The sequence below is a fragment of the Marmota monax genome, unplaced genomic scaffold (genome assembly GCF_021218885.2).
Source record: "Marmota monax isolate L192 unplaced genomic scaffold, Marmota_monax_Labrador192_F-V1.1 WCK01_AAM20220418_F8-fsc00553, whole genome shotgun sequence".
NCBI classification, from domain to species: Eukaryota; Metazoa; Chordata; class Mammalia; order Rodentia; family Sciuridae; genus Marmota; species Marmota monax.
Genome location: NW_026691958.1, coordinates 1 through 72,089, shown reverse-complemented (window position 1 = coordinate 72,089; position 72,089 = coordinate 1). Strand labels below are relative to the sequence as shown.

General features: G+C 39.3%; 1 protein-coding gene, 2 long non-coding RNA genes and 2 pseudogenes across 8 annotated transcripts; 3 read left to right on the top strand and 2 right to left on the bottom strand.

Moving 5' to 3' along the window:
* The first annotated feature begins 13,801 nt into the window (after window positions 1-13,801).
* Window positions 13,802-14,519, top strand: LOC124076119 (ADP-ribosylation factor-like protein 5A). Its single transcript, XM_046419950.2, has one exon. It carries the CDS (start codon window positions 13,888-13,890, stop codon window positions 14,425-14,427), a length of 540 nt encoding a protein of 179 aa, XP_046275906.1. The 5' UTR covers window positions 13,802-13,887; the 3' UTR covers window positions 14,428-14,519.
* Window positions 14,520-28,470: 13,951 nt separating this feature from the next.
* On the bottom strand, window positions 28,471-55,886 carry LOC124076441 (uncharacterized). 6 transcript variants are annotated; one of them, XR_009224761.1, is made up of 8 exons: window positions 55,355-55,886; window positions 53,032-53,138; window positions 51,704-51,841; window positions 49,260-49,324; window positions 47,213-47,298; window positions 41,035-47,109; window positions 40,685-40,783; window positions 28,471-30,521 (listed from the first exon to the last, which is right to left on the bottom strand). It is a non-coding gene; the product is annotated as an uncharacterized LOC124076441 (long non-coding RNA). The 6 variants fall into 6 exon arrangements; XR_009224758.1 differs by having other exon boundaries at window positions 41,035-47,298; window positions 55,355-55,885; XR_009224760.1 differs by lacking the exon at window positions 47,213-47,298 and having other exon boundaries at window positions 55,355-55,885.
* LOC131423348 (uncharacterized) lies at window positions 55,879-71,044 on the top strand. The gene is made up of 2 exons (XR_009224771.1): window positions 55,879-55,967; window positions 69,112-71,044. It is a non-coding gene; the product is annotated as an uncharacterized LOC131423348 (long non-coding RNA).
* On the top strand, window positions 56,245-64,542 carry LOC124076293 (zinc finger and BTB domain-containing protein 18-like; annotated as a pseudogene).
* On the bottom strand, window positions 64,559-69,117 carry LOC124076374 (E3 ubiquitin-protein ligase TRIM52-like; annotated as a pseudogene).
* Window positions 71,045-72,089: the final 1,045 nt, after the last annotated feature.

The following is a 72,089-nucleotide window of genomic DNA, read 5'->3' as shown; positions in this document are numbered from 1 at the left end:
CATCCCCTGCAAAGGAAGAGAATTTAAATAACACCCACCTGATTGAATCAGACCCACTCTGGATATACACTTGTGTATTAATTGACATAAGAATTTGAGACTTTAATTGCTTCTAATGAATCATTTTGGGTAGAAACAAAACCAGTTTTTTTTTTTTTTGTTGTTGTTGTTGTTATTTTTTGGAACTGGGATTGAACCCAGGGGTGCTTAATCAATGAGCAACATCCCCAGACTTTTTTACTTTTAATTTTGAGAGGTCTTGGTAAATTTATTAGGGCCTACCTAAATTGCTGAGGCTGCCCTTGAATTTGCAGTCCTCCTGCCTCAGCCTCAAGAGTCACTGAGGTTACAGGCATGTACCATCACACCCAGATATTTTAGTGTTGATTGGATATCTGAAATAAGGTGAGTCTGATCTCAACTACAGCAGGCATTCTTTTTTTTTTCTTTCTTTTTTAATTTATTTCTTGACACATGATAATAGTGGAGTGCATTACATTCATAATTATCCATTCACAGCACAATTTTTTGTAACTCTGTTATACAAAGTATGTTCACACCAAATTATGCCATTATTCATGAGCTCTCTTATTATTATTATTTTTTTTTTTTGCGTACAATTCTTGCAGGCATTCTAAAGGATTCTTTGTCCCATGTGTCCAACAGTGATACTGATAAACCCACCCTAATTCCCTCTTACGATTAGGAGCCATCTCATCCCAAAGGCATGAAAAGTTAATTTTGACTGTACTATAAATTACTGTGATTTCTGAACTTGCTTGGAATGCCTTCCCATGCCTTGAACTCACCCATGCCTGGCTTTCCCTGACCAGATAACAAGTCTCTCTGAAACTTTAGTGGTGCCTCACAAATTCTGGCTTTACCTGGCCAGATAAAGACCTTCTCTGAAACTCCAGTGGCGCCTCATAAATTCTGATGTTGGGATCTAAATTTACTCCCTAATCACTAACCAATTACCTGTCTTTGTGTAATGCTTGTCAAAATCATATTATCTGTAAGTTCTCAAGACACCTGCTCTTTTTGCAATTTTCTGTGCTATAAAGCTGCACTACTAGAGAGCTGTGGTGCACTTCTCTTCCCATGGGTTTCAGGAGAGACAGCCCTGGCTGGTCCTAATTACAAGCTTGCTTTAATTTGATTTAATTTGGAGTCGATGGTCTTGTCTTTGTGTCATAGTTTAACAATACCCCACTATCCTCTTAAGAGAAGTGTTAATCAAAGTTCAAATTGTCTTTAAGTCTAGGACCTGGTTTAGAGTCAGGAGAAGTCAACCACTGCTGCTTCAGACCCATAGGGAGTGGGGTCAGTAAGAAGGACAGGAAACAAGTGTGGGGATGACTATGGAAGACCCAAGATTCCCAGGACCCCTCCTAGTCTTCAGCATCCTCAATATGGTTCATCTATGGCAAAGGGTGGAAGGGCCTGACCTATATGGTGTTGGGAAGTGGGGGCTTCTGGGTGCACAGGGAAGAGACGATGAGAACAGACAACTTCAGAACTGGGTTAGGTCACCTGGAATCTCTCATTGCACCCCTGCCTCAGGGCTTGCCCTTCTCAAGGGCCAAATTTGCCCCAAACAGGGTCAGTAGCTTAGTCCCTCAAGACCATTGATCTGCACGTGAGCAGTGGGGGAGCAGTGTTCAGTTCTTTCCATTCTTGTGAAGTAAGGACCATGGGTCTGTCCCCAATTTTCTACCCTGTTCAGGGCGCAGTGTGCAGGGCCAGCTGATATAGTTACTTAAAGACCATGAAGGAAGACATGGAAGAGACGTGCTTGGGGAGACATGTTCCTCTTAGTCCAGGCCAGGGTCCAAAGCTTCTCAGAAAGACAAGGTCAGGACTAATTCTGGGGCCTCTGGCTGGCCTCATGACTACTCCTGTGGAAGTCCTTACAGGCTTCTCAACATCTGGACACCTTGTTGCCAGCTCTTTTATCTTGTTGAAAATTGACCTATTTTAGTTATTTAAAAACATACCACAACATCAATCTTCCTTTTCTTTTTATAGTTCTGTTACATTCAAACATTCTAAAATGAGATAGTTCCCTGCCCAGACTTAAGTAATGATAATGAGATGCTGCAGACACCCAACAGTAAAAATAGAAGATAAAAGTTCCAGTTCTAACCCCAAGACTTCTATTCAAACACAAGGCAGTGCATTTCATTTCTGTTTGTTAAAATGTAGTACAGGATGTTCTTTTTTTTTTCTTCATACCTTTATTTTATTTACTTATTTTTATGTGGTACTGAGGTTTGAACACAGGATCTCGCGCATACCAGGTGAGCGCACTACAACTGAGTAACAACCCCAGCCCCTCAGGATGTTCTTTTAAATATTTTCATCCCAAAGCTGTGATGATGCATGCTTGTAATCCCAGATACTCAGGAAACTGAGGCAGGAGGATTGCAAGTCTGAGACCAGCCTCAGCAACGTTGTGAGACCCTGTCTCAAATTAAAAAGGGCTGGGGATATAGCTCAGTGGTAGTTCAATTTCCAGTACTGGAGGAAAAAAGTTTCATCCCAAACACCAGATTTCTTCAATTACATACAACTCCAACTGATAGAAATAGAAAGAAATTTCTGTCTTTTGGTGATGGCATAGAGAAATGAAACTATCCATTAGATTCCTTTAGTAATGAACGAGGGAAAAGAGAGGAAAGAAAAGAACTGGGCTGTGCTGGGTGGTTGGTTTCTATTTGTTTTTCTGAGGATATGACTTCAGGAGTTAAGACACACTTTTGTGCCACTACCATAATTAGTATGGGCCATCTTTAATTTTAGGTGATAAAATGAGATATACTCAATAAACATAAAAATGGTCAATTTTTTTCCCTGCAGGTTGATTCTCCCCATCAAAAAATGACAAATACAAATTGAACATAGAATTAGGATGGTGATTCTGCTCGACATTCCATTTTGGTAGCTGCTTGTTTCCCATAGAAGTAAGAGGAACAGGCACTAGGTTTTCTTAGGAATGTAACAGCATAACCAGCGGACTTCATGGCAGCTTATCTGTGGTACTGATCCTTGGAATACACACAGGAAAGACTGGCTGTTGTTCTCTGACTGCCCATATTTGCACATTTGATGACAATGGAAAATACCCAGACAAGAAAGCAAGAAAGAAACATGTTTCTTCCAAGATTCAGCTGCTGGAATTTTGTTTGTTTGTTTGTTTGTTTGTTTTTTTGTTGTTGTTACTAGAGATTGAACCCAGGGGCACTTTGCCATTGAGCCACATCCCCATCCCTTTATATTTTTTAGTTTGAGACAGAGGTTCATTTAGTTACATAGGGCCTTGCCAAATTGCTGAGGCTGGCCTTGAACTGGCAATCCTCCTGCTAAGACACGGGATTCCAGACATGTACCACCATGCTTGCCTCAGCTATTGGGTTCTCAGGGACCCTTTCTTCCACAGAACCCCAGGGTGGTGATACTGTGCTGCTGTGTCTTTTGAGCTTCCATCCTCAGTGGGTCCTGAGAAAGATAGTGGATTGGTCCTGGAGCCCTCATGGAAGGAGAGGGTGCTCTCACTGGGTGGAACATGGTGACCCACACACTGGGAGTGGCAGTGAGGTAGTGGTCACTACAGCGGGGGACTACATGGGAAGAGGTAGTAGTTTCCAGAGGCCACTGCTGCCGCTGCTGCAGGAGGAGAAGGAATAAACCTTGTCAGTCCTAGAACAGGCTCTAGCTTGATCCCCGAGACTATGATTCCATCCTTCTATTTTTTTTCCTCTTTCCTATTTTGTTGGCCATTGACAATCATCTTATTAAAGAGTTATTTTCTGCAGCTGGCCCCAGGCTAAACTGGATGACTGCTACCTGAGTACAATAAGGATCATCCAGATCTCTCCAAATGACTTCTTAAATCTGTCCCAATGATGGTATTACCCAGCACCAATATCCAGTATGGTGATGATCTTGTCCACTGAAGGGTCCAGGTAAAGTCGCGTTGCAGCCCACTTGAGAAATTTATATGCTCCAGAGTCATTGATTCCATATTGGTCTTTAATAGTATGACTAGCCCAGAGGTGGCTATCTGGATCTGTAGGCTGCTCATGTCTATATGGAATGCTCCTTTTCTCTCCTCCTTTACACTCTTCTTTCACCCAGAAAGAGCAAATGTGGGACCAATTCCTTTTGTAGTAAGCATGGTTGGGGCAGCATGTCACTGATGGATGTGGCTTTCCCCAGCATGCTGAGTGGCTGTGTTCCATCAGTTAGAAATCTCTTTTGCACTTAATGCTTGACATCTGACTTTGGTGTGTCATCCCTCAAGTCTCTCATCATGTACCTGGATGGATAGGGCATACTGTAGATCTGAGAGGCAGGTCTACTAGGCATCCTTCAGTTCACTTCTGGTTTGGCTTACTTCAGTTTTCTTAAAACACATCTGGACCCTGGAACATACCAATAAAACATGGTAAATTACTTGGCACAAACTTCAAATTCCTTCCCATGTTTTTTTCTGGTCGTTGGTATATATGGGTTTTCTCCAAGACACATCTGGCATAGAATGGGGGGAAGTCTACATTTCCTCCTAGTTTGGCCTGCTGTAGGTGTTGGAACCAGTCAGGGAGCCATCTGGAGAGCTTTTGGAGGCAGTAGTAGCATCAGAAATGGGAACTGGACTCTCCTACTTCCAGTGTTCTGTTACTGAAGGAGAATGGAGGTGTTCCAAGAGAGTGGGACCTCAACTCCGGACAAGTGGGGTCCTTGACAAGCATCACAGAAAGGAATTTAAGGACACTTCAGTTACAGGCAGAGACAGATTTATTTAGAAAGGCAGAGACACATTAAGGGAGGATGTGGGAAGAGTGAGAAGTACTCTTGGTCTGGATGTTAATATTTGAAGAAGGGATAGTAGCCCAGGGGGCTCTGCTAGAAGTGGATTCAGAGCAAAGTGATGAACTTTGGGGCCAGTTTTCCTAGTGCTTACATCATGTGATTTTTTTGCCAGCAAGGACACAGCCAAGGTTGCTGGTTGAATTGCCTATTCTGCATTCCAACAGTTCATGGGTAAAATTTTCTGCATTCCTATGGTTCATGAGCACTTTTCTTTTGAGACTCAGTATATCTTTTCTTTCTGTAATTTCAAATTCCTATCTCAGTTCAATTCTGAATGTTATCTTTATTATGTAGGTTTTAGGGAAGGGGTAATCTGTGCAAAGAACTGTGATAAAGCCTTGTCTTTTCAATGGAATGAGGATCAGGGTTCTGAGAATCTTTATCTCCAAGTGACCCCCTGCCCCAGAGCCTGGCAGAGCCCTATCCATGTGCTTGAATTTCAAACATGAACTCTGAGGGTACCAACCCCCTCAAAGATTTTTTTCCATAGTGGGTGCTGGTAAATGGGGGCCCTAATGGGACAGTCAGGAAATTAGATTCTCACAGAGCTCATCATCTCTCTGGGAAAACAATATTGGGCAAAGGACTGAAATCCTCATTATTTTGACTTTTCTTAGACCTTGTTAGAAAAGTGAAAAATAAGGTGATAGGTGTGTCTACATAACTGACAATACAAATTGTGCAAGAGGGAATCTTATGAAAATAGGATCTGCACAGACAAATTCATTGCTACTGAAAAATATCTTCTTGGAAATGTACAGTTACGTAAGAGAGACAGAGACTCTGCCATGTATTTGTGTTATTATGATCAAAGAGACTGAAAGTAGAAGCTTCCACTAAAAGGTTGTCAACCAAAAAGGGTGGCCCAGCAATGTTAAAAAAAAAGGACCACTAGTTAAAAAAGGTGAAGGCAGGATTCAAAGGTCAGCTGTCATCCCTGAGTCTAAAAGGTGTCCCATGATAGTCAACAAGCCTCCAAGCACTATGAATGAAGAAGGGAGCAGGGAGAAAAGGACTGCAGACCCCGTTACCCAGGAAGGTGAGCACCCTTCCTGCCTTCTTTTGTTTAAATGTGTTTCCCCAAAAGCCTGTGTTGGAAACTTAATCCCTAATGCAGGAGTGTTGGGATGTGGGACCTAATGAAGGAAACAGACCTCTTTGGCAGTGGGCCTTCTGGACATTCTGCCATAGTTTCTTGCTCAGGAAATGCTGTTCCACCAGAAATGCATTTGCCAACTCTGTTCCTCTGATGGGCAGAGCCCCAGATTGTCACTCATTCCCAGTGTGTCTTCCTGACTTGGCTTTGTCACCTGGGAACAATCCAACAATCTTAGCTGGATTCTGGAGGTAGGTGGGGTTAAAGATGTTGTTCATTTTGTGGTCATCATGGGGATATGCACCATGGTGTTCCATTCAGACTCCTGGTGTGCTGTACAGAGTTGTCCCTAGTGTCTTGTGGCAGATGGAGAACTGGAAATGTTTGATGGTTTGTGCATGAGGTTCCATTCTGCATACCCCTGGTGAATGGATAGGAACTCCAATGGGACTCTGTCTCAAGTCCCTGGTATGCCTAGAGCACTGGGCTGTACTTCAGAATATAGCTTAGTTTAGGCTTGAGAACATTTGGGTACCTAGAGCCCTGATCCCTGTCAGACATAGCCTCAAGAGAAAAAGGGTCACTTGAGGTGGGGATCTGGAAATACAGAGAAAAAAATACAGTGAATCTCAAAAGAGAAGTGCCCATGAATCGCTAGAAGGCAAAAAAAAAAAAAAAAAATCAACCTGTAAACAAATAAACATTTGTCCTTGTCCAGAAAGAGTACTAGGATGTGAAGACAATGTGCAAGTGCAGGAAAAGCTGGCACGAGATTATCTAACTTCACCCTGACTGCACCTCTAGCCCACCTCCTAATTACTGTCCCTTTATAAATATGAACACCCCAGAGTAAGGAGCTACTGCTCACCCTCAAGACAGCCCACATCCTCCCTTGAATGTGTCTCTTCCTTCCTAAATAAATTTTTGTCTTTTCCTCTAGCTGTCATGTCCTTAAATTCCTTTCTGTGATGTTTGTCAAGGACCCCACTCATCCTGAGGTGAGGACCCCCTCTCTAGGAACACCTTGGATCTTTTCTAGTGACACACTAGGCTTGAAACTGAGTTGCAAAATAGTAACTTCCTTGTTTCTAAAAAAAATCCTCAAAATTTATAGGATACAGTCACAGAACCCTAGGACCTGAACTAAAATGACCTTGAGGGCCTGGCAAAGTTCCTGATTAGTTGAACTTGAGAAAAAAGAACAGGGCCTGTGGACTTAAGAGGTAAGGGGTGCCATTAACAGTTGTAGGATGGACCAGAATTATCCATCAGTTCTACCTGGACCCACCTGCTGGTTGCAGGTTACTCCACCAAGACTCCTGTTAATGACCAATCAGCTCCCTAGTTCCCCTTACTGGGGCTATTGGTTGATCAGGGTTGGATGTTCTTACTGTTATCCTTCAATGACGCTCTTCTTTCAAGAACCAGTGTTAACAGTGTTGACTTCTTTGTGCATTGGGCAGCAAGCCCTTTCTTGGTAGCAGGCCTATGTGAATACCCAAATCATGGCCAAATACACCCCAACTCATGCCTGCATATGACTGATCTGTCTTCAGAAGGTCCTTACCCACCTTGTGCTGCTTGGGATTTCATGCACAAATTTGGTCTCTTCCCTATTTTTTTTTTTTTTTTTTTTTTTTTTTTTTGGTGCTGGGGATTGAACCCAGGTATACTTTACCACTGAGCTACATCTCATTCCTTTTATTATTTTGAGACAGGGTCTCATGCAATTATTTAGGACCTTGCTAAGTTTCTGAGGCTGGCCTCAAATTTGCAATCCTTCTGCCTCAGCCTCTCCAGTTGCTGGGATTGCAGGCATGTGACACCTTGCCTGGCTTTGTCTCTCTCTGCCTCTGGAGCTCAGTGATTCCTTCTGAATTCATTTTACAGATAGGCCCTAGTCAATGGGGGCCCTCTAGTGGCCTATGGCCACCTATTTCTCACAGAACTCTCAACTCTCTGGAAGAACAAGTCCCATCATTTTGTCATATTTGATTTTGTATAAAAAGTGAAAAATATGTGTTTTACCCTTTCTTTATTTTTGGTACCAGAAATTGACCCCAGAGGCACTTTACCACTGAGCCACATCCCCATCCCTTTTTAAAATTTTTATTTTGAGACAGAGTCTCACTAAGTTATTGAGGCTGGCTTTGAACTTGGGATCCTCCTGCCTCAGCCTCTCAAGCTCCCAAACATCACAGATTACTGGTATGTGCCACTGCACCCAGCAAAAATATGTTTTTAAGTAATAAAAATTTGAGAGAAAGGCTTATGAATATGGGTTCTGTTGAGAGAAGTGAATTCAATTTCTTTTTTTTTTTTTCTCTGAAAATGTACACAAAGGTGTTGTAAGAGACACAGCAGCTGCCATTTGTCTCTTTTATTTAGGTAACTTTCAAGAAGAGTTAGGTAGTAGAAATTTCATCATTTACTGTCACTTCACAAGGGAGAAATGGATACTCAGTAATGTTAGATCAAAGCTAGAAGATGCTGAAGGCAGTAGGATTTACAGCCTGTGGTCTCTGAAACTAAAAGTTGCTCCAAGATGGCAAATGATCCCCTGAGAACAAAGAATATATGAGATTGTGGAGAGAAAATAATGGCAGATGCTATGGTTTGAACATGTTTACCAAAGTTCATGTGTTGAGAACTTAATTCTTAGTGCAACCATGTTGAGAGGTGAGACCTTTAAGAGAAGACTAGGTCATGCAGAGAGTGGCCCTCATGAATGAGTTAATGCTGTTATCATGGCAGTGAGTTCATTGTTTAGAGGGTGGCTTTATTATAAAGGTGAATTCAGCCCTCCCTTCCTCTTTCTTGTGTGTTTTATTGCCATGTGATTCCTTCAGCCATGCTCTGACATGGCAAGAAGGCCATCTCTGCATGTGGTCCCCATACTTCCTAGTCCCTAGAACTGTCAGAAATACATTTCTTTGTGAACCGTGTAGTCTGTGGTATTCTGTTAAAGCCACATCAAATGAACTAAAACAGTGATCTTAAGTCACCTGGGAAGCTGAACCCCCTCCCTGCCTCTTGGCTTCCCTCTATTAGTATCTGGGTTTGAGAGAGATGCTGTTCATCTCATTTAATTTTTTTCATTGTATTTGGTTTGGGAAAGGAAAGGGGTCACGCTGTGCTTGGTACATTAGGTAAATCATTAGGGACTGTGAAGCTCTTATGTTTTGAATAAACTGTGTTTCCCAAAAGCTCTTGCACTAAGGCAGGAATAGTTAGAGGTGAAATGATTAGATTGTGAGAGCTGTAACCTAACCAGTCATTCCACCTTTGAATGGACTGAGTGGGGACTGTAGGCAGATGGGGCCTGGCTAGAGGAGGTGGGTCACTGGGGGTATACCTCGAAAGCTTCATCTTCCCTGCTTCTCTTTTGCCTTTCTCATTCTGCTTCCTGTCCACCAGGAGGTGAACAACTTTTTTTCACTGCTGCCCTTCTGCTATGTTGTTCCACCTCATCTTGGGCCCAAAGTGATGGAATTTGGAGTTAGCTGCCTGTAGATTGAACCTCTGAAACTACGAGCCCCAAACATACTTTTCCTCCTCTAAGTTGGTTTGTCAGTATTTTGGTTACACAAGGAAAATTTGACTAACCCGGAAGCCAATTGATGTGGTGAGAAGGGAACGGGAGACTACTGCTGCCTGTTTGCCAGCACTGGGAAATTCTGCTTGACTTGAGACATTTGCTTTAGGAGGGATTTACTGTTAGAGAGAATCTCTGGGTCTAGACCAGGAATGTTTGATACAACTTCCCACAGTGAGGGAAGTGCCTTTTCTATCTGCTTTACTCAAAATGGTAGCCACCGGATATTGAAATTTGAACTGTTACTAGTGCAAGTAAAAAACTAAATTTTAATTGAAAATTGCAAATATAAAAACCATAAATGAAAAGTGGCTACTATTATAGATAAGTTCATGTCTAGACAATATTCCTTTTGAGAGTTCTGCCTGCATGATGCCAAGACCAAAAAATGATTAATTTATTTAGTTTTTTTAAACTAAAAGAGAATTTTCAAATAAGAAATGGAATAGTTATCACCTTTATTATTATTACTTCTATATGTTGAATACCTACTAATTACTGTGCCCTTTTATTATCACTATTTTAGTAAAGTACAGGTGACATAAATTCACCATTTTAGTAAATTTAAGTTTACAATTCATTGTCATTTACCACATTTGCAATGTTGAAAAACCATTACCACTGTCTAGCTCTAGAACATTTTCATTATCCTCAAAAGAAAATCTTGCACCCTTATGTAATCTCTCCCTGTTCCTCTGTTCCCACAAACCCTCATCTACCTATTCAGAAGATGGTACATAAATTGAATCAGATAACATGTGGCCTTTTGTGTTTGGCTTCTCTCACTTGACAAAATCTTTACAAGGTTCTGAGTCATAACATGTGTTAATATTTTATTCCTTTTGATTGTTGAATAATATTCAATTGTATAGCTATTCCACACTTTGTTTATCCACTCATCAAGTGATAGACATGTGGGTAGTTTACATCTTTTGGTATTTGTGAATAGTGCTGCTGTGGACATTTGTGTACAGGTTTTGTGTGGGCATGTGTTTTCAATCAAATGGGTATAGACCTAGGAGAAGAATTGTTGGGTCATTTGATAATTTTGTATTAAAATTATGGAGGAACAACCATAGTGTATGTGATGGAAACTGCACCATTTTTGTTTCCATTAGCATGTATAAGAATTCTAATTTCTCCATATCTTCACTAACACTTGTTATTTTCTGTTTTTTTTTTTTTTTATAAATAATGGACATCCTAATGGGTATGATGTGATATCTCATTGTGGCTCTTATTTGCATTTCTTTTATGAGTAATAATGTTCTGTTCATATGGTTATTGGTTCTTAGTATATCTTCTTTGGAGAAATGTCCATTGAAGCTCTTTGCTTATTTTTAAATAAACTGGTGTTTTTGTTGTAGATTTCTTTATATGTTTCAGATGGGAGGCACTTAGAAGATATAAAACTTTCAAATACTTGCCATATTCTTTGGATTGTATTTTATTCTCAGTGTCTTTTAATACACAAAAGATTTCAATTTTGATGAAGTCTGATTTATGATATACCTAGGAAATTCATCTAATTCAAGTCATGCAAATCTTTGGCTATGTTTCCTTCTAAGATTTTTTAGTGTTAGCACTTACATTCAAGTTTTGTTTCACTCAAAGTTAATTTTGATGCAGTAGGGATCCAGATTCATTCTTTAGTGTATTCAGTTATCTCAGTAAATTAATTGAAGAGATTAAAACAATTGACTCTATATGTGTAGGTTTATTTCGGGGCTCTCTATAGATCTACATATTTAGCTTTATGCATCAAACCACATTGTTTTGATTGCTAGAGTATAAGTCTTGCACCTTACTGATTAAATTTATTCCTAAGTATTTTGTTCTTTTTGATGCTATTGTATAAGAAATTTCATTAATTTCCTATTCAGGTTGATTATTACTAGTATATACAAATAATTTTTTTTGCATGTTGATCTTGTATCCTACAAAATTGCTAAACTCACTTATGAGCTCTATTTGATTCTTAGGAATACTTAGGGCTTTCTATATGTAAAGTCATATCACCTACAAATATAGTTTTATTTCTTCTTTTTCTTTTCTTTTTTTTTTTTAAATTTTCCCTAGTTTGGATGGCTTTTCTTTTTTCTTGATTAACTGCTCTGGGTAGAACTTCCAGTACAATGTTGAGTAGAAGTGGCAAAAAATGAACACTTGTCATACTCAGGATCTTTGGGGAAAAGTTTGGAGTATGATGTTAGTTGTGTGTTTTACATAAGAGTCCTCGACCATGTTAAGGAAGTTCCCTTCTATTCCTAGTTAGTTCAGTTCCTTTATCATGGAAGTCTGTTGGAGTGTGAAATGCTTTTTCTGCATTGAGATAAACATGTTTTTCTCCCTTTGCTCTGTTATATTTCATAGATTTTCATATATGGAAAATCAATCAATGATTTGCATTTCTGGGGTAAATTCCCTTGATCATGCTATACGATCCTTCTAATATGCTGCTAGCTTCATGTTTACTAGGCTGAGAATTGGCTAGCCATAGGTGCAAGAGCCTTCAAATTCCTCTGGCATTTTGTTTTTATCATCACTTTAACTTTAACTACTTTTCCACAAGGAGGGTCTGTGTCTTGTGGCTCTTTCTGTGTAATTTAGTGTTATAGTGGACTATTTGTATGGGTGCAAGTTGTGGAGTGCATTCTACACCTTCCAATTAAGTCTGAGTGTCTGTGTGTCCATGTAGTGGCTGGGACTTGCTCAGGTGTCCCTCTGGTGGTACAGCTTTTTGCCTCCTTGCCTTTCTTTCTTGGTTGCAACATCCCCAAATCTGTCCTTGAAGGTTAGAGGGAGAAAAATGGAAGGAATGTCCTTCCCCCAGTAAGCCTAAGAATCTAGCAAACTCTCCCCCTGCTGAACTGTAGTTCTCTTCCCCACCCCCCACCCACCCTATGGTGAAGACTGGGTATATTTCACAACAGTTACTCACCTGCTGCAGAGCTGATATTTCTCAGATCATCACTATGTGAATATAGTTGGGTTCCTGGAACCAACTGGAATTCAATCTAGTTTGCAATGGAAGTATGGTGGAATCCCATAAGACTGTGGGCCCCAGCAGGTTCTCACACTTTCAATCTGTTACATACTCAACATATGGCAATTCATCAAAATTACCATTTAAGTTTTCCCACCAGTTTAAGGCTCCAGTAGTTTCTGCTCCAAACAAACAGATTTCAGCTATTTCTGGGTATGTCTTTATCACCAGATTACACTGTTGTGACCTCAGTTCTCAGAAACATAGAAGTGAGTGGGGACACACGGATGCCAGTGATGGGAACATGAGGATAAGGGAATAATTCTATAAAATGGGCCCACTGTGCTGACCCCCACATGCTTTCTTTTCCAAGAAGCAATTTACCTGAAGCTCTGCCTGGCTTAAGTGGACAGGATATGTCACATTCCTCAGCAAACTATCTGTTATCTGCAGGACAAATGCAGGCCTAAAATAATGTCACAATTTACCCGCAGCCCTTCTTGACTTTAAGAATTTAAGGTTAAATATCCAAGTTAGAACTGTCAGCATGGGCCAAGGTGACCTAGAGTTGTCATGGCAGTGGGGACTTGAAAGTCTGATGTCAATCTGTTGTCAGTCAAAAGTCAAGAGGTGGACTTTGGTGGGACTCTCTGGAAATTTCTGTGGAATCACAAATAAAACTCAAGTGCAGGAGAGGCACACTGTCCCCCTTTCCCTTGAGGGTGTCCCCTTTCCTAGTCCTAATAAACTCATTGCCTGTTACTCTGAGCAACATGTCTAAAATCTTTATGATTTGATCACAAGACTCAGTGCTTCCAAGTGCTGGTGTCTTTTTTTTTATTAGTTGTTCAAAATATTACAAAGCTCTTGACATATACAGTGGGGGTGTCTTCATGTGGCTTCAGTTTTTTAGAAGGTCCCATTCCTGTAACAGAAAGAAACTGTCATTGATTTTCAGTTTGACCAACTTTTTCTGTTGTAAGGAGGAGCGATGACTTCCAAGATGTTTATATATCAGGGCTGAAACTCTAAGTCCCAATAAGTTTTGAATCAAGAAATTCTGAATGGGAGGACGGTGGCCCGCGAGGCTCATCGCAGACAACGCGGCGGCGATGTCTGCGAGCCAGGCGAGTGCCGCGGCGGCAGTGGTGGGGCCTCGCGCACGGCAGGGCGGCCTCGGTTTTGGCCTCCCCCCGGTTCCCTGGAAGCGGGCCGGTGGCCAGTGCGGGAACGGCAGCAGCAGCAGAGGCGGAGGCTTCAGTGTGTCTCTCTACCCTTTAGCCTGAGCCAAGGGAGGCCAGGCAGCCCGGGTGGCTGGAGGGGGTCCGCTGCCCGAGAATGGGAATTCTCTTCACCAGGATATGGAGACTGTTCAATCACCAGGAGCACAAAGTTATCATTGTTGGATTGGATAATGCAGGAAAAACTACCATCCTTTACCAATTTTCTATGAATGAAGTTGTACATACATCCCCTACAATAGGAAGTAATGTAGAAGAGATAGTGATTAATAATACACGTTTCCTAATGTGGGATATTGGTGGCCAAGAATCTCTTCGTTCTTCCTGGAATACTTATTATACTAACACGGAGTTTGTAATAGTAGTTGTGGACAGTACAGACAGAGAGAGGATTTCTGTAACTAGAGAAGAACTCTACAAAATGTTAGCACATGAGGACCTAAGAAAAGCTGGATTACTGATTTTTGCTAATAAACAAGACGTTAAAGAATGCATGAGTGTAGCAGAAATCTCCCAGTTTTTGAAGCTAACTTCTATTAAAGATCATCAGTGGCATATCCAGGCATGCTGTGCTCTTACTGGCGAGGGATTATGCCAAGGACTTGAATGGATGATGTCACGACTTAAGATTAGATGATCTCTACTGACCTCTTCTCATAGACTTTGTATAAACAAAGTGCTGGACTTTACCTGAAAGCTGCAAAAATTAATGGTTTAGATATATTTATAATAAACTGTCGCGACCCCTCGCCGGCAAGGGAAAACACGACACAGGATTCTTCTTTCAGCAGTTTATTCAGGCCTTGATTCATGTATCATCTTCTAGTGACCCCCCCGCCGAGCGCCCAAGCACAGCCTAATAAAGCCTCCCGCATACCAATCCCAAGCTGCCACGTGGATCTCTCTCATAGGGTGGTAAGGGATTGCGCGCCAACTCTCCAAAAAAGGAGTTGTTTATCACAGGCCACAGTGGAAGCCGGTGCCATCTTCTAATGGCGGCCACGGTCTATAAGAATGGCTTACCACAGTTCCCCCTTGCAGGCGAAAGTAGAGGTCCTATCCCACTGTGCAGAAGTGGCTGCAGTGTATGGTTCAGTCCTAAGGAGGGCCCTTCCCTAGACCTGGTCCCATATCAGCCGACGCCTTTTTTCATAGGGCGGGGCGTGGACGTCAAACCCGCATGCAATAGGACATGCTTTCCTTGAGGTCCATTGAGGGATCACTCAAGTGCAGTGCCTTGCCTAGCATCCTGCATCGTGATGACGGTGAAAAAGAAAGGGGATTTTACATGTAGCCAGTCAGTAACTATAAGGTTGGAAGTGGCAACACCATCCCTCAGCCCTTGAAAAAACGAAGGGTCCAAAGCATAAAGTGCAGCACCAGCATGGAAGCCCACCTGCGTGCAATGGCAACAAGACCTGCAGAGTGCATGGGCCTTCCAAAACTGGGAAGGCAGGAAGAGGAGGGCATGCCAAACCCAGTGCAATGTCAAAGATGACTTGGGGTGCAATGGCCAAAACCCAGGAAATTATTGCTTAAGTTGCGCAAGCCAAACTTGTGGAGAGATACCATTCTCTAGGGCTGCAAAAGCCTGGACGATCATAGCCTTTTCTTAGCTATGGCGAGCTCTTAGGCGACAGAAAAGCCACAGACAAAGGACAATCCCAAAACAACATATCGATCCAAAAATGCCTACTCCCACCCATTCCTTAAAGAAAGAAAAGGCAGAAGACAACCAATTCGTAAATTGGCCCAATGTCACAGGGTCCACACGAGTGTTGTTCAACATGGCAATTTGTGTCAGTTGGGTCTGGATCAACTTCTCTGCTTCCATGGACCAGTTTCCGGCCAAGTACTGTCCAATGATTTGAGAGGTATTTCTGGAATCATTAAATCTGAGAGATGTTATACATAGATGTGCACGATGATCAACACAACCCAAATGTACTAGGTCTGACAATTCCTCAATCTGAGCTTGGAGGAGATCCACCCTTTGATTAACGGCCAAAATTCCTGATAAAATATGTTGATTGATTTTACTTTGAGACTCTAAAATGCTGGAAGTTTGTTGGATGACCTGATTAACCGTGGCCGCAGTCTGCACTTGACTAGCCATGGCCATTCCGGCAGTGACCGCTGCAGCAGCAGATATTGCAACCGCTGTTACAATAGCTGCCATGATTCCAAAATCCCTACGGCACCTGAGCACCTCAATAATAGGGAAGGAGTCCGGATCCGCAGTAACCGGAATCAGGACGAAAGTCGGGACCTTCATAACAACTGCCGTGCTCCAAGATCCATTCCAACACTCAGATAAGACACATGTACAATTAGAACAGTCAATCATTTCTGATCCTGTAGTATTGGTATCATTGGTCAAAAGGAACAGAAACGGAGAATAAAGACAGACTGCTGCAGAGGGCAGTGTAGCATTGGACACCTGAGAATTGTATGAAATGTTTTTAAGCCTCCTACCATTATCAGTGTCCTGTACAGAGCCAGACACATTAAACAGCCAGCTCTGGACTCCTCTCAATTGAGCCAGAGCAGAGACATCGGCTGTGGCCCCCTTTTCATTGGAAATCAACCATTGAAACCAAGACCAGCCTGTTCCTGTAGTGGAATTAGCCTTGGAAGAGTTATACAAATACCTTTTAAGAGAAGGGGAAAGAGAGAAACCCACAGCAACTTGGCGCTTCTCCCAAGAATGATCTTGACAAGGCGTGAATGTCGGGGGGAAAGAATAGTACGGGGTACAATAAGGAGAGGCCTTAAAATAAGTGGCATTACTAGCGTTAGGAAAAGCCACCGGGAGTGACACCTGGGAAGTTATAGCCAAAGTGGTGATATTCATTTTGGTCGAATTTGTAGTCTCTCCTGAGCCCTCCTGTACCCCACTACTCACTTGGCTAAGCACCGCAGACAAGGTTCCCAGTGAGACCCTACTGTTCTGTAAGGGGTCCTCCCAATTGGACAAATTGTTGCGCTGTAAGCGAATACAACGGGTTCTCAAGAAACTGAAGCAGAAAGTTCCCGTGACATTAACACGAGAAAGGTTGAAAACCTGTTCCCCGTCTCCTCTAGGGGAGACACAAGGGGCAGACATCTCACATGAAGTAGAAAAAAAGAGTGGGGAGGACACTAGAATTTTTATGGACCGGCATCGGCCATGTCCGAGCTACCGCCCACCACTGCATCGGTAACATCTGGACCATCATCGTCTGTGATAGGGCCAGGATACTCAGCAGAATGAAGGGTCTCATCATTGGACTCTTGTGGGGTCCCCCGTTGTTGGTCAGTTGTCTTCGAGACTTTTCTCGTTAGCCGTTCAGGGATCCACACCGGCTCCGTTCGGACCTGTGGGAAAACACAAACAGAACCTCATGCCCATGCCAGCACGGGATCAGGCCCATACCATTGTCCAGAAAGTACATCTTTCCACTTAACATACCCAAAATTCGGGGCAGAGGTCGAACAATGCCTATCTGCAGCAGAGCGCCCTTGAATGTCCAGATTTAAAAAATTGATAGTAAATAGAGCCAGGGAGAGGCGCTCTTTCGGGGAGTGGCCTAAGCCAATTCCCCCTTTTTGTTTTAGTAACATCTCTTTTAGAGTCTTATGAGCACGCTCTACAATGCCCTGGCCTTGTGGATTGTAAGGTAAACCATGGACAAGTTGGATACCCATCTTGCTGCAAAAGGAAGAAAATTGTCGCCCAGTATATGCTGGACCATTGTCCGTCTTAATGGACTGTGGTAAGCCCCAGGCTGCCCAAGCTTCCAAGCAGTGTGTGATAACATTTCCAGCTTTTTCCCCAGACAAAGCGGAAGCATAGATAATGCCAGAACAAGTATCTACAGATACACGGACATATTTAAGTTTACCAAAGTCAGGAACATGAGTAACATCCATTTGCCATATAGTTAAAGGCCGTAAACCACGAGGATTTACGCCTATAGAGGGAGGATGATGTAAAATCACACAATTAGGACAATCCAACACAATTTGTAGAGCATCAGCACGGGAGATGGTAAAACGTTTCTGAAGTGCTCGTGCATTAATATGAAACTTACTATGAAAGTCTGCAGTTTGATCTAAGGAGGAAATAGGGAACACCCAAGAAGGATGAGTAGCAAGATCTGCCTGGGCATTGCCCGCAGAAAGAGCACCTGGTAAACCTGTGTGGGCTCGAATATGCAAGGGGTAAAAACAGGCGGAACGATTCCAAATCAATGTTTGAAGATGGAGAAAAAGGGAAGACATTACTCCTGATGTGTGTATGGGACCCACTGCTTCCAACACCTTTAAAGCTTGAACTACATAGACAGAATCTGAGATTAAATTAAAAGGAAATGGACATTGTTCAAAAACTTTTATGACAATTTGCAGCTCCACCCATTGTGGATTACCAGGAGCAAACTGATGTTGGATAGGAGGTTGATCATTTATCACATAAGCTCCAATACCAGTCTTAGATCCATCTGTAAAGATATTCGCAGCTCCTGGAATAGGCGTGGAAGAAGTGATTTTAGGGAAAATGACAGGATGTTCCTTAACAAATGCAATAAGAGGATGTGATGGATAGTGATTATCTATCTCTCCTGGAAAAGAGCATCGTAATATAGCCCAATTATCCAAGTTAGCACATAAGACCAGAATTTGTTGACATGTATAAGGAACAATCACAGACGTTGGAGATAAACCAAAAAATTGTACACTTTGTTGTATCCCTGACATAGCTAAGGAAGCAACTGCATCAGGATAATACTCAAGGGATTTTCCAGGGGACATACGTGGATGTATCCACAGTAAAGGACCATCTTGCCATAAAACTCCAGTAGGTTGTCGCGCAGTGGCGAGCACACATAGTTGGAGAGGTTTATCCTCTTGAAACCTACAAAGGCTAGCATGTTGTATAGCCTCCTCCACTTTCAGCAGCGCTGACCTTGCTTCCTCAGTAAGATGCCGAGGGGAAGAAAGGTCTGAATCACCTTTAAGAATTTCACACAAGGGTTTTAATTCAGCATTGGGAATACGTAAATAACCTCTAATCCAATTTATGTCACCCAATAATTTTTGGAAATCATTTAAGGTACGTAAATTATCGGTCCTGAGAGTTACCTTTTGGGGTGTAATAGTTTTACAAGAGATAGTAGCACCAAGATAATCAATAGAATCTCCTGTTTGTACTTTATCAGATGAAATAAGCAAGCCCTTTGATTGTAATAAATGTACCAAATCAGTGTAAGCTGCTTCCAACATATATTTGGTCTTGGCTGCCAGCAATATATCATCCATATAATGTATACACTTCAACAATGGATACTTTTGTCTGAGTGGGACAATGGCCGCTCCTACAAACATTTGACACATTGTAGGGCTATTGGCCATGCCTTGAGGCAAAACCACCCATTCAAACCTTTGATCAGGCTCCTCATGATTACATGAAGGCAGAGTAAAAGCAAAACGTTCGGAGTCCTGAGGATGCAATGGAATGGAAAAGAAACAATCTTTAATGTCTATACATATCACTGGCCAATTTTTTGGAATTGTTGAAAGCAAAGGCAAACCTCTCTGAATGGGTCCCATGAGCTGCATTTGAGCATTAATGGCCCGTAGATCGTGTAACAACCACCATTTTCCAGACTTCTTTTTAATAATAAATATGGGTGTATTCCATGGAGAAGTGGAGGGCTTTATATGTTCCAACTTTAATTGTTCTTTTACTAAAGCATAAGCTGCAGTCAATTTTTCAGAGGGGAGCGGCCACTGAGGAACCCACACTGGCTCCCCTGTTTTCCAGGTAATGGGCACCTGATCCTCAGCGGCCCCTAGGAAAAACCCAGTCCATGTCTATTAAGTTTTTGCTGAGGTTCTAAAGGATGTCTACGTCCTTGCAAATTTTTTCCTAATCCAAGACCTGGTCTATATCCCATGCCCTGCATTATCTTTTGGGCAACTGTTGAATATTCATTACTAAGTTGAAACCCCATGTCCTTCATAAGATCACGTCCCCATAGAGAGATAGGGAGGTCAAGCACATATGGCTGAAAAGTTCCAGAATGTCCTTCAGAATCTTTCCAGGATAAATGCCTGCAGCTGACTTGTGGAGCTTGAGCGTATCCTAAACCTCTTAGTGATTGATCTGAGAGCTGTACCGGCCACCCCTTCGACCAGTCCTTTTGTGCAATTATACTATGATCTGCTCCAGTATCTAGTAATCCCAAAATTGATTTGCCTTCTATAGTTAAGTTTAAAGTAGGACGGTCATTCATATCCAAGGACAAATAAACAGAATTCCCTCCGGTGACTCCAATCTCATCACTTGTTCTTAAAAAGGAATCAGCAGGAAAGCGGGTATGCAAACTAGGTAGAATTAGCAATTGGGCAATCCTGTCTCCTGGGGAAATGGACACAATGCCTTTTGGGGCCTCCACCATAACCTTCACTGTTCCTACCGTGTCCGGATTAATAATCCCAGGAAAAACATGAAGGCCTTGTAGGACGGAAGAAGCACACCCAATTAACAAGCCCACAGTGCCAGATGGTAAAGGTCCTTTAAATTCAGTCTCCACCAGTTGGACTCCCATTTTAGGTGTTAATACAAGTCTGGCGGCGGAGCAGAGGTCCAGTCCCGCGGCACCTGTAGTGGCTCTCCGCGATTCTTGGGATGGCGCAGGGACGGCCATGACTCGGTTTCCATTGTCCCATTTTCCATTGCCCCATATATTTGTGGGCCCTGGGGTCGGGGGCCCCCCCGGCCGTTTTTTGGCATGTTTTTATCTTTTAAAGGTTGACCATGTATGTCTCTAACTGATCTACACTCATTAGCCCAATGCTTTCCCCTTTTACATCTGGGGCATAAGCCCGGTTGACGGCTAACAGAAGTGTGCTCAATTCTGGATGTTCCCTTCTTGTTAGGACATTCTCGTTTAAAGTGTCCTCCTTGACCACACCCAAAACACCTTCCAGCAACAGGGCTGGATTTACGTGATAATTGAAGAACAGCAGCAGCAAGGCCTGCATTAGTTAACGGCCCACCTATTTCCCTACAGACTTTCATCCAGGCCTCTATGCCTTTGTTTTTGTAAGGGGTAATAGCTGCTTTACATTCTTTAGTACATTGTTCAAAAACAATCTGTTTAATCAAGGGCATTGCTGTTATCAGGGTCACCAAAGATTTTTCCTGCGGCGTCTACCATCCTGGCGACAAAGTCTGAGAAAGGTTCTGTGGGGTCTTGTATAATTTTAGTCAGATTGCCAGACACTTCTCCTCTATTTGGGAGTGATTTCCATGCAAGGATACAAATGTTATTAATCTGTTCATATACTTCAGGGGGGTATCCTGTTTGTTGGTTAGCAAACCTGCCTTGTCCCAAAAGCATATCCTTATCCCAGGCAGGGTGCCCCGCTGCGTGATTTTGGGCAGCTTGCTCTACTGCACCCTCTAGCATAAATGCTCTCCAATCCAAATATTTACCTGGGGAAACACAAGCATGGACTAGACTAGCCCAATCTGAGGGAGTCATGCAAAATCTAGTAAGTCCCTCCACCTGAGTGAGAGTGAAAGCGGCATCTATGCCATAAGTGCGAACGGATTCTGCCAAAGTTTTAACTATCTTAAAGTCTAAAGGCTCATGATACCTTCCTCTATTATTGTCCTGAAACACCGGGTACGCAAGTCCCATATCTGTATTAACTGTCCTCCAAACTTGCGCATGAAAAGATCTCCCGGAACTTTGGCCCTCCCCCACATACGGGGGTGGGGCAACAGGCCTCATATCTTCTTCTAAATTTTCAACCTCCTCCTCCTCAGAATTCTGTTGACCAATATTAGATCCCTCCCCCTTCTTGCAGTAGGCTTGCATGCCTTGTGTCTCCCTTTTCTTCTTTTTTATTTTTATCTTGCGTAGTTGTTGCAACAATATATCAAGGTCCTCAGAACACTCTGAGCCGCTTGTGTCCTCAGGTGTTTTGAATTCGGTCAAGTCTGGATAGAGCCTTCTCCTATTTTTATTTTCAGGCTCTTTTGCCTTCTCACTACTCTTACTCTTAATACTCTCTGCCACTTCACTACGTGATCCTTCAGATTTTTCCTCATGTAGTTGTTCAAGAACAGCCTGACCCTCACTCACAGCTTCTTGGCATTTACCATCTGTTATACATCCTCTAACTAACTTCCAAAGTGGTATAACGCCACCCTCTAAGGTGCCTTGCTCACGAGCGAAATCTAGATCTTTCCCTAATTTGTCCCAACTAGGAATCGTAAGACTCCCTGAAAAGGCAAACCAAGGAGCCGCTATATCAGCTTCTCTCAAAAACATCTGCAAAGTGCTCTGCTTTACCTTAAGTCCTTTTGAACGTAGCAACCCATCTAGGGCCAACAAAATTGGGCTTGAAGAAGTAGCGCCCATAATGTTTTTAGAGCTATAAAGAAAGTGAAGGTACAAAATTCCCCGCTCTCTTCCTTTTACAGGGGAGCGTCCTTTTTCCCGCTCTCTCTCTATTTACAGAGAGAGCGCCCCGCTATTTGCTTGCGGATTCCCACTTTACCTGGGAACTTACCGGTGCACCACCCTGACTGCTGAAAGTTCTGGATCCTGGGTTCGAGGAATATAATTCCCCGTCCGGGCCACCAATTGCCGCGACCCCTCGCCGGCAAGGGAAAACACGACACAGGATTCTTCTTTCAGCAGTTTATTCAGGCCTTGATTCATGTATCATCTTCTAGTGACCCCCCCCACCGAGCGCCCAAGCACAGCCTAATAAAGCCTCCCGCATACCAATCCCAAGCTGCCACGTGGATCTCTCTCATAGGGTGGTAAGGGATTGCGCGCCAACTCTCCAAAAAAGGAGTTGTTTATCAAAGGCCACAGTGGAAGCCGGCGCCATCTTCTAATGGCGGCCACGGTCTATAAGAATGGCTTACCACAATAAACTGATTTCAATTTTTTTCTATAAGAAGAAAAATTAAGACCACTTATTTGAAAACAAGATGGGAGTCTCATCTTCCAATTTGCTTTCTCATTAGTTCCTTTCAAAGTACTTTATTAAAGCTGTGATTGACATTTTTCTCAATGAATCCTCTCAGGACAATGTATAGCCTGTGTACAAAGGGAGAGGAAGATGTTTTGAACTTTAAGAGCTTTATTATCAGTATACCCCTCCCCAACTGAATGTTGTTCTCTTTTTGTTCCACTAAGTCAAAATACAAATCAGCACAGATACTGTTTCCAATATTTTAAATGTCATGTTAGTTATGAAAAAAAAAAGTATTTTACTTAAGGTTGTGTGTGTATTATGTATATACCTCAAGTTCAAGTTAATGGCTTTGATTTGTGTTCTAAAGAAAAGCAAATAACGCAAAAATTAGTAATATCCTTAGTTATTGCCCTAATGAGATAAGTACTGGCATTGGTATTAAGTGCCATTTTATACTTTTCCTGTTTGTTTTCTGTATTGTACTAATCAAACGTCCCCTCTCCCCCAATCATTGAGCTGCTCTTAAGAAAAAAAAAGATACAGGAAAAAGCTTGACATTGTATACCCATTTTTGTTGATCAATAACACACATAGAAATGTGTAATCCAACTAAGTGAAATATCTGTCAAATTTTTGGCTTACCCAGTTGACAGAATTGCACAGTGGAGCATTGATCAGATTAATCCTTGTATTGGTCTAAATTATTGAATAGATTATTAATCCACTTATAAATCAATCATAAATTGTGATTAAAACTATCAAGTGATTTCTTCTTAATTAAAATCTATTGTGTGAAACATGTCTACCCAAAGAGGTAACATTCTATAAATATTATTAAACAATTAGCTAGAGTCTTTTTAAGTATAAAATTATATATGTCAAGCTGTTAAAATGAGAGTACAAGTAATGCATAAAAAATTTCTGAGCAACATTTGAAATTTTTTAATTTGGAGATTTCTTATTTCTTATTTTAGGATTTGGAATCCTTTTGAGGTTTTTTTGTTGTTCTTAAGTTTTCTTTGATCTTTCACCTTGTAAATGCATTGTTTAACAATTAATAGTGGTAAATTTTTAATGCTGTTGGCTGGAAAACTGATTGGTGTATGATATATTATTCGTACTAAGAAATAACTTGACCCAAAATACCTTTTGTTTGCTTAGGTTTCTTTCTTTCTTTTTAATGTCTGAAAATTGAAGGTATTTTTGTCATAATTGTAAACAGAATTATCCTGTATTAAAATATATACTCTATTTGTGTATCTTTTATGCCCTGAAAATTTGAAGGTTAATCCATACTGGCATGTTTTAGAACATTCAAAAAAAGAAATTACTTTTAATACCAACCTTTTAAATTTCATGAAGATTTTGGTAGGAATAATAGTATATGCTATAAGCATTGACAAAACTGAAAATTTCTTTCTATGAAATATAAAATGCTCAGTATCTAAATCCAAGTTGGGTGTGGTATATCAGTGTTAACTTTGGATGTTTTGTGTTTTATATTTATGTTGCAGTGTTCAAAATGCAAATATAACATTTAATATTTGTCATGCTTTTACAAAAGTGAATTCTAAATTACTAAGCTTTGTCCATATGTACTCATACTTTTGGAATTACTTGTTGTATATTAAAAATTCCCTTAACCCCCCCCCCCAAAAAAAAAAAAAAAAGAAATTCTGAATGCCCACAAAATAACAAAAATCCTTTTAACTGCTCAGTTTAAATGCTGAATTAAGGAAACAAATTCCAGATGATTAGACCAATGTTAATAGGAGGCTAACAGGTGTCTGTGTAGCATTATGCAGAAATGCAGAATACAGGAAGGACAGCCAACACCTTTCACAGAATCTTTTATACTTTGCTTTAATTTTGACTAAAAATTATTTGCACTTTTATGCATCTACCTAAATTTGTTCTCAACCAAAGTGATACAATTTTACTTCACTCAACTCAATTAAATGAGTTTCTGAAAAAAAAATTTGTATTGTTTCTGAGGTCTCATCTGGAAGGAATAAAATAGCCTACCAAGCAAGATTTTTCAGGAGTAAAGCATCACTCAGAGAAATTTTTCCCCTTATGGGGATATTTGTAAAAAAAGATGAGGCATTTTAAATCTTTAATAATCTCAATAATAGTAAGAAGAGCTATTACATTTTATTATTGCAGTTTTTTTCTGGCACCTGAAAATTTGTTTGCAATTTCAAAATCAGAGAATACCTTTGGTATGTTCAGCTGGTCATTTGTCCTGGAAAGATTGAGGAGATGAAATATAGTGTGGAAGGTCATTACAACTTCTGCTGTGATTATTTTATTTTCATCTGAATTTTTTAAATCAGGAAATTTGTTACATTATCCATTTCTACAGGACAAATTGAGGAAATAATATACCTCTTAGCTTAACTACTAGTGTATGCTGGAGTATACATCTGACTAGCCATTGTTTTTGATTCTAAATAACCAACTGCACATTGAAGAGCTTCAAAGGATTTTCCCTTCATTCAACAGAAACCCAAAGTTTTTAAAATTAATAAAAAATTTGCACTTGAATTTGAGATACAAATATACACAAATAAAAATAGATAATAGGGTAGATGTAAAGTTAAGTGTTCTTACCAAAAAATATAAATAGATTATAGCAATCATTGCAAGAATTTAAAATACTGAATTTAATAGTCTCATTCATGAGGCTAACAGTAAATTAACAGTAAGTTGAACTGTTGAAATGGTTGCAGACTTGCAAACTCAACCATAAATTAAACTTGATATGCAGAAAAGGTGAGCTTCACGTGTTCCTGCACGGGAGAGCTGCACTTGCAAGAACAGTCTCTCTGAAGAAAGCCAAAGCTGATGTTATCCAAGGTTCCTAAAGTTCAGTATCCAGGATTGGTGGATTTTTAGAAGCAGGAGCGTTTATAAACAGACAGATTTTCAACTGTGTTAATGTGGTCACTAGAATAGGGTATTGACTGGTGTCCTTTCAGGAACATGGTTTCTGAAGTGAGGTCCTTTCTGATTGTTGACTAGAAGCATGAAACTGATGATGGTCTTTCAGAAGCTAGAGGTTGGCATTAACTTCCTAACTTTCAGAAGGAGGTCCACTGGAATAAGGCTGGCCCTGGTTTTAGAGCATGTGTGCTGTTTGGACATCTAATTATTAATAATTATTTGTTTACAACTTGGGACTTTGGCCAAAACAATATTCTTATCCTTTCTTTAAGATGGAAAGCAAGTATTTTCAACTCTTAGTTCTCTTTCATCTTTCCTTAGCCAAACATACAGAAGACACCATAAAGGGTTGCTCAGATCACTTGGTAGAGGTGATTTCAGCTTGTGTTGCTACTTAGGTGATTTAAATGACAATTACAGAGGCAGAAAAAATAGCTCTAACTGCTGATATTTTACTAATTGGAAAAAAATTTCTGAATACATTTAGGGTGTCCTGACAGTGCAGGATTCAAGATGTAATCATTAAATATAGGACATCTGTCTGGCAGCCTTATCTGTGGGCCAGATTAGCTTTCTTGTTACTCAGCACCCTCTTCTATTTGCCTGGGATAACCCTGTTTATTCTAATAAAGGATTATTTGTCTCCTATTCTTCATCCATGCAGCACTTGCTTGAATTTGTATTCTCATTCATTTATCACTTGAATCACAATAGTCTAAATTTCTAGGCATCAGTCTATCTAGGTTTCTTTAACCTCCTCCTAAATTGATCCTCTATACATTGTTGCTGAACAAATTCCCTTGCTTGATAGTAATATAATTTTATTTATTTATTTTTAGTACTGGGATTGAACCCAGAAGGGCTTTACCACTGAGCCACATCTTCATCTCTTTTTAAAAATTTGAGACAAGGTCTTGCTAAGTTGCTTAGAGCCTTGCTAAATTACTGAGGCTGGCTTTGAACTTGTGATCCTCCTGTCTCAGCCTCCAGAGTCACTGGGATTCCAGGCATGCCCCACACACATTTGGCCGAGTATTAATTTTAGGATAAAACACAAGTTCCTTACCATGGCAAATGAGGCCTTTTGTTATGTGGCCTCTGCCTTCTCCTCAGGATTTAATATCTTTTATTCTTCTGCTCACTAGCTCTACACATTTCCTAAAGTGCCATATTACTCACCTGTACTCTTGAACATGTAGTTTACTTATTTGAAATGCTTATCTCACTTTTGCAAGAGTTTTTATCATCCAAAATGGCTCAGGCCTCATTGCCTCTGCAAAGCTTTCTTTGATATCTCCAGGCCCCCTACAGCTCTTTTTTCATCCAGTGCAAAACTTTACAACATTCTTGCACTGCAACATATTGTCATAATTAAACTGTTTTGTCTGATAAAACAAGCAGTTATATACAGTGACACATTTCCCTATTTCTTTCATAGTCCCTCAACTCCCTTCTCTTCCCCTACTCCATAGCTTCTTGAAGGAAGGTCTGTGCCTTTTTTCTTAAAATTTGCAATGTGTAATACAGTACACATCTTGAAGCAGGGATTAAAAAAAAAATACTGGGTTGCGGGGTGTAGCTTAGTAGTATACAGTGCTTGCCTAGTATGCAGGAGGCCCTAGGTTTGATCACTAGCATTTGGAGGGAAAAACACCAAGTTTATAAAATAATTTACAAAATAATATGACAGTCTATTTGGGCTGCTATAACAAAATATCCAAGACTGGGTAACTTTGAACAATAGAAACTTCTCACAGTTGAGGCTGGGAAGTCCAGGATTAAGGTGCTAGTCGGTTGTCTGGTGAGGGTCATCTGGTTCAAAGATGGCATCCTCTGATTAAAGGGCAGAGCAAGTTATACCAGGGTTGTATTTTTTTGGTACCGTTGATTGAACCCAGGGGTGCTTAACTACTGAGCTATGTACTCAACCCTTTAAAAAAAAAAAAAAAAAAAAAAAACAACTTTATTTTGAGATAGGTCTTTCCAAAGTTGCTTAGGGCCTGGATAGGTTGCTGAAGCTGGCTTTGAATTGGTGATCCTCCTGCCTTCAGCCTCCCAAGCTGCTGAGATTACAAGTGTGGGCCACCTCACCAGGTCTGGGACTATCTTATTAGGGCATAAACTCCATTCACAAGGACTCCACTATCATGACTTAATCACTTCCCCAAAGGCCCTATTTCTTAACATAACCTCAGAGGTTAGAATTTCAACATTTTGAGAAAGAGCATTCACACCACAAAAACATTTTTCGAGCTTTTGAGTTGCTTAGAGCCTTGCTAAATTACTGAGGCTGGCTAAATTTTATTTTATTTTTTAATGAGAAAACCTCATAGTAGCTTTAAAATTGATATAGTTGCCTATTTTGTATTTAATACCCCTAGGTGACAGCTCACAAGATATTAGTGGGTATATCTTCATAATAAATAATTTCAAAGCAATATTTTTTTTCTTAAAAGAAAAATTAGGTGAAAATTTTTAATTCACAGTAATTACTAAATCAGAGACCAGATTTTTCTTTCTCCTTTAATGAAAACTTTTTTTAATTTTTTTTTTAGTTATACATGGACACAATATCTTTATTTTGTTTATTTATTTTTACGTGGTGCTGAGGATCGAACCCACGGTCTCTCATGTGCAAGGCAAGCGCTCAACCACTGAGCCACAATCCCAGCCCCTGAAATCTTTTTTATTTTAAATGAAATTCATGTGCAAAGTTTGACATTAAGACAAGAAAAGGATAAATCCCAGAGACTGAGAGGTAGTTTACAGTTTATTTTAATCTTTTATTTTGGTCCTTTTCATTAAAAATGTATAATTTCTTTGATTCATTCACTCATATGCTACTAAAATGTTATAAAAAATATCACCAGTGTAGAGTTTGGTGTTTTTATGAGAAAACCAGAGAAATCCCTATCCACTTGATGTTTATGATGATCACATGTGATAGCTAGACTACACTGCTGTAGGAAAGAGGAAAATCAAACACCTTTTATTTTACAAATGCCCAAAGTTAGTGTCTCCACTTATGAATCCTCAAGTTATTTTAAAAAGCAGCAGGTATGAATGCTTTCCTTTTAGCTATTACATAATCAAGATTTGTTCATGGGATTTGATAGCTAATGGGCACTAAATGATTTTGGGCTTTTTCAATATCCATTACATTTATTACATCACCCTTGAAGTATGTATTCTCTGATGAGCTTTGGTTTAAGGCTTTTACACAAGCAAATCTACTTTCTAGGGTTCTTCTTCCATATGGATTTTATAGTGATTAGTAAGGGATGACCTATGGTTGAAACATTTCCCACATGTGTCACACTCATAGGGTTTCTCCCCTGTATGAATTCTCTGGTGTGCAATACGTGAGGAGCTTTGTCTAAATGTTTTCCCACAAGTATTACATTTAAAGGGTCTCTCCTGTATGAATCCTTCGATGTTGAATAAGGGCTGAACTTTGGCCAAATGACATCCCACATTCCCCACATTGATAAGGTTTCTCTCTAGTATGGATTTTCTGATGATTACTAAGGGATGAGTTACACCTGAATGTCTTCTCACACTCATTGCATTTGTAGGGTCTTTCTCCAGTGTGCATTCTCTGATGCTGAATGAGAGCTGAACTCTGCCTGAAGACTTTCCCACACACTTTACATTTACATGGTTTCTCTCCGGTGTGAATCCTCTCATGAATGATAAGAGTTGAATGGGAACTTAAGGCCTTGCCACATTCATTACAATTATAAAACTTCTCACCAATATGAATTATTCAATGTCTATTGAGTCGTGAAATAGAAGTGAAGCCTTTTCCACATTCATTACATCGATTGGGCTTTTCGCCAGTGTGAATTCATTCGTGTTGAATAAGTGATGCACTCTGACTGAAGGCTCTCCCACATTCACCACATTTGAAAGGTTTCTCTCCAGTGTGAATTATCTGATGATAATGAAGGGATGAACTAGATTTAAAGGTGTTGCTACATTTCCTTACACAAATAGGACTTCTTTCTGGGATGAACTCTTTGACCAGGAAGGGATGTGTTGCAACCAGATGCTTTCCTACCTGGATTATATTTATAAGGGTTTTCTCCAGCATGGATTTTCTGATGTATAAAAAGCCCTGACCCTCAGCTGAAGGACTTACCACATTCCTTACATCTATAAGATTTCTCGACAGTGTGGGTTCTTAGATGCTTATACAGGGATGTACTGAGAGTGAAGGCTTTCCCACATTATTTACATATATAAGGTTTCTCTCCAGTATGAGTTATTTGAGGTTGAATAAGAGCTGAACTTTGGCTAAAGGCTTTGGAACAGTCTTTACATTTAAATAATTTCTCTCCACTATGATTTTTTCTCATGTTTATGAAGGGAAGAAGTATTAATAAAGGTTTACTCACACATACTACATTGATAGCATTTACCTGCTGTCATTTTTGGCTGATTAGGTAAATTTGAATTATGTTTCAAAGTGTTCCCCTTTTTTTTCATATTTTGGTGGTGGTTTCTCTCTGGGAACTATCTGTTGCCTAACAACTACTGACTTTGGGTTGAAGTTCTGGCTAAATTCAACATTTTTATGGCTTCTTTCTACAGTTAGGGTTTTTTTGTGGGTGACTGAAACTATCTGAAAAATTTCCTTTTTAATCCTGTTTTTTCTCTAATTTGCCTTCATATATTAAGATTTTTCTGATTTCAAATCCAAGGGTCCAAGTCCATTCCTTCTGGATCTGTTCATTATCAATCTCTGAAATGAAGAGTCCTGTGTTTGAGTTGACTTCGTGGTCTTATGATAGTTCTTCCATGCTGGAGGGGGAAAAAAAGAAATTGAAGGTGACCCATGTAATATCACAGAATTTAGCTCTTTGAATTAAATGTGAATATCATAATATCACAGAATTCAGCTTGTTGAATTAAATGTGAAGAACCAATATATATTGATGCTATTAAAGAAGGTCCTGGTATCTTGCAAAAAAATATAAGAAGAGAAAAAATTGGAGAGTTAGGCAGTATAGAAAAAAAAAATCAATGGAGTAGAAGTACAAGGTATGAAAGAAATGAATAAAATGAACCCATTTAAAGAGAGTGAGACAGAAGATATCAAAAGGGGAACATGAGTTAGAAAGTACAGTCTAGGATCAGAATCCAAAGCGCATGAAGAACTCCTAAAGTATCATCTCAACATTCCTTTTCTTTGTGTAAGTATTCCTAATCTGGAAAGTTTTCTTTCTTTTGTTTTATGCCCAGATTCCTTTGTACCCTTCAGATTGAGTTCAAAAGCTAACTCTATGAGTCCTTGCTTGACTCTGAACTTTCATATTCTGTTCCCCTTATCCTAGCACTTACCAGAGTGTTTATACACATACATACCCACATATATATACATACATATACTATTATGTATCTTTCTATATTTCTCTCCTTATAGATCACTTTACTTTTCTAAGTGTTCTTCATAAGCAGATCAGCACATCCTATCTTCCTATAGATCCTCTTGATAGCAACCCAATTATACATAAAACTTGTTTTATTAATCTTTCTTAATTATTTACATATTCCTAGTTTCTAGAATGTTAGATATTTGTACATGCTAATTTCATACATTATACATTCACATACACATATTTTAAGCCCCTTGTAGAAACTTCTTTTCAGGACAGCACATGGGTGGTCAGGGAGGTTTTAGGGCCAGTTCGCACAGCATTACTGAGTTAATTTACAGAGGGGCCACAAGGTAGGCATGAAGCCAAGGGTTGTGAGCTGGAAAGGCAGCTCGTGCATCAAGCCAGAAAAGCTATGCAGGGAGGGTTGAAAAGAGTCCAAGATCAACAGTAGGCAAGAATATAAAAATGTAAAGCAGGGATAACATGAAAAATGGCAAAGACCTGAATTTAATAAATATTTCAATTAGAAAAGAATACAATTCAGTAAATATTAAATTTTGTGAGAAGAATGGTTGTACTTGTAGTTTGTCATTTTTCCCTAAGCTAGACATTATTGTTTGAAGGGATTATTGCTGCTTTTTCTCACTTTTGGAAGTGGGGGTACCAGGGATTGAACTCAGGAGCACTTGAACACTGAGTCCCAGCCCCAGCCCTATTTTTTGTATTTATTTAGAGAAAGGGTCTCACTGAGTTGCTCAGCACCTTGCTTTTGCTGAGGCTGCCTTTGAACTTGTGATCCTCCTGCCTCAGCCTCCCAAGCCACTGGGATTACAGGCATGTGCTACCACACCTGGCTGATTCTTGCTCCTTACTGTGTTTGAGATTCCTATTTGACATTTTCTTTCTCATCTTTCTTACATTCACACATTTTTTCTGCTTAGTGAACATTATATATTTTGCTTTTCTCTTTCTTAGTTTTCTTCATGAATAACTCTTCTTCTCTTCCCGCTTTAAAAATAGTATTCCTAAAGGTATTGAATTCTTCTCATATAGCACATCCCCCTTGACTGGTTTTATATTTACCCACACCCATACTTTTGGTGCTTATTATAAGGGAAAGAGAATTTTTAAATTCTCTGCTTAATATCTTCCTAGTTCCTATCGACCTAAGATATACTAAATTAAACAATCAGATTTTAATTCCTTATCTGGGCCTAAAGTATTGGAACACTTTCCCCTGTGTTTATTGGCATTGTTTATAGGTTTGTACATGTGCTGGGAAGAAAGCAGTAAGATTTTGCACTCTGGATTCTAGCTCATAAGGTAACAACAAAAACTGCCTTACGACTTAGTAGGCACTGAAGGGAGACAATGAAATAGTCAGTTATATAGATTATTCTGGAGAGCTGGGAAAAGGTCAGAGCTGAAGATATGCATACAGATTTTATTTAAAGACAAAGAATGGAGAGAAATTACTTGATTACTACAACATTTAGAAGTTAAGAAAAAAAATCAGGACAGTATGATGTTCCAGAAGCCAAAGAGAATAAAAAGTACTCCAGGAAAAAGTGAATAATCAATTGTGGCAAATACCTTGAGGACTAAAAACCCTGACTATGGGGAAGATGGAGGCAGTGTAGAGCTTAGTACAGTCTTTTAGTGAAATAGTAAGGAACAAGGTCCTACTGGAGTATACAGAGGAAACAATGGCAAGTGAGAAAGCAAAAACATCAAATGGAAAATGTTTTTGAAAGTTTGGTTTAGAGGAGAATAAGGAAAATGAGACATGGACATTTTTATTTGTAATGAAAGTAATTATTGCTACAAGGGTCCATATCAATTGTGGTAAACTCATCCTAGCACTAAAGTGCCAATGCCTTAGTCTCATATTTTCCACTGAAACAGATATGAGTCTTCGTTGAGGACATCCTAACTTCCTCATGATCTGCTCAGAATTTGCTACAGCTCTACAAGTATATCTCCTAAGGTGCAGTTCAACTTCTGTTCCAAGATCAAGCACAGGCCTGAGCTACCTCATGAATAAGGTTAAAACTTAGGCCAAAAGTTTTGAGCTCAGAATGACCTTGCTAATGACCATCGCCATGATGAGTTCCTGTCACTAGGTCTAGATTATCCTCCCAGGGCTCTTCCTATACTGAGAGTGTCTCTTCAATGTTCTCTCCATCCCCACACCTCCTATGTGAAGGACAACCCTGAATTTTCTCTTTCTAGCCTGCCACTGGCACGGAACTGTTTCTTAACTGTAGTTAAACATGTTAATACATAACCCACTTGAAGCAAAGTGTGAAAGATGATATATCAAGAACTATGTAATGTTTTGAACAACCAACAATAAAAAAAAAACCAAAAACATGTTAATAGTTTTGAGAAAGTTCAGGTAAATTTCAGATAGCCACAGGATATTTTTGCTTAGTATATACTCCCTTTCCTCAGGGTATGGGCATCTTTCTGCCTTGCTGCCACCCGAAGCACACTTCTGTCTGTAAGTCCTTAGTAAATTGCACTTGGTGCAATCCTGTGTCAGTCTGGCTTGTTCTTTCATCTTTCAGCACCTTCTATCTTCACAGCTGGTTCTTGAACATTGGGTTTTACCAACAATTCCTTTTCAAAGCTTTTTTTCCTATGTTTCCCAGTTCAAAACGACATCATAACCATTTCAATGACTTTTTCTATAAATGTTTGGTTTCATCTTGAAATCTTCTTTCCCCTGCATTTCAAGTCTAGGCAGTCACCAAGTTCTCTTAAATCCCATTAGGTGAAAGGCCTCCAACAGCCATTACTGATCCACCCAAGATCAGAATTTCCTTACTCTACAGTGACTATTGCTACTGACCTTCAATTTGTTCCTTTGACCCCAGTATCTCACCTTTCTAGTATTATTTCCCACTGGATTTACCTTCTTATACAGAAAGCTCATCTTGCTATTTCAAAAAGTATTCATTGCTCCTTACTTTATTTATTTATCAAATAGTTAAAAGGTACCTAGTGTATGTTAGGCTATAAGGTAGGTACTGGTAATCTACAGTATACTACAGATCCTGTAGTGAAAAGAAACAGTTAATTTCTTCGAGGAGTTTATAGTTTGGCATAGAAATAAAGAAATGAATAGACAATTACAACACAATGTGATAATTTCTACAACAAACACGCAAGGTAGAAATGGATGCAAACATGAGCTTAGACCACCATCAAAACTGTCCTTAGATGGTGGTGGGTGCAGGTAGGCAAGGGATGCAGATACTGTTTAGAGTTTTCTGATATCTAAGATGAGACTTTAAAGGACCAGTGATAGGATAGATGGGGGTGAAGTTATCATTAGTCTTTGAACCTAAGTCAACCTTCCAGATTTATTTCCTGAAGTGTCCTTCCCCACCTTATTCTTCAGCCAGATTCATAAAATGATCCAAGTCATTTCTATAAAAATGTTGCTTGTATTTTCAGTCTCACAAAGTTTCTAAGTTAGAGAATGAAGGAGCTGTATGCAGGGAATTATATATATCACCATGATAGAGGGTAGGATGGCACATTTGTAAACATCCTCCAGATGTTTATGTTTCTGGAAAAGAGAAACATTCTAGAAATTGTATGGTTGGTACCTAATTTAAAAAAAAAAATAATTGTGGAAAATTTGCAGCAATATAAAAGAGCAAAATGTACAATGAAACTTCAAGCAAGTTTCAACCACCATTAATACTGTTCCATCTATATATTATAATGGGTTGATTTGACACATCCCCTAAATATGTTACAGTCCTAATTTCTAGTACTTGAGAAGGTAACCTTGTTTGGAAATAGGGTCTCTGCAGGTTTGATCAAATTAAGATGAGGACATTATGGTGGTCCTGAATGCAATATGACTAGAGTCCTTGGAAAATTGCAAAATCTGGCCATTTTCCAGAAATACATGGCAGAAAAATGAGGATGCAATGTGAAGGTAGAGGAGTTAGTTAGGACTGATGCAGCCAGGAGCCAAGGATTACCAAGGACTGCTGGCAACACTATGATCTAGGAAGAGGCAAGGAGGGAAAAACCCAGTTTCAGAAGGAGTAGGGTTCTGCCAGTACCTTGACTTTGGGCCTCCAGAACTGTGAGACAATACATTTCTGTTGTTTTAAGCCACTTGGTCTGTGGTAATTTATACAGCCATAGCAAAATAATATAAACCCTTACTCTCTTCCAATAAATTATGCTACAGGAGATCTCAGACATCAATTGTTTCATGCATAAGTGTGTCAAAGTTACTCTTATCGCTGTCACTGAAATGCACACTATTGATTGTAATTATTTTTATACTTAGGATATAAACTACAAATAATGAAATTGCTGTGATGTAAAGGAATTTGAAATAATTATCTATGTTGCTAAACTAACCAACCTGAAACACAATTAGGATCATTTTATTTCATTTTGCTCTCAACATCTGGGGAATCCTTTTTCATTTTTAAATTTTACTTTATAATTTTTTGAAATGTCTTTGTATTTCCAAAGTGAAATTAAGAAAAGATATCTTTAAAAAATTCTAGATTCTATTCCTGCTCCCTTCATCCTCTTACTTCCTTTACCTTATAAAACCATTTTTATTGATCTGCTTTTATCCTTTTTTTACTGTTTCTATCTTTTTTAAAAAAAGTTATAAGTACATACATAATATACCTACTTTTTTTTTTTGGTACTTCCTCAGCCCCTTCTTAGATGACAGTGGAATTTACAAAGATCATCTTTATTTCCTTTATACAGCTGCAGAGAATTTCACTATGTGTACACACCAAAGTTTACTCAACTAGATTACTCTGATGAACCTTTGGGCTAACTCTAATTTTAATACATCAAAACTTTACATTGGCACTTGATAAAGGTATAGCTTTAAATAATTTCCCACATTGCTAATAACATTTATAAAATCCTAATCTCAAGTGGGCCTGCCTGCTATCATTACCCAAAACTGCATGTAATCAAGTCCAGATGTTTTCCCAGTGGAGAAGAGAGCTGGCATAGAGCCAGCCCAGAGTGAGGAAGCTCTCTGTGTAGTGAGCCGGAAAGAGTTTTAATATGCACCAAGTGAAAGGGGCAGAATAAGGTGTATTACATAGTATTTTTATCTAAATATATTCCTATATGTAGTGTATTCTATTCATCCATTGCTTCTTCTCACTCACCCTTCATCATATCCACTCTGGCTTTCTGCTCTTACCACCTAATGCCACTAAGACAAGACACTTTCTTCGATTTTCTCCTAACTTACCTCCAGCAACACCTGACAACAATCCCTTGCTTTCCTTGGGACACTCTCTTCCTAAGCTTCAGTGACCTCATTACCTGCTCTTTTAATTCACAGAGTTCCTTAGGATTTAGTTCCTGGTGACCAACTTTTCTCTCTTTATTTTTTTCCACTAGCTAGCTTCAATTACAAACTTATACTCTAGGCAAGAATACTCTATTCGCCACACACACTTCCAGATTATCTACTCAAAACAGCAACTCAGATGCTTTAATGACACCTCAAAGTTAATATGCCTAGAACCAGATTCATGATCACTTCGTCCAACCTGTTTAATCCCTGGATTCTGTAAATGGCACTATTCTCAAGCAAATCCTCAAGAAGCAGCTTCTTGTTCCCATCATCTCATCAACTACCAAGACTTTTTTATTTGACCATATAATATATTCCAAATCCATCCACTTCTTATTTCTACTGCTACCATTCTATTATGCATCTTGCCTTTGATGGTACCAAACTCTCTCCAATTTACTCCTTCAGTACATCTATACTTGACCTCCCTATGGATTCATGCTTCTCTACCTGACTGCCTGAAATGTTTCTGCCCCTACCACCTAACATCAATAAGACTTCAATGTGGCTCAATATTCAATCCTAGCCTTTTTCTTCCTCTTACTGTAACCTAAGCTTTCTCCCTAGTCTATCTTAACCTCACTCATTGTTTTAATTATCCTATATGGATGAGGTTCTTGCAAATTTACATTTCATACTCAGTCCTGACATCTCCAGTTGGATAACTGGGCCAACTAAAGACAACTGAATATAATTAATTCCAAACCAAATTCATACTATCTCCCATACTTGATCTCCTTCCAGTGAATAGTATTTTGTTCTTTCCAGAATGAGCCACCAACTAAGCAAGTATCCCTAACAATTCCATCTCCTTTATTTTCCTTATCAAATCAATCTCTAAGTCCTGTTTTTACTTTCCAGATATCTTTGGAATTGGTTTGCTTCTTTCTATGTCCATCAGAACTAACCTAGTCTTAGTCATTTCTGCATTTACTATAAAGCTGGAAGTCCACTCTGGCCAGCCACTATTTTAGAAAATAGGGAAGTGGGAATGAATGAAAGAGGCAATTCTGCATAAGGGAGCTAAAAATGCAAAGAAAGAGACAGATTGTAAATAAATATGTATTATTATGCAGTGATAAGCATGCTGAGGGGAAGAAACCTGTGGGACATGAGGAAATGAGTCATGTATGCATGAGGTCATCAGGAAAAAGAATGGTTATCATACAGGAAAAGTAAGTGCAAAATCCCAGAGGTGAGAGCCAGGGTGATTAGAGTTCTTGCATAAAGGGAAGAGAAGAAGTAGATGAAGGTCAAGAGGCTAGACCATTATAGGTCTCTAAAGGCCACAATAAAGATTCTTGATTGGACTCCATGGGATGGAAGCCTCTAAAGGTTTTGAGCATGCAGAAATATGACATAATTTACTTTTTAAAAAGATCCCTTTGATAGCTACAAAGGAAAGATAAGTTGATGGCAGCAGGGGGGAGGTACAGGGCCCATGTATGGGTCTTTGTTGGAGGGCAGGGGGACAGCAACAGCACTAATTCATACATATTAAACAGGTCTGCAGAGCACTGTGACTCCACTGAAACTGTATAAGAAGTTGCTTTTCAAAACCATTGCATACCACTTTGGTAGGGCTGCTGCTAATCTGTTTAGCAGCTTGTGCAAATCAGGAAAAGACGCTTTTCCTTCAGGCAGATGCTGCCCAGGCAAACCTCACTAGAGCATAGCAGGTAACACTTGAGGTGACCACCCTGTATTTCAGTCCATCTTAGATGGCTTCTTGCTTTTAGAGGACAAAAGAAGAGGAAACAATGGGAAGAAAATATTATCTTTCACTGCATGGAATCTAATATTTTTACATTTGGGTAGGAACCAAAGTTATGAGCTTTACAAACAAGTTTAACTCCATTATTCTTAGTACAACTATTCTAGAAAAGCACAACCTCAAAAGATTATGCTTTTGGTTCATATTCTAAGCAAGAGACCCAAATCAGAGATTCAGACCCTTTGAGCCATATCCTCCTGTCTTTTAACTTAAACTTAGAAAGCCAGGGATGACACAGTTGTTTTCTCATAAGTTTTTTTTTTTTTTTTTTTGGGGGGGGGGGGTGTTCCTATTTATTAACAGTTCTGAATTGAAAAGTAACTTTGTAAAAGTGCATTCTGAGGCTACTGGAGGTTCTAGAGAATCCTGGTCTCAGAGCATGAGCTTTTCTGTAACTGGTTTTTCAAGGGTTAGGATTTTGGTTCTGGCTGAAAGTTAATTATAACAGTAGGTACTTCTAAGAACATCCAGGTCCTTCAACTGTGCTCTTGGGGAGTGAGCTCCTTTTGGGAAGGGCTGTTCAGAGGACTCTGATCTTTCAAACCAGAGTCAGGTCTCATATAATAGCCAGACTAATGCCTCCTAACTCTAAAGTTTCCCTGCTCTCTTTTTATGTTGGGGTGGTTTCTGGCAATTTCCAAAGAATTAATTTCTCCAAAATGAGGGTTAAAAGATAGACAACTGGGGTTTTCATCTCAAAAATTGTCACCTTAACTGAGAAGAGAACTCCCCCAGCATAGGCACTGTTGTACCAAGGCAGTCTGTCCCATGCTCTTCCCTAGGCTGGGACATGGGAGGCTGTCTCTGACATAGCCTCCTATGTGTCTCCTCTCTATGTTCTCAGGCTCCCTAAGTCAGTTGGAAGCTGCTTTTGTGGAGGGTGAACCTGTGCAGCTCCAGGAAACTCACAACTCTTCAGCCCTTCCCAGGCTCTCCAATTCTCAGACCAAATCCTGTTACAGGGCCGGGGCTCAGCAGGATCTGTTTCCACTGCTGTCTTCTGCAGTTTCTTCTACTTTTCTTGCTTGAACTGACCTTTCTCCAGACCTTCCCTGGGACCACTTCCTATGCCTCCACAAGCTCAAATCCCCAGCCTTTCTTGGATGACAGCCACCTCTTCTGTTTCTCTCCTCTGATAATTTAACCTCAGATTTGGTCACAAAGTCCTTTCTCGCTTAACCATCTCTCAAATGTTTGTTTCCTAGGATTCTGTTTTCTGCTCTGTTCCTTTACCTGGTCAACTCAAGGTGGTAATTACCCCTTTGAACTGAGGGTTCCTGCCCTCTACTTGGAGTGCCAACCAGTCTGTCTCCCTTACATAACTGCCCATCTGTAACCTCTACCCATGTATGTTACATCTTAAATAAAAACCATTCCACACTGAATTCCTCAGACTCCCTTATCAAGCTGACTCCTCCTCCACTCCCTGATCCTCACAGCAGGTGCCTCCAGTCCAGGCCCACTGGCTTCCTGCCTGGATTCCCATGAATTCTGTGAGGCTTCCAACCTCTAGTTTTGCCTCACTTCAATAATGCCTCCTAAGTGACCATTCTTATTAACTTCCAGTCAAGATACCTTCGAGAACATATTCTCTTTGTGAAAATTAAAACATTACATGGAAACAAAGTCCCCTTTTATTAGATTCATTCCAGTTTAGGTGTGTCCTTGTAATTTTTGTGTGTTTTCTGAACCTTCCTCTCAGTGCTTATTTGCATATTTCACAAACACTTAATATTCTTTAAATATAAATATTAACATATGGTGATATTTTATAACTTGATGTGCCTTGCAGCTCCATCCACATTAGGGTGTTCTTTCTTTCTAAACTGTGACAACGTTTGCCAGAGTAGGGACACATCATTTTTTCTTTAGCCATTCCTTTATTAAGGAACATTTGTTTCTGATTCAGACCAATTTTTCTAAAATATCAGGGATAAAAAAGTTCTTCTGCTTAAATTCCTCAAATATTTCTGGTCATCCATGGAACAGTTCAAATCTCTTAGAACTGTACCAAAGCACTTACAGTGTGGCCCTTAGACAGCCTCCCATCTCATTGTCTTCCTTATCTCTTTCATACCTGCAGCTTCAGCTAGAATGAATTATTTATATTCCCTTAAATTACACTGCTTGTTGAATGAATACATAAAATGCAGCCCTTTTCAGAAATAACAGGAAAGAATAAAAAGAGCTCTAGAGAGATTCATTTTGTGAAGTGATTATGCACAAAAAAGCAGAAGCAGGTGTCTAGGAACCTGGGCTTTCCCTTCCTCATCAACTTCTTGAGGCCTGAGAACCCTAAAGGAAGTTTCCCAACTAATACACTCCAAGCTGCACCTTCTTCTGAACCAGACTGATACCTGCAGCAATTCCTCTCTGTGCTTATTTGCATATTTCACAAACACATAATATTCTTTAAACATAAATAGTGCCACCCACTCACCAAGAGAGGTGCTTCCAGAATTTTCTTTCTCTACCTTCCAGGGACCTTCTCCCTCCTGTAACAGGGAGATCACCTTTGGTTTGATAAATGGGAGTCCTCCTAATAGAAAATAATTAAAATTTAAAAAACATAGAAGGAAGGTGATGGTTACCAAGACCACCTCCTCCATTCCTATACACAGGGTAATTCCATGCCTGTAAGGAGAACATGTTCTCAATATTTATTTACAAAGATATTATTTGTATAATCATAAGGCAAACCTCAACTTTTTTGATGGCCAACAGCTTTTATTCAGGGAAGCAGGTGCTGAAGTCTAATTTCTGAACTGTGTCCAGAGGGGATTTCCTTACCCAGTGAGGCCAGGTTACTATAGTTCTCCAGCATCACCTCCCGATACAAGCTTCTCTGGGAAGGATCCAGCTTTTTCCACTCATCCCGAGTAAAGAGCATAGCCACATCCTTGAACGTCACATACCTGTAAGAACAAGCTACTCCAGCTCACCCAGGACCAGCCCTCACATTCATGTAGATGGAGGAAATAGAGGAGGACAGGCTATCATGAAATCCTGTTGATACTATTTAAGGTTCTCAAGATGCCAGGTCTTTCACTTAATGAATATTCATCTAGTGATAAAAACCCACCCAACAGAAAGAATTATGAATGTAGCTGCTATATCTTGGGATCTTGAGCGACCCTCAAAGGCCCAGGTGTTAAAGGCTTGGTTCCCAGCCCAAGATGCAATTGGGAGATGGTGGAAAATTTAAGAGCTGTGGCCTAGTGAAAGGAAGTTAAGCCAATAGGGTGAGCTCTTGTAGGGGATTTGGGACCTTGGCCCCTTCTTGTCTCTCTATGTTCCAGCAGACATGATGTGAGCAGCTTCCTCTGCTATGCACTTCTGGTCATGAAGTAATGTTCTACCACAAGCCCAAAATGACAGGCTTAAGTAACCATGGGCTGAACCTCTGAAACCATGAGCCTAAATAAACATTTCCTCCTTACAAGCTTATTACCTTGGTATTTTGTAATATCAATGGAAAGCTGACTAACACACTGGCCTTGTGTTAACCACTACAAAAGATGTGTAAAGGGATTAAGGCCATTAGTGGGAGTGTTAATTAGAACGATCTGACAGATTTGATAATACGTATTACAAAGCCTGGGAATGTTTATATTCTTAACTTACCAATGATTGTATTTGTACTATAATGAACAGTACACAAAATTGCACATACAAGAAAACTTATCATGGTGTTAACAGTAGCAAAAAATGGAAAAAACCTAAATATTCATTGATGAAGACTAATGGTTGCTGGTCCCCAACGACACACTCCCATCCTGGACCAGAGGGAATCGTCACATTTCCCGCCTTTCTTTTTTTTATTATTTTTTAAAAATTTTTTACTGTTGGTTGTTCAAAACATTACATAGTTCTTGATATATCATATTTCACACTTTGATTCAAGTGGGTTATGAACTCCCATTTTTACCCCGTATACAAATTGCAGAATCACTTCAGTTACACATCCATTGATTTACATATTGCCATACTAGGGTCTGTTGTATTCTGCTGCCTTTCCTATCCTCTACTATCCCCCCTCCCCTCTTCTCTCTCTACCCCCTCTACTGTAATTCACTTCTCCCCCTTGTATTTTTTTCTCTTTCCTATCACTTCCTCTTACATGTAATTTTGTATAACCCTGAGGGTCTCCTTCCATTTCCATGCAATTTCCCTTCCCTCTCCCTTTCCCTCCCACCTCTCATCCCTGTTTAATGTTAATCTTTTTCGCATGCTCTTCATCCCTACTCTGTTCTTAGTTACTCTCCTTACATCAAAGAAGACATTTGGCATTTGTTTTTTAGGGATTGGCTAGCTTCACTTAGCACAATCTGCTCTAGTGCCATCCATTTCCCTGCAAATTCCATGATTTTGTCATTTTTTAGTGCTATGTAGTACTCCATTGTGTATAAATGCCACTTTTTTTTTTTATCCATTCATCTATTGAAGGGCATCTGGGTTGGTTCCACAGTCTAGCTATTGTGAATTGTGCTGCTATGAACATCGATCGATGTGGCAGTATCCCTGTAGTATGCTCTTTTAAGGTCTTTAGGGAATAGTCCGAGAAGCGCAATAGCTGGGTCAAATGGTGGTTCCATTCCCAGCTTTCCCAGGAATCTCCATACTGCTTTCCAAATTGGCCGCACCAATTTGCAGTCCCACCAGCAATGTATAAGAGTACCCTTTTCCCCACATCCTCGCCAGCACTTGTTGTTTGACTTCATAATGGCTGCCAATCTTACTGGAGTGAGATGGTATCCTAGGGTGGTTTTGATTTGCATTTCTCTGACTGCTAGAGATGGTGAGCATTTTTTTCATGTACTTGATGATTGATTGTATGTCCTCCTCTGAGAAGTGTCTGTTCAGGTCCTTGGCCCATTTGTTGATTGGGTTATTTGTTATCTTATTGTCTAATTTTTTGAATTCTTTGTATACTCTGGATATTAGGGCTCTATCTGAAGTGTGAGGAGTGAAAATTTGTTCCCATGATGTAGGCTCCCTATTTACCTCTCTTATTGTTTCTCTTGCTGAGAAAAAACTTTTTAGTTTAAGTAAGTCCCATTTGTTGAGGTGGGAGGGAAAGGGAGAGAAAAGGGAAACTGCATAGAAATGGAGGGAGACCCTCAATGCTATACAAAATTACATATAAGAGGTTGTGAGGGGAATGGGAAAATAAACAAGGAGAGAAATGAATTACAGTAGATGGGGTAGAGAGAGAAGATGGGAGGGGAAGGGAGGGGGGATAGTAGAGGATAGGAAAGGTAGCAGAATACAACAGTTACTAATAGGGCATTATGTAAAATTGTGAATGTGTACCCGATGTGATTCTGCAATCTGTATTTGGGGTAAAAATGGGAGTTCATAACCCACTTGAATCTAATGTATGAAATATGATATGTCAAGAGCTTTGTAATGTTTTGAACAACCATTAAAAAAAAAGAAATAAAAAGAAAAAAGAAAAAAAAAGAATGTCAGTTCTGTTAAAATTAAATAGTCTGATTTTATACTGTTCTCTGAAAATATTAGAATGAGTTTTTAGATTATTTGAAGAATGTCATTAATGTGTAATGGCAAAAATGTAAAGCATATAGTATGAATAAAGCCGAAGGGGCTTATACAAAGAAGGGGACATATTTCAGACAGTGTTGGATTTGCTAAATTTAAAGCACTTTATGGAATTATTTTACTCAATATACTACCTCAAGCATGTGGCAATGTAATTCTTTTATCTTTGTTTTTTATTGGATCTTTTAATTTAAACATAAGGATTCATTTTGATCAAATTCTAAAGCTTCATTTTTTTCTTTTAAATTCAGTCCCCCAGTAGATACCCTTTTTTTCACCCCCCCCCCCTTGCTTTGTTTCCTTTCATCTACTGTAGTGAACTGTTTATTTATATCCTTTTTTTAAAAAAAAAAAATTACTACCTTGGGGACATACATGTTGATGAGATTCATTATGGGGCAGTCATAAATGTACATAGCAAATTTCATTGAGATTCTGTATTAGTCAGATTTTTTTATTGCTGTGACTACAGGACCTGACCAGAACAATTATAGTGGGGAAAGAGTTTATTTGAAGGTTTCAGAGGTCTCAGTTTTTAGACTGCCAACTCCATTCCATGGGACTCGAGGATGAGGCTGAATATCATGGTGGAAGAGTAAGGCATAGGGAAGCAGCTCACTTTTGAACAGAAAGCAGAGAGAGACTCTACTCACCAGATACAAAATATCAAAGGCAAACCTCCAATGATGCACATCCTTAGCCGCACTTTACCTGCCTTCAGTTACCACCCAGTTAATCCCATCAGGGGATTAATTCACTGACTGGGTTAAGACTCTCAGAGCCCAATCATTTCCCCTCTAAACATTCTTGCATTATATCACACTTGAGCTTTTTGGGGACACCTCACATCCAAACCATCAAAGATTCATTCTGACAACTGAAGAGGAGATAATTTTAATTCATATTTACTACTTTCTTTCTAGAAAGTTTTCCTATGGCAAGGCTGTAAAATACATTTTGATGACCATTGTATAAACTATGACTTCTTGAGATTGTCAGATTCCACTGAGAAGATTTTATCTGGTCCCAGTAGAGTAGGATATTACAGTTAGCACTGTTTTGTACAGCATGATCCAATTTTTTTTTTCCAATCCTTTTCATTATGTGGCAAATCTTTATAGACTTCCTGCTTTTTCTGCATGTAATCCATATGCCCTCATGTCTATACCAGTGAACAAAAATTGGAAAACAAGGGCTATAAATGTAGCCCATTCATACACAATGTGCCTATATTACATGATGTAATGTATTCAATCACTAGCACCACAAAAGAAAGAAAAAATAAAAAGTATTTTCTAAATGATTAGATTTAATTTCATTGGAACTTTCATATTTTAAATATACTATACTTTTCCAAATATAAGGTTACTCTGGAAAAAAAATATTCCAGATATAATAGAGATAAGTGGTTGGAAGGGGTTACGTGTGTGTTGAGGTGATTAGGAAGATAAGGACAATAAAACATTTTGTTTCTGAAGCTACAACTATGAATAGATGCTATTATCCATTTTTCTAAAAGCCACAGGTTGTATAGCACCAAGAAAGAATCCTAATATAAATTAAATGTGTGAGTGATAATAATGTATAAATATAGGCTCATCATTGGTAGCAAGAGTATGCCCCTAGTAGTGGACATTGATAATGGAGGAGGACTATGAAAGTAAAGGAAGTACAGAAGAAAATATCTCTGTACCTTCCGTACTTTTCTGTGAATTTAAAACTATGTATTAGGGACCAAGGATATACCTCAGTGGTAGAGAACTTACCTGGATGCATAATGCCCTAGATTTGATTACAGTACTGTACACACAAAAAGTTACTAAATCAAAAAATAAAGATACTCACTGAGCTAACCATTAACAGTTAATATAGATTATGGCAAGATAGTCACCTCCAAATTAGTGATAAAGATCAAAGCAATAGAATATGGCTATTCTCATAAGTTGAAGAAATTGAATAATTTAATTACATATTTACGCAAAAAAATAGTTTAAAAATGCCACAGAGTATTTCACCTCATTTTAATGAGACAACTCATTTTTAGTTACACAAATAATTTTTATTTACTAAATACATTCAACTTATAGAAAAAAATATTAGAAAATACATTTGCTCTTTGGAAAAATCTCAATTCACATTTTGGGTAGATACTGGAGTTCAGACATTTGCCATATCCCTGGGCACAGAGACAATAGTTCTTTTTTTTGTTTGTTTTGAGAGAGAGAGAGAGAGAGAGAGAGAGAGAGAGAGAGAGAGAGAGAGAGAGTGAATTTTAATTTTTTTTTTTTTTTTTTAGATTTTGGCGGACACAACATCTTTGTTTGTATGTGGTGCTGAGGATCGAACCCGGGCCATACGCTTGCCAGGCCAGCACGCTACCGCTTGAGCCACATTCCCAGCCCACACAGACTATAGTTCTACAGGCAGAATATATGACTTTCTGACACAAACCTCTTAATGCCAAAGCTCTGCAGGTATGAAGGGCTTGCTGCTATGCAGGCATTGACCATTGCCCTGGGCACAGACTAGGACAGTGTGTGCACATACAACTCATGTAGAACAAATTCTTGACTAGATTTTGCTTTGTGTTTCTTTCTTAGTCATTTTGTTTCATTACTTTTATCTTATTGTCATAATTTAATAGAATTTTTAAAAGTTTCTTCCAATTTCTCATTCTTCCTTTTTTTAAAATTAATTTTACTTTTATGAACCTTTAACAATTTAGTGGATCCTAAATATTTTATCCCTTTCTTCTCTGTTGTTACTGGTGTTTTCTTTTTTTTCTTGTTGATTGTTTCTGTATACCTATATCTAGTTTGCCTTCATGCTGTATTATTGTTGTTTGTCTTCTTCCATCTGCAATGGGGATCCAGCCCCATTCCTTGAACACATTGGCAGGTACTTTGCAACTTCTAAAAACCCACAGCAAAGGTAAGAAACAATGCATCTTACTTTCCACCAAAGACATACATTCCCACTTATAACTTGGCAGGTACTTCAAGTAAAATAACAGGGTAAATAAAAGTCCCCAGCTGACATGTACCCATGTTGGTATGGATCGAATGTACTATAATCCAGTGTCTGGCAGCCACCCTCATAGCATGAGCAGAGAGAGGTGAAACAACCCTGTTTACAGAGTTGTGCAGGTATGAAGTCTGCACCAAGCAGCACCTCAGCCTAGTCTGTTGGAGGCTGCGACCAAGTCAAGATGGTGCCTGGCAGTTTGCCAGGAAGAGTGGCTTGTGAGGCAATGCCGCCGACTCATCAAGATGGTGGGGACTCCTTATTGGCTGATTGCTGTATCTGTAGAGGAGCAATGCTATGATTGGATGATGCTGATTGAGTCATGCTTTATGTAAATCAGTTAGATATATACACCTCTGCTGTTCCGCAATAAAGCAGTTACCTTCAGTTACTGCTTCAACCTTCAGTTGCTTGTCACCTCTTGGTTACTTTGCCCAGCTGGACTGCGGCACTAGGTCTCTCCCTTGCCTTTGCAGACAGAAAATTATTGACAAGGCTACAGTAATGACCACAAAAAATGCAGCCCACATAATCCACTGCCTACATCATGTGACTCCATTCTCACAAGATTGACAAAGAGAGTTGGTCCTTCAGGCTATGATAGTACAAACTGTGACAAAACCCATGAATCACAGTTAGGTAAAATATAAAAGTCTATAATACAAAGTCTATACTTTGGAAATAATCTCGACAAAATAAACCAATAGCCCAGGATACATCATCAAGAGAAGGTTATTTCCTAAGAAGACTCTCACATAAATGTGGAAGAAACATATACCCCCACAGATGCACAAAATTTAGCACAAATATAAGAAAGATGAACAAATAAGGTAACATGGATCCTCCAAAAGTTCATAACTCTCTAGCAACTGATTCCAATGACACTGCAGTAGACAAAACGCCAGAAAAAAGGATTAAAAAAGATATTAAACATAATGTATGAATTCAAAGATGATACAAATAGAAGATGAATAAAGTAATAAAAACCTTATAAGGCATTAGAGAAGAGTGCAAAAATAGAGCTTCTGAAAAGAATTCAAACAGCAATCTTGGAAATAAATAGCTTAATATTTCAAATTTTAAAAAAAATAAATCTAACTTTCAATCATAGACTAGATTAAGCAGAAGAAAAATATCAGAGTTGGAAGGCAATGATGAATGTCACGTTTAGTTAGTTATGACAACAAAAAGAAGAAGAAACAGAATATACAAAGTCCTTGGTTCCTGATTTATAGACTAAACTCATGAATTATGAACATAGACAATGGTGTATTAGTACAGGCTTATAGGCAATGCAATTTATTTGGAGAAAAAAATAGCAGAAAATTTCTTAAATTTTTTGAATGTTAAGGGTGTCCAGATACAGGAAGCATTTAGAACACCAAATGGACATGACCAGAATAGAACTTCTCCATGTTCATTTATAAAAACTGCCAAAAGTATATTAAAGAAGTAAAAAAGACCAAAGCACTTATAGAATAAACTCATAAGAAAAACATAAGAGTTATCAACAGAAACTTTGAAGGCCAGGAAACATGAAATGCTATATTTCAAGCCCTTAAGAGAAAAGAAAGAAACAAAGACAAAAACTTAAGATGGATGGAAAGGGTGGCTATTATGTTAAGCAGAATAAGTCAGAAACATAAATCAAATATCACATTCTCTATAACACGTGCAATTTGAAAACAAATTAAGAATGACAAGGAAATGGAAAAGGGGTTATTAGGGAAGAGGGAAGGTAATAAGGGTTGAAGAAATGAAGGGACAGATAGAAATGGAAGTAGGGAAAGTGGTTGGGATTCAAGTACTATTTACATATGTATGGAAATATCACTGTAAAATCCACGAATTTGTATACCCAGTAAGAGTTGATATCTATAGTAAAAATAGAACATCTGTTTTTATTACAAGTCCACTTTGCTACAATGTCATTATATAGGAAAGACAACATACTAATTTGAATTTTTTTACTTATTTATGTACATAAATATAAGATTTCAGGGGCCAAGATTCAGTTAGCCTAAAATTTCTTCAGACAATATCATTTCAGATTATAAATTTCCTACAATTAATGGCTTAAATAATCATGAATTCTAGATTATTAAGAAAAAAATTAATTTTTCCACTGCTCCTTTGCAATCCAAACTTTCTTACTCCTATTTATTTACTTACTTTGGTACCAGGAATTGAGCCCAGGAGAGCTCAACCACTGAGAGACATCACAGTCCTTTTGTAATTTTTGAGAAAGTGTCTTGCTAAGTTGCTAAGGGCCTTGCTCAATTGCTGAGGTTGACTCTGAACTTGCAGCCCTCTTGCCTCATCCTCCTGAGCCACCCAATTACAGGTTTGCCAACACTGCACCTGCCATACTCTTACTTTTCTTACATAAGCCATGAATACCATAATCAATTCACTTTCAGAAGTCTTACCTGGGTTGATGTTTTCAGGATGTTTAGATTCTACTTTCATATATTGAAGAATTAATTTCTTGAGGCTATAGATAAAAAATTAATCAAATTAGCATTTTAATATTGATATAAAAACAGTAACCAAACATTCAATATATAATAGTATTTTAAACAATATTAGATCTTATATCAGAACTTTATAATATGCACTTCAAATCTGTAAGCCCAGACATTTTATTAACTTGACAATTATTTGTAAATTGTTTGGTTTTCTTTTGTTTTTGAGATGGGATTTCACAATGATGCACAGGCTAGTCTGGAATTCCTTGGTTCAAGCAATTCTCCTGCCTCATTCTCTCCCCCAAGTAGCTGTGGTAAATACACATGCCATTGCACCCATAAGCTTATATTAAGAAAACAAAGTAAGATAAAATGATCATGAATCGAGAACAATATAGGTGAGTATATTAACTGATATAGCTAGAACTCAGAAAATGTCATGTAAATAATAGCTCTTTCTTCTTGCACAATTAATTTCTCTTAAAATTAAGGGCTTCTTCTAAAAAATAAGGGTTGTACCACTTTAGTTTACAAAGTTGTTAGGAAGACTCAATGAGGTAATATTAAAACATGTCAAAAGAAATAGAAATATAATGGCATAATTTGATCTTTTTATTCAACTATAATTGGAATCCCAAATAAATCAATGTGTATTCTTCACAGGTTCTAATATTCAAGTGTTGAAATTACTGAAAAATGCTTTTGAGTTCTAATTTTCATTATTGATTGTAGTCTTTTTTGTGCTTTATGTCTCAGGGCAAATTAGACATTAAATAATTTATAAGAATTTATTTATAAGTATGATATCTCTTTAGAGAATATATTCATCCCCTATTGTGGAACTAATCAATAATACCAAAAATGGGAAATTAACCAATGCCAAGAATTGGTTTGGACTGCTACTAATTCTTCTCCACCTAGTTGAAAAGAATCAACGGATAATTTTTAGAGGAAGCTAAATCTCCATGTCGACCTCTAACTAACTTGGAAAACCAAATCCTCTTTACACATGGATACTAATAAGTCATAATGGGGCTTAGCGCTCTTAGATTCAATGAATCTACTTTAAGCTCAGAGAACTTATCTCTTCCTTGTAAGGGAGAACTTGATATATGCTGAAAACTTTAGACTGATTGCAATAGCTTGAGAAATTTTCTTACTTTGGAAAGCAAATCACTAGAAACATCCAACCTGGGAAACATTAATATTGGGACTCCTGAAGTAAAAGAAAATATACTTCAAGGGATGAGAGGTTTTGAGGAACAGATCTTTTAGGAAAGATGATTGGAAATTCTCATCTCTTCAGTGATATTATTTGAAGCTATCTGATAGTTCTGGATGATTAGTTTATGCAAGAAAAGACAAAGTCCTCAAAGGATAATGCACCAGGAAGGTCTAGGCTAACATGGGGGTTGTTCCACATAAAGGATTGAGTTGTGGGACAGGGCCAGAGTTCTTAATGTGTGTGGCTAAAGCTAGGAGGCCAAGTTGCCAAAACAGAATTCTGCTGTTTGGGAATAATAGCTGAACAAGCATATGTATATATGAACTAAAAATAGCATTGTAACTTTTAAATCTAAGTGTGCATTACCATGAATACTCAGGGATTGGGATCAATCAGGACATTTTGTAGTAAAAGTTAATCATCACCAGAGTGAAGATCCAGTTCTAACAGCAACACCAGAGCAACAGAATTGACAGAAAAATTAACATTTTAAAAGTCCTTCCACCTGCTCTTTAGACTTTAAGGAAATTCTCAGGTACTTGGGAAATTAAAGAAGGGTGATAGAAAAGCTAAGGAGAGTAAAAATATTTTCTGCTCAATTTGGCATTTTAAGACCTAAATAGCTAATTATAAAAATCAAAGTGTGACACTATTTCTACTCCACAGTGAGGAGTTATACTTGGAATGAAAGAGATAAGACTGGAAATCATAATGACAAAGTTTTTTTTAAAGAATCCTAAGATGCTGACTAGTGATGTATCTCAGTGGTAGAGCAACTTAGTAGCATGTATAAGGGAAAAAAAAAATAGAAAGGGGAAGAAAGGAACCTCTGAGAAGACTTTTACATTCATCACTATTTTTTTTTTAAGAGAGAGTGAGAGAGGAGAGAGGAGAGAGAGAGAGAATTTTTTAATATTTATTTTTTAGCTTTTGGCGGACACAACATCTTTGTTTGTGGTGCTGAGGATCGAACCTGGGCCGCACGCATGCCAGAGGAGCGCGCTAACGCTTGAGCCACATCCCCAGCCCACATTCATCACTATTTTCGTCTAGACTGTTGCAGGGTTCCGTTCCACATATAGCTGTACTATAAAATCTCACCTCATGTGTAAAATGCAATAGTTTTAATTATTTTCAGCCTCCAATCAATATTGACTAGTATTTTAATGTAAATACTTACCTAGTATCACCACTAGCAATAGCATAAGCTAATGCCATCTGCCCAAAGTTATCTGCAGCAGAGACATCAATACCACTCTGAAGAAGCATCTCAACTATGTGTTTTGATTTTTGTTCCAAAGCAAACATGAGGGCTGTTCTATAATAAGAGAGATAACTTCAACTTTAAGTATTTTAATAAAGAAAATTCAAAGAGATAATTTATAATATTTTCCCAATTCGACATCTTATTTTACAGATATTAACACATCTAAGAGAACAAATATTCTCTTTTGCAAATCATCTCAAAGTCTAAAAGGGAAAAAAAAGAAAATCTCTTTTCCCAATGAGGGAGATGTTAACAAACTTAAAATCCTTCAATGGATAGTAACTATGATGAGGTCATTTATCTGAAATTGGTAAACCTTTCAATGAAGAAAGCTCCATTTCCTTCCTAGTGTGACACAATGTACTGTAACTCACAGTCAGCTAAAGGTCAAGCAGAAAAGGCTATTTGCACACTAATAATAATAAAAATAATAGTCATTATTTCAATTAATGGTACTGATAAGTATTTGCTAAACATTGAATGCAATGCAATATGTACAATTTCACAATCATCCTTCAAGCATGTATTATCCTATTTTTCATATCAAGAAATATATTTAGTCATAAGTATTGTTTTTAAGGTGATGTACTACAAAAGCTAGGAATAAAATCCAATTGGGTGAGAATCTAAGGCTTTTTTTTCTCTTTAAAACCTGCCTATGTCTTATCTTTATTAAAGAAAATATTTATTCCTTTAAAGCTACTTTCTTCCCTCTGTTCCTTCCAATTAAAAGCAAAAGCACCAAAATATGTTAAAAATGAACAGCATTTGGCAGTAGCAATTAATAAACACTTAGGAATAAACTAACATCAATATTCTACAAGGAAAGTAATTTAGAACAGTCAACCAAATAAAAAAATAATTTCCAATGCCTATTTATGATCAATACATCTTTTCCAAAAGAAAAATAAATCAGACACAGAAGTTAAAAATATAAACCAAAATGTAAACTAAAACTCCATATTTTACAAAACTAATAGTAATAGTAAAAGTCTTTAGTTAATACAAAATCATGTGACCAATAAACCAATAACAAATATCTGCCAATAATTTTGAATCATATTAATATACTTATTTGTATTTCTCACTCGAAATAATTGATTTTTTACCTTAATTGTGGTTTGTTTTTTTATATCACTCTTTTCTAAATATGTTAATATTGACCTTCCCATTAAACTAGTCATTTTTCCTTGAGTGATTGTTACTATATAAATAATATATATATATACAAAGTACTATACCTTCCCTTCTGGTCAACTGCATGTATATTTGCTTTGTTCTGAATTAATGTTTCAACCATCTGCTGTCTGTTTTGCTCTATGGCAAGTAAAAGTGGTGTATAGCCCCTCTGGAAAACAACAAAAAGTTTACAAAATTATTCAACTGAACTGAACCTCTTACAAAGTGCTATCTGAACATAAGAATATAACAAATAATGTAAATTAAGAGTAACCTCTTCCTTCTCATCTCATTCCACTTTCATATTTTCTGACCCTTAACTTTGCAATGTCTCTCCTCTACTTAGAGTGGCCACATAAACTCTAGTCATTTCTTGAAGACAGAGACCTCTTTTCTCAATAGCCCTGTACCCTAAAACAATTAGTAAAGGATTTAAATATTTTATTTAATAAGCCAAATTTTTAACTCTATATCAGGGTTTATTAATCTACATACCAAAGAATACATACTTTTCCAGAAATACCAACCCTTATCAGAAAGGTTCCTTGATTCACTGTTAGAGAATTTTTACAAGACTGTGCATTATATATCTAGTACTACAGAAATATCTTTACTATTGCTTAACACTTCTTTGACATTGATTTTTCATAGCAAACATTTACATGTGAAGAACTAAAGTTGCAGGTATACACTTTCCAATAACATGGAAGTTTTCTTCATGTTACTCAAGTCCTCTTGATTCTATTCCATTTATGGTGTCAGAATCCTACATACCAATATCAGGCACTTGTGCTCCAAATTGTTCACAAAAGAAGTGGGCTCTGAATTGAAAGAATAGACTTTGAGTAGACTATACTGCTTTTTTCTTAAAGGAAAGGAATTGAATCTTGTTTTCTGCTATTATTAGATAAAAAATATTTACCTTCCATGTTATAAAGATGAAATCAAAAATATATTCTCCCTGGGAATCAGTGAAAGTCTGTCAGCTACTCAACTGATAGGGGGTTAATATCCAGAATATATAACACAGACAACAATATACCCCCAAAACAACCTATTCCAATAAATGGGCAAAAGAACTGAGGAGACATTTTTCAAAAGAAGAAAATGAATGAACAACAAACATATAAACAAATGTTCAACATCTCTAGCAATCAGAGAAATGCTACAATAAGGGCTAATATCACTCCAATTGGAATGGTAATGAGCAAGTATACAAACAACAATAAATGCTGGCAAGGTTGTGTGGATAAAGGAACATTTGTACATCCTTGGAAACAATGAATACTAGTATGTTCACTCTGCAAAGCAGTTTGAATATTCCTAAAAAATTCTAGGGATCAAACCACAATAGAACCAAGATATTTCACTCCTGGTTGTTTTTGTAAAAGAACTAAAATCAGCATACTATACTGATATAGCTACTTCAAGTTTATAGTAGTCCAATTCTTAATGACTATGTTATAAAATCAACCCAGATGCCCACTGATGGATGAAAAGATTAAGAAATTGCTGTATGTCATTCTACTCACCCATAAAGAATAATTAAATTATGGAATTTGCTAGTTAATTGGTGGAAATGGAAAATATCATGTTAGGTGAAAAAAGGCAAACTCAGAAACTCAAGGGTTGAATGTATTCTCTAATATGTGGAAGCTAGGGTAAAATGAAGAAAAGGAGGAAGGAAGGATAGGATATCAAAAAGATACAGGGAAGATCAGTAGTGTAGTAGAAGATTGAGGAGCCAAGTAGAAGGATAAGAAAGGAGAGTCAACAAATAATGAACTCTTCAAAAACTATGTCATGTACATATATAAATATACCACAAAAAAATGTCATCTTTCTGTTTAAGTAAAAAGAACCAATCAAAACTAAATAAATAGAGAAAGGAGCATATGTCTATCAGAGTAGAGGAAAGAGAACAATGGAGGACAGGAAGGACAGACGGAGAGAGGGTCAGGAAAGGAATTGAATCTTGAACTGAAATCAAATTCCATGCGTGTATAATTTTGTTGGGATAAACCCGACAAAACTACTAAGTATAACAATGACTATATACACTACTATGCATTCAACTTCTATGTATAACTATTACAATCTAATAAAAATAAAATCATAACATATATCCTCAGTTTTAATGGTAATTCTGGGACCCTAATGAACATCTGGTTTTCAAGATTCTTTTAATCTTATGCCATTTTAGTTGCTACTTAAAACAATTTATAAATGGAGGTTGAGGCCTAGGATCGGGTTTGTACTCACCAACTCACAGTCGGTGACAGAGCTTGCTCGGCCTGCAAATTCGCGCGCCACCCGCCCAGTCCCACGACAAGCGCAACACCCCTACCCCCATCATCAAGTCTCGCCCAACACCTTAGCATGTACCTCGAGAGGCGGACAGTATCATGTCCGGGAACTGCGGAGTAGTAGCGATCTGGGTTACCCATCCGTTGTGGCCCTTGAGGGTACCAAGAAGGGTCATCTGTTCAGTCATGGCAGCGGCGGGTGGAGATGTCGCCGCAGCAACGAGGATGGCACCGAACAGCTCAGAGAGACAAGCACCGCGGCCACCGAGCCGCAGCCCTGCAAAGGAAAAGAGAGCGCTTTCCCCCGCCGGAACCGGAAATACCCGCCCGGTCCAGCAAAATGGCGGCCCCCATGGTTCAGTTCTACTCAAGATGGCGACGTCCAGTAGTAGGAAGAACGAGGTTCAATCACTCATTGTGGTGTCTTCCGCCACGCAATAGCGCTCTACCAATAGTTCTGAAACAGACAACATCATTATCTATTAAAAAAAGCTTCTAAAACTATGATTAGAACGCTATATACAAGCAAAAATGGGGAAGTGTACGGCTATTCCCATAAGGCTATCCTAGCTACTTCTCAGCTCCTACGTGGCGTAGCTCGAGCTCCGCCCCTTCCTTCCGCTTGGTTCTGTTGAAGGCAAAGCTGATGGAGTTTGAGTTTGCCATTGTAAACAGGGAGAGTGAAAAATACGGTACTTAAACTTTTGTTTGTTTTAAACCATGCTTAATAGGTTAAACAGGTGTCTGGTAGGCTGCGGCCGCCGCTAGGCCGCTGCCATGGGGAGCCGTTGAGAGTGGGGCCTTCTTCGCTCCGTCGCGCTTCTCCGGCTGCCAGCGGGGTGGGCGGGAGGGAGGGGCGGGGGGAGCGGGCAACGGAGCCGGGATTGGGGGGTGGGGGGGCCGGGAGGAAGGGGGGCAAGAGAAGGAAGAAGCCCACGAAGTCCGGCGGCGGCGGCGGGCGGCCGGGAGGAGGAGGAGGAGGAGGAGGCGGAGGACGCGGCGGCAGCGGGGACGCGGTGACTTAGGGCCGCTCCGTGTTATGAAGACAGTATGGAGTTTCCAGACCATAGTAGACATTTGCTGCAGTGTCTGAGCGAGCAGAGGCACCAGGGTTTTCTTTGTGACTGCACTGTTCTGGTGGGAGATGCCCAGTTCCGAGCCCACCGAGCTGTACTGGCTTCATGCAGCATGTATTTCCACCTCTTTCACAAGGACCAGCTGGACAAAAGAGACGTTGTTCATCTGAACAGCGACATTGTTACAGCCCCGGCTTTCTCTCTCCTGCTTGAATTCATGTATGAAGGGAAACTCCAGTTCAAAGACTTGCCCATTGAAGACGTGCTAGCAGCTGCCAGTTATCTCCACATGTATGACATTGTCAAAGTCTGTAAAAAGAAGCTGAAAGAGAAAGCTACCACTGAGGCAGACAGCACCAAAAAGGAAGAAGATGCTTCAAGTTGTTCAGACAAAGTTGAGAGCCTCTCTGATGGCAGCAGCCACATGGCAGGCGACTTGCCCAGTGATGAAGATGAAGGAGAAGATGAAAAATTGAACATCCTGCCCAGCAAAAGGGACTTGGCGGCTGAGCCTGGGAACATGTGGATGCGATTGCCCTCAGACTCAGCAGGCATCCCTCAGGCTGGCTGAGAGGCAGAGCCACACGCCACAGCAGCTGGAAAAACAGTAGCCAGCCCCTGCAGCTCAACAGAGTCTTTGTCCCAGAGGACGTGCTGAGAAGCAACCTGGTGCAGGTGAAGGTGGAGAAAGAGGTTTCCTGTGATGAGAGTGATGTTGGCACTAATGACTATGACATGGAACATAGCACTGTGAAAGAAAGTGTGAGCACTAATAACAGGGTACAGTATGGGCCGGCCCATCTGGCTCCTCTGAAGGAGGACTCGGTCTTGAGGGAACTGGATCGGGAGGACAAAGCCAGCGATGATGAAATGATGACCACAGAGAGTGAGCGTGTCCAGGTGGAAGGGGGCATGGAGAGCAGTCTGCTCCCTTATGTCTCCAACATCCTGAGCCCTGCGGGCCAGATCTTCATGTGCCCCCTGTGCAACAAAGTCTTCCCCAGCCCCCACATTCTGCAGATCTACCTGAGCACTCACTTTCCTGAGCAGGATGGCATCCGCAGCAAGCCCGCTGCCAATGTCAATGTGCCCACGTGCTCTCTGGGAAGACTTTCTCGTGCATGTACACCCTTAAGCGCCACGAGAGGACTCACTCGGGGGAGAAGCCCTACACATGCACCCAGTGCGGCAAGAGCTTCCAGTACTCGCACAACCTGAGCCGCCATGCTGTGGTGCACACCTGCGAGAAGCCGCATGCCTGCAAGTGGTATGAGCGCAGGTTCACGCAGTCTGGAGACCTGTACAGACACATTCGCAAGTTCCACTGTGAGTTGGTGAACTCCTTGTTGGTCAAAAGCGAAGCACTGAGCTTGCCTACTGTCAGAGACTGGACCTTAGAAGATAGCTCTCAAGAACTTTGGAAATAATTTTATATATATATATATTATATATACATATTATATATATATATATATATATATATATATATATATATATACATATATATATTATAAATACATATATATACATAGATCTCTATATAGTTGTGGTATGGTCTAAAAGCAGTCTTGTTTCCCGGAACTAAAAAGTTGGGATCTTAACTTGTTTTTGCACTTTAGAATAATAGCATGAGAATCTCACTAATTTAGCATTCTGATAAAAGAAACTTTTTAGAGCAAGTCTGAGAATAGAGAGGTGTCTTTCCTTTGAGGGGTAGGCAAAGTAAGCCAATAAGAAACTTCTAAACAAATCGTCCTATCACAAAAGTGCTTTCATACGGCTTAATTTTGTCAACACAGTGTTGTCTTTTGAGCTCTCTTTGTGCCCCACATTTGTTTTGTTTTGTTTTGTTTTTGTTTTTTAAAGTAAAGAGAAATTCCCTCCAGTTTTATTAGCCTCTATGTCTCAAATTGCATGAATCTTTTCTGGCTGTTGGAAACCTGAATGCTTTTAGACCCAAATGGAAAATTTCTGAAATGCTGGATTATCTATTTTTAAACAAGCAGTTGACTTAAAACTTTCTGTGGCAACTTCTGGTTTTCTGACGGTTCCCAATGAGAAATTCTGCAAGTACACTGGGATCACTGGGATACTGTCTTTGTGAAGGTTTCTTTGGATGAAAAAGGATATTGCAGCTTCAGCAGTGTTGAACTGTGTGTTTAAAAATGTGAATTACTGTTCTTCTTTACTGTAATTGATTACATGGGCTGGCGGGGGGGATGTCAAAGAACTTGACAGGTTGTGTTGATGCTCTTAGTTGAGTCTTGAAAAGTAAATATTAACGCTACAGAAATGCATGAGTTCAATATATTTTTTGTCTTTGTTTGCATTGTATAACTTTAACGAGTGAGTTTAAAATTATTTAATTTCCTTAGAAAAATAGCACCATTTGGAAAAAAAACTGGTGTTATGAAGAACATAAATGCACTGTTTTTTTTTTTATTTTATATAATTTAAATTGACTTTCCCACTGTCTTTAAGTTGAACTGTTAAGCTGAATAAAAACTTAAGCTGCAAATTGATAACTTTGCTACATAACAAGGAACATATAAATGTTTACAAACGGCTTAAAGATTTGCATGTACAGTGTGCATTTATAACAAACTTCTAATTGCACAAAACCCATAGCAGCTCAAAGTTTAGGTGTACACATTTACCCAGTTGAGCATTTTTAGAATAACTACTGCACAAATTGACAATAGGTCATTTTCTCTGTTTTTTTGCTCCTCTTTTTCTCCCCTTCTTCCTTACCCTCCCTCCCTTCTCACCCCCCCCCCCCAAACTCATGAAAAGATTCTATGGACTGAAAAAGCCCCAGGCTGAAAGGACTGGACTGCCTTGATTGACATGGGGAAGGGGGTTAGTAGACTGTGTATCGGCAGCAGAGGCTGCAGCCCAACCTGTGGTTTTAATGACCAGCACACAGGGCAAAAGCATTTTGCACAGTGTTTGTTTTCCTGTCTTGCACTTACAAATAAGGTCTATGGGAGTAGCATGGAAAACGTTTGCTGTTTTTCCTTTTTTTTTTTTTTTTTTTTTTATTGCTTTTGTTTAAAATTTTATCGCCTTAACTACTGTAAACATAGCCTATTTTTGTGCTTAAGATACTGAATGGAAAACTCCATTGTGTGTTGCTGGACTGTTTTGGAAGTATTTGGTCAAATGTGTGTTAATTTGGCTGTAATGGCATTTAAAGCAAACAAACAAACAAACAAAAAAAGCTGTGAAAATGGCCTTGGGGCATTATCTTTAGTTACTTGAAGAGTTTCTAGAGTTTTTTTAAATACAGTTTATGTTAAAATAATTTTTATTAATTTAGAGAAGACAATCAATGTCTGTGAGAAAACGGACTTTCTTTTGGATTTTCTTTTTGTGGTCATCGTGAGTGATTGCTTTTTCCTTTTCTTAGTTTCATGTTCTTCCTTTGTTCTAAAACTTAGACTGACATCTAGCTTTGACAATCATAGTATGTTTTATTTTCCTGAGGGGGGAATAACTTATAATGCTGTTTAGTTTTGTACTATTGGTGTGTTGGTGAATTTTTAAACTGTGTGCTAACTGCAATAAATTATATGAACTGAGAAAAAAAAATAGGTTAAACAGGAAGGATCTGCTGAGAAATTTATCCTTCGATGTAGGGGAGGGAGAGAGGAAGAAAATGGCAGGAAAAAAATAGGGGGATGTGATCTCTAGGAATCTTTTTCTGTGCTACTTGATTCCCCCATTTGGATCCCAGTCCTCTAAGATGAAGGAAAGGATGGGAAGACCTAAGTATGAAACTCAGCAGGGGAGATAGCATTCTAGGGGTGAGCCTCCTTGTTTTTCAGGATTATTTCTAATTCAAATCCCTAAGACATCCAATTTTTTTACCTTCTTTGGAATGGGAACACAGGTTTTAAGGGCCATTTTATTCCTTATTTGCATATCCACCAATAACAAACCTTGTTACATCTCCTGCACTTCTCAATGTACAGGTGAGCTATTCTCCATACCCAGGAGCTCAATTACTGAGGGTCCTAAGAAGAACCAGAGTCCAACCTTCCTTGTTGGCATATAATTGTACTATTTAATATGATTTGATAGCTACTAGCATCATGTGGCTACTCAAAATTAAATACAATTAAAAATCCAATTCCTAGCTGGACACTGTGGTACATGCCTATAATCCCAGAGACTTGGGAGGTTTAGACAGGAGAATCCTGAGTTCAAAGCCAGCCTCAGCAGTGGTGAGACGCTAAGCAACATTGAGACCCTGTCCAAGTACCCCTGAGTTCAATCCCCGTACCAAAAGAAAAAAAAAAAAGTTCAATTCCTGATTTTCACTAGCTCAATAATCATATATAGCTAGTAGCTAGTGGTACCTACTGTACTGTACAGCATAGATATAGAACACTTCGATCACTGGAGAAAGTTTTTTTTTCTTCTTCTTCTTTTTTTTTTTTTTTTTTGGTACTGGGGATTGGACCCAGGTGCACTTTACCACTGAGCCACCCTGCTCTACCCCACCACTGTCCTTTTCTTTTTTATTTTTTGAGAGAGGTCTTGCTAAATTGCCCAGGCTAGCCTTGAATTTGTGATCCTCCTGCCTCAGCCTCCCAGATCACTGGGATTACCAGTGTGTACCACTAACCTGGTTTACTATTACAGAAAGTCCTATTAGATTTAATATAGAAGGCTAGTGTCCTTGTTTCTCCTTCTTGTAACCTCATTTTACCAGCCAATAAATAATAATTTCACTGTTATGGGAAAAATTTTAAGGAAGGAATCAATGCTTGGGGGTGGGAAACAGCTTAGAGTCAATGCTTAAACCAGGCATAATTATGCATGCCTATAATCCCCGTTTCCCAGAAAGCTGAAGCAGGAGTGTCATTTAAGCCTAGGAGTTTAAGGCCAGTTTGGGCCAACTGAGATCTATTCAAAAAAGAAGGGGGGCAGGGCTGGGGATAGACCTCAATGGCAAAGTGCTTGCCTATCATGAACAAGGTCCTAGGTTTGTTCTCCACCAGTGACAAAAAAAAAACAAAAACAAATAAACACACCCAAACTATAGGGATTTCAGGAGGTATATCAGAGGAGCTTTAACCATACGATTTATTTATTTATTTATTTAGTCATACATTAAAGCAGAATGTATTTTGACATATAATACATACATGGAATGTACATACATCAGTCATATTGTCTATTCTATTCTGCTGCCCTTCCAGAGCCTTAGGTTTTAAGGAAGAGCTTTAGGGCTGATGTATGTTTCAGTCCTGGGTCACTTCCCACTATGACAAAAGCAGGGAGGCTATGGTCTTATTGGTTCTGCATAATATTTAAACAACAAAAAAGAACTAAAGAATGCCCAATAGTCCTACTGAAATTGAGGAGTATCTGAAGCAATTGCCTTTTATTACTTTTAGTTTCTAGATCTTAATTTTTGTATACTGCTTTATCTGTCGGTTTTCGTTTTCTCAAATGGAAGTGACATGAACAGCTCTAACATTTTAAAAAAGTTTGCTGACTTTGCCACATCCATTCCAAGAACTGGAAGAAGAGTGCATTACACTTATTAATCCACTGATGCTAAATCTATTGTTAATAAGGTATCAGCTAGGTCAGATTGTCATTCTACTGAACACTCTGAACACCTGGCAATGCACTGGGTATGATCACATTTTAAATCTAGATTAGAACTTCTCCACTGGGGATAATTTTTCAGTGACCCCACAGGGGGACAGTTTGAAGTGTCTGGAGACTTATGGTTTTCACAATGGTGGTAGGGTGCTTACTTGCATCTACTGGACAGAGTCCAGGGATACTGTTAAGTATTTTATACTCCCCTACCCCAATAATGATGTTACTCAATACATCAATAATGCTGATATAGAAAAATCCTCATAGCTGGGTGGGGTGTTGCCTGTAATCCAGCGGCTCAGGAAGCCAGGGCAGGAAGATTGCAAGTTCAAAGCCAGCCTCAGAAGCTTATCATGGCTCTAAGCAACTTAGTGAAACCCTGTCTCAAAAAGTAAAAAGGGCCAGGGATATGGCTCAGTGGTTAAATACACCCGGGTTCAATCCCTGGTATCAAAAAAAAAAAAAAAAAAAAAAAAAATTCGGGGTTGGGGGGTTGGGATGTGGTTCACTGGTTAAGTGCCCCTGGGTTCAAACCCAGTAACAAAACAAAACATATGGAGTTCATGGAATAGTGGGCTCCATAAAGCTAGAGAGCAGGAGTAATTGATGATTAAGTGTACTTAAGAGCTAAGGTCACAGTGCAGTTGCAGTTGAAGATTTCAGATGTGCAGTAAATCTGTCTGAAGATGCGGTCTGGAATAGTCACAGGAGTAGAGAGGACCAAGCTGTCTGACTGAGTTCGGTGATGCATGCCTTAGAAGGCAGGAGGATCACAAGTTCAAGGCCAGCCTCAGCAACTTAGTGAGACCATTTCAAAATCAAAAAGGACTGAGGATGTATCTCAGTGGTTAATTGTCCCTGGGTCCAATCCTGGTATCAAAATAAATTTTTAAAAAGTCTGATTTGTAATACATCAGTCGACAGGGAAGACATTCATTCAACAGAAATGCATATGGTTATGCTGGGGGGTTTTTTTCAGTGTTTTAGTACTATAACCCTAATTTTCATAAAAATTTTAAATTAAGCATGACTAAATCAATAATCAAAGCAATGCCAATTTTAGAAGGAAAAAATTTATTCAGGTGATGTGAAAACCATGTCACTGTTAATCCTAAACTTTTCTTTCCTGGGTCATATCGAAGATGCAACAAAATATAAATTACTTTTAACATTATCTATATTAATAAAATAATAAAAAAATCTTTTAAGATGTAATGACAAAGTGGAATAATGAATGGAATGGAATAAAGACATCTCATCTGTTTAGACCTTTTATACCAAGTTTCTCTAGAGTATTCATCTGGAAATTTCTAGTCAAAGCTTCTTTGAATTCTACAAACACTTAAAACTTTTCCAATGAGAACTGAACACTGGAATGAAACACAATTCTCTTCCAAACTACCATAGGTAGGTTATAATTCAGGAACACATCACCCAGAGTAATTCTGAATATTTCACTTTTTTCCTTGAAATAATATTCATGAATTTGGTTCTCAAATTTGGTCCTTGGCCAAGAAAATTAGACACTTTTAGCATTTGCTCATATATACATGTATGTGCTATATTTTTGTTTGAAATATTTTATAATAAATAATGTTGGTGTTTGCCCATTGATATTTCAGGTTCAATGTATTTTACACTCCAGTTTGTTAGAACTGCTAAAAGTTTTAATGTTTAAAATCTTAAAAGTACACATTCTTTTTCACTATTATTTCATGTTGGGGCTCTTCTGTCCATAAGCTTGGATGAATATAGTTCTCTTTGATCAAGGAACTTCAGTATATAACAGAAAACTCTGAATGATATTCAGACCTTCTAAAGCAAACCGGGATGGAATGTACTATCCTCTACAATGGTTCATGGTGATAGCAAAGTTGAAAGATTTCTAATAGATAATTGATAGACGTGGTGATAACTGCTGAAGTACTTCTTGAACACCAGGTTTCTTCAGTTTTTGACAAAATTCCAGATCTAAAACATGGCCTTGCTGTAGACCATAAGCATAGACTCCTATAATTTTTTCCCAAAATCAGTTCATTTGATACAGCTTCAAAAATAATATACTTTAGTGGTCAAGTATAAGGCTTGTGAAAATAGCACATCCATAGTTTTGTGAACATTATTATTTTTGGTGTTGGGGATTGAACCCAGGGCCTTGTGCATGTGAGGCAAACACTCTGCCAACTGAGCTATATCCCCAGCCCTGAGAATCTTATTTGTAATGTCAGCAAAGTAGGTTTTGTCATTAGTAGATAATTTCAACTAAAAGCATCAAAGGATGACCTGAAGTTTGATAAACTTAGTCATTAATTCAGAGCTAATACTGAAGTAGATGAAGACATTCTGGGATTCCTTAATTTCCTTTCAAAGTTGTGGTAGAACTTGGAATGTGAAGCATCATAAGTTTCTTCATTTTCTTCTTTGTAATTAAAAGAGCTATTTAATATTATGCTTTCATTCACGGGCTTTTCTTTTTTTTTTTGGTACCAGAGATTGAACCTGGTGCTTAACCACTGAGCTACATCTCATCCCCTCCCCTCTTCTCCCCTCCCCTCCCCTCCCCTCCCCTCCCTTCCTAAATTGCCAAGGCTTTGAACTTGCAATCCTCCTGCCTCAGACTCCAGAGCTGCTGGGATTATAGGTATGTGCCACTGCAACTAGCTACTTTCATGGTCTTTGAAGATTCCTGTTAATATTCCAGTACTATTCAGTCCTACAGTTGCTGAAAATTACACTTTGCAGAACACTCCCCTGTTTTAAGTGTCTGGCATGGTGTCAGATAAATCAAATTAAGAAGTTAACCCTGTCTTCTGCATTGTAACGTGAATATATGCTTGATTAAAAGCCTCAAAAAGATTTTAGGGAGGCTGCCCTTTTTAGCTACCTCAAAGGAGAAAACAGAAAACAAGGAGTATTGTGATGGAATCATCTGGTCCCTCTTGCAGAGTGAGGAATGATTTTCTTGGCAGCGGCAGGGTGGCAGAGCAATAAAGGCATCCAGTTCCGCCTCAGGAAATGAAAATCTTTGTTCATTGACCAGCTAATCATGCCCATGGTCAAATGTAAATGATCTTACTTTCTATCTATCTATCTATCTATTTATTTATTTATTTATTTTTGAGACAGGGTAGAACTAAGTTGGCCAGGTTGGCCTGGAACTTTTGATTCTCCTGCTTCAGCTTCCCCAATAGCTGGGATTACAGAAGTGTACACCACTCAGTTTAAATGATTTTCCTTTCATACTCCTGATTCTAGCTTGCAGAGTCAAGATGAGCTCTACATTACAGGACAGTCTAAAAGGAAGATGTAAATAAGTAAGCTTTTTACAGCTAAAAAGCCTCTTCTTATACAAAATAAGTTTTTAAAAGAACATCAGCAGGGCGTGATGATGCATGCCTGTAATCCCAGTGGGTTAGGAGGCTGAGGCAGGAGGATTAAGAAGAGTTCAAAGCCAGCCTCAGCAACTCAGTGAGAACCTGTCTCTAAATAAAATACAAAAAAGGGCTGGAGATGTGGCTCAGTGGTTAAACACCCCTGGGTTCAATCCCCAGTACTAAAAAGAAAAGAACATGGACCTCAAAACAAAACATTTGTACTGCATATGCAAGAGAAATAGCTGTATAAATGATACCATGCCCACAGTGAACATATATGGCTACCCGACCAATATTCCTTATTGATTACATATAGGCCTTACTCAGTACTTTCTTACTCTGTCTCCTTTGTAGACTTAGCAGCCGAGGAATTCTTTCCAAACTTATTTCCTACATTATGGAAAATTAATCATTTTTTTTCTTTTAAACATTACAACAATAAATATTTTATAAACTTTTATTGTCTCCATACCCTACAGTGCTAATATCAATTGTGTGGGAGAAGTGCCTTTTTCTCCTATTCCTGAAAATCACTTGACATTCTTAAGTCTATTAATAACAACTTCTCTCCACAATGCTCCTAAAACTGAAAAGCTTGATTATTTCCAAAGTAGACAAAAAAATCTGTGCTGAATTAGTAACTAGCAAGAGAGAATTCTATGTAGCCACACCTGGCTGGTAGTTACAATGTATACACACTAAGTAGACCATCATACAAAAATAGTTCTTTATAATGTTAACTATTATGAGTTAAGTCAAATTCTAAATCATGCTATTATAATTTGTGTGATCACCAGTGAAAGGAAGTGACAAACTATGAACTGTTTAATGAAAGAGAACATGTCAATTACTATCAGTTTATATATATATAACTTACGTACAATAGAAATTTTTACCTGGTAAGTATGATTCCTGTATTTGGCACCACCATCATTTAAATCCTGGTATGTTTGAAATAAAAGTGTACTTTTACTGTACAGTTTTGTTTTGTTTTTCTGGGTATGGAATTCAGAGTCTTGTGCATGCTGGGCAAGCACTCTACCACTGAGCTACACCTCTAGTATTTATTTTTCACTATCCTATTATTTAAGAAAGGGGTTATCTTAATTTGTTTCTTTTAGTTTTGATGTTTGTTTATATTTACTGATATGCTATATAAGGAACTTCTCTGGTTTGAAGAATCATTTGGTCTCCCCAAGTAAAGGAATAATTTATTTTTTCTTAAGTTAGCTTTCCATTAAAATTTTAATTTCAAAATCTTCTCCAGAAAATTCTAGAAGAAGAATGGAAGTTTTCCTTCTTAGCTTCAGTGTAGTAAAACCCAGAAGCACAGGACATAGTTTCTTCCATGAGCAAACTTAATTATTACCCTGAGGAAGTGATGGTGCTAGGATCTGATAAAGGTAGCAGTGAATTTTGTAGCTAAATTTGTAAAATAAGGATGATCATAATATTTAATATATGATGCTTATAGGGCAGTGTTCTGTGTTTGTTTTCAATGCAACCTAGAAAAAGTCCATTTTTTCTAAAATGAATCATAAACATATATAGACACACACACACATGTGTATATACACATGTGTGTAAAAAAAAATATATATATATATATACACACACACACATACACACACACACACATAAAAGTTCCATAAAGGAGTGCTTACCTTTACTATTCTCCATGTGCTTCATTATTTTCTTTTATTTCATTTTAAAGTAATGCTGGGCATGACCCATTCATTATAAAACTCCCTAACTGGTCAAAAAAACCACTGTTTGAAAACCACTGTTGTAGGAAAACATAAGGAAATAAATACATTTTATAAACTGTAAAACACTACTAAGCTGTAAGCAATTGCTACTAAATAGCTAGTTAAGAACTTTATTGGCCTACAGACTACCTCTTCTTCCTTGGATACTACAAGTAGGGGTCAAATTCACCAAGACTTGGTAAGGAAATAGTACTCCTGCTGACTATTAAAACAATTCTCTAATGCTTAGGGAGATCAGGACTAGCAGACAAGACATTAACCATATCAGCACCCAGGGAAAGGAAGGCAAATTAGAAGCTAAATAAAAAAGCAAATATCTGTTTAGTGATTTGATTTATAAAATACTTTCAGATACATGTTCTCTAATCTAGGGGGAAAGAGAAGCTCAAAGAGGTTGAGACCTGCCCAAGATTAGTAAGTGGCAGAGATGTTATCTAAGCCTTCCTCCTTCCACTGTGATAAAATGCCAGGAAAGGAAAAGTGGTCAGGACATGAGGTTCACTGTGATCTATCAAAGATGTTTATGTCTTCTGCCTTTCTCCAGAAGAAAAAGGACTATACAGAAGGTGGAGAAGCAACTCCAGACTTTGGGAGTGAGGCATGGCCAGTTGCTCCTGTTAGTTGAAGATTCCCTCCTGGCATTTTTGTCTATCAATACTAAACATTTGTTTTGACATTGTTTGTGCTCTGAGGTTCCAAACATCTACTATGTACTGTGGTCTTTTATTCCTGTCTGTGAGGGTCTTTGAGACTTTAGTCAAGTTATTCAAATTATACTTGTTCAAGACTTACATTACAGGGAAATCAAGCACTAAATATCTGTTACCCATACCCCTTACTCTTAGGTAAACTGAAAGTATCAACATTAGTGGTTTCTGATGACTGCCATATGTCTGCTCAGTTTCTTCTGAGGAAGCCAGCTCCAGCCTTCATGATTTTATCTCCTTTCTCCACACAATGCCCATCTCTCTTCATTGTGCTCCCTTCCCCTCCAAATATAGAAAAGTTCAACTTTCAAGTACCTGGCAGTGTGGGGAAGGGATGCCACTATTAACAAGTTCCCTTCTTTCCTTGCCAACCCCCTCCCCCGTTGTCTTCTTATTCTCACGTTTTACTCCTGAGCCATTCCATCCAGTGGCACCAGGCTGTGCTGTTTGTGGCTCCTTGATTCTCAGCACACCACATGAATCGATTCTTTGTCCAATTCATAGAAGAGTTTCAAGGCTTCTTGGTGTTTGGAGCTCATTCCCCCTACTTCGTTCATAAATAGTGGGGCACATTTGGCAAATTATATGGACTTTGTTGGCCAGCTGTAAGGTAGGAAGAAAGCTGCAACTGTAAAACTCTTTTGGCATCGGGACAGGTTAACTGCGGTGGAGGGAGTGGGGAAAGCGAGTGGGTGACAGGATACAGCTCTTCGTGGTCTTCATCATATTCTTCTAGTTATCTCTTATGGATAGACATCAATTCTCAGGTCATGTCCCAATCCTAAGGTAATAGTTCCAAACTTCCTCTTCTTCCTCCTGGTCTTACACATGGTCCTCATTGTCCCTATTCCTGATACCATCGTCACCAACAATGAGTTCAATCATCCTCTCGGTTTTGGAACAAAAAGCATTCCTACAATACAAGACCTCCCGAATGGAGTTGACCCATCCACGGAACACCCGCCACTGCCTCCTCCTCTTCTCATCTTAATCTGCCTCATCTTTCAAGCCCCACGGCTGGGTCACACACGGTTGGCGGAAAGTTGTGCCCATAGCTGATGGACATAGGATTATTGAAGTGTTCTAGGCAGATGCCACATTCCGTTTTTTCCTTAAGTGTCTGCATAGTGTTGGGAGTATTGGCATAACCAGCCATTTTATAGAGCTGAGCCCTGCAACAACTGAAAGCTGAGGAGCAGGGACTTGCCTGTAAGCCTGCCTCTGATTTACTTTGTGACCTGACGCTGTGACTCAACCCGTTTTCCTTCTTATCCCTGATCTCCTTTCTCAGGCTCTGCGCAGTTCAGGTCCACAATCAGAACCACAGGTCCACGACCATGCTGAGATTAGCAGGGACGAAACAAGCCTGGAACCCGCAGCTCCATTCGAGTCTCAGTGTAAAGTCTCAAATCCGGTCTCCTGGCTCTCGGGATTTGCACAACCACAGCTCCTCACGCTGACCCAGGCAACCGGAAATGACGTAAGCCAATCCCGCCTCACTTAAGAGGGGCTGGGGTACATGGTCGGAGGACCGCAGCTCCGTGGCATTCCGGGAGACGACCTTGGCTGGAATTCCTGCAGTCCATCAAGCCACAACTGATTGGAAAGACTGATTGGTTGGATCAGGCGGGCGGAGGCGCAGAATCCACTTAAGTCACCGACCACGTAAAGTTCATTGTAGTCTGCTAGACACCGAGAGCAAGAGGCCGCAGCAGAGGAGGTGTAGAGAAACCGACCCCCAAAGGGTGGCGTGCACTGCGGTCAAGCTCTAGTGGGGGGCTTTTTACGTTACTTAACTCTTTTAGGAAGAAGGCCTGAGGACTTTGTGTGAGGACTTGGGTGAAAGGCGGCCAAGCTCGTGGGCGGGGTCTGCAGGAAACGGCTGGGCCTGCAGAAATGGGGCGGTGGGGCTTGAAATGGGCAGAGTAGGCCGTGATGCTGAAGGGTCTTGCGCCTCCAACTTTTCTCCGCCTCCTCTTTTCTTGCTACCGGAGGAGCCTCGGTCTTCTAACATTGACCTTTCTTGCGACCTTGACATCTGTGACCATTTCCATTGCCCATACACAGCTTGGAAACAGCAAATTCAGCACACCCTACACCGACTTCTGTAAATCTTTTCACCTCCTTGCATTCATAATTCTTCCATTCATCTTTCATCTATTTCTTCATTCAGAACCTATCTACCCAACCACCCATGCTTTTTTTCTTCCAGTATTGGGGATTTGACCCAGAGTCTGGTGCATTCAGGAGACACACTCTTCCATTGAGCTACAGTCCCATCCCATTCATTTGTAATCAGTTCACACATCATACACATTTGTCCTGCCGAGGCTCAGATCCTGGGGAGTAGATTCAGGATCTGGGCAGGTGGAAGAAGATGCAAGATGCAGCTGGGATAGTAGACATACTTTATTTAGAGAGGGCAGCAGCCTTTAAGCAGCCTCCAGTTCCAGCTTTAACCCCCCACCCCCACAACGAGTTCCATTTAGCCCTCATAGGCCTTTTTATATTGCAGAGCAGAGAAGGCACATTGTCAGCAGGTTACATCAGTGGGTGCATGCTCATAAACAAATGTTTATAACCTTGGGTATGTATGCTGAATCAGAGTGTTTGTGAACTTGGCTACACACTTAAAAACAGTCTGTAGGAAGGCTTTGGGAGGGAACCTAAATAGTCATCCAGGGTGTACTCATTGACATCGAGAAACTGATGTGACTCCATTTTTGAGAAACCAGCCTCTAACTCAGAGCAAAGCCTGTCCACGGAAGAGGGCATGGCCCTTGTCCTTGGAAAAACCCACAGAGCACTCCTAGGCACATACCCACCCTGCTGAGTTGTTTGTCTGCAAATAATAGGAGAGATCTGTGGCGCCAGGACCCATATAGCAACCCTCTAGCAACTACCAATCAGCATGAGACAGGGAAAATACCTGGGATGCCAGGTGACCCTCCCAGTAGTTTATGGTGGTTGATAACATGTTGGGAAACTATGTAGTTCAGCACGTACACCCCTCATGGGTTAAACCAATCAGTTCAAACGAATCCCCCCCTTGTACTAACCAATCACCCCTACCCAACTTGTTCCCGCCAGTGAATGTGCTAATCATGTTTTAGAGTTGTTTTATGATTTTCCTGCGGTGTGTGATGATTTGCTAAGAGATGCTGTGATGTATGTGAAGTCCCTGCCTTCCCCAAAGAGTGAATAAAACTGCTGCAAACCCTGGATTCTGGGCCTCTCAGCATCACCAGTTGCTGTGTGCGCAGAGGACTGAGTTAGCTCACAATAAACTCCTCTTTGCTGCTTACAAAAATTAAAAAAAATTCCTTCAGTGGCTGGCAATCATTTCCCCAACTTTGCCTTGAATAACCTTGGAGTGCTGTGAACATAGAAAGTTGAATCCTGAGTCTTCCACTCTTACTTCAATCAGAACAGCTTTATCTGCATTATAAAATAGGCTCTGTCTGAGATTTTGTTGGGACAAAAGGACTCAAAGTATAAAAATCTTAGTCTTTGGCTGAGAGCTAAGTGGGGAGAATATCAGCTCTACTCGAAATCCTGCAGTCCCTGAGCTGATCCCATTGGCTCACCTCAGTCCCCTGAATGTGAATGGCAGATTCTTGAAGGAAGATCAGAGTAGCATACCTCCATGTCTATCATCGACTACCAGGGAACTTGTCCCTCTCCTTTATCACTGACAGTGCCCACTCTGATGTCACTACTTTGTTGAAGCCGAACATCATGGCAGGGAGTAGTCAGTGAAGCAAAGCTGCTCATCTTATGGTGACTGGGAGGCAAAAAAGAAGCAGGAAAGGGGGTCCCAATATCCCTTCATGGGCATGCTCCCAAGAGCCTAAATTCCTGTCACTAGGCCCCACCTCCTAAATGTTTCACCACCTCCCTATAGTATCATGGGTTGGAGAATAAGCCTTCAATTCAGAGGACTTCAGTGGGGGGCATTTAAGATCCAAACTATAACATTCTCCCACCTAGAAGACTCTTGTCTCACTACTTCACCTGGATATTGCTAATTATTCTTCAGCTCTGCCCAGACATAGACTCCTAAATGAGACTCTTCCTGAGGCTGGTACCAGGCTGTGTTCAGATCTTAACTCTATCACTTGCTCTATGCGTGACTTTGGCTTAATTTCTTAACATCTCTGTGATGTAGTTTTCCTGTGTGTCAAATAAAAGATGATTGTAGCACACACCTCATGGGTTGTAGTGCAGTAGGATTAATTGACATCTATAAAGTGGAACAGTGCCCTCTGG

What these genes read in the sequence shown, in the direction of transcription:
- LOC124076119 (XM_046419950.2), top strand. Translation starts at nt 13,888, where the DNA reads ATGGGAATTCTCTTCACCAGGATATGGAGACTGTTCAATCACCAGGAG.